Here is a 72,089-nt window from a genome sequence, read left to right as displayed (position 1 = left end):
AGGCTACAATTTGCACAAGCTCATCGGAATTGGACAGTAGAAGATTGGATTTCTGCTGCGACATTCGGATGGTAGGGTCAGAATTTGGCGTCAACAACATGAAAGCATGGATCCATCCTGCCTTGTATCAACGGTTCAGGCTGGTGGTGGTGGTGTCATGGTGTGGGGAATAATTTCTTGGCACTCTTTGGGCCCTTGGTACCAATTGAGCATCGTTGCAACACCACAGCCTACCTGAGTATTGTTGCTGACCATGTCCATCCCTTTATGACCACAATGTACCCAACATCTGATGGCTACTTTCAGCAGGATAATGCGCCATGTCATAAAGTGGAATCATCTCAGACTGGTTTCTTGAACATGACAATGAGGTCACTGTACTCAAATGGCCTCCACAGTCACCAGATCTCAATCCAATAGAGCATCTTTGGGATGTGGTGGAACTGGAGATTCGCATCATGGATGTGCAGCCGACAAATCTGCGGCAACTGTGTGATGCCATCATGTCAATATGGACCAAAGTCTCTGAGGAATGCTTCCAGCACCTTGTTGAATCTATGCCACAAAGAATTGAGGCAGTTCTGAAGGCAAAAGGGGGTCCAACCCGTTACTAGCATGGTGTACCTAATAAAGTGGCCGGTGAGTGTATGTGGCCTTTTTCATATGTTCATGTGTATTCAGCCTCTCTCTGTCTGGAGACATACAATGATGCTGCAGAGCATCGTCAGCTCCGCACTTCATCATTGCTCCTCTGCTGCTGAAGTATGAAGCAGAGACTGGCAGATGCTATATGATGACTTCATCTCACCGGCCGGCATCACAGAACCACATAGCAGCAATGAATTATTTCATTCACATTCATTTCTATATATAATATTAAGATTACTGGCAGTAAACATAACACTTAATATTACTCACTGCATTGCACTTTGTGTATAGACTACAAACATTTATCACTCTAATACTATCTAAATCTATAGGTGAGACAGAGGCTTAAAGTGGGGTGGAATTGGTCACAGCTCTAAAGGAAATCTACCAATTACATTTAAGCATTATGAACCAAAAATACCTTGAGAATGCTGTTGCGACACTGATGCAGAAACATATCTTGTTTAATCCCTGAACTGAAAATACAATTATAAAGCTATAATAAAGAGGCTCCTGTGGCTGCCCTGGCGCTTCTCCTCTTACCCTAATTATGCACTTTTTCTGACAACGCTGTATTTACTGTGGTGTGCATGAGAGGCAAAAGTAATCAATCGCTGCACCATCCCACAGATTCTGTATGTGAGTTTAGTTTGATAAGTCCTGACTGGACAGTTCAGGTAGCTGCGTGTAATCTGTTATGTAGTACAACCAGTCTGCATAGTATAATTGCTTTTGAGCAAAACCATTCAACTCAGGGATTAAACAAGATATGTTTCTGCATCAGTGTAGCTACAGCATTCCCAAGGCATGTTTGGTTCACAATGCATAAAACAAATGGTAGATTTCCTTTAACACAAGTGTTGCAGAACAGTAATTATCTTATTTTTCCAATAACAAATAAGGCACATCCATTCTTAAGTACAAAAATCACATCCCCACCAGGAGCGGTATGCCCAGCCGGACTCCCAACTGGCAAGTCAAACACCTGGGATACCGAGTAACTCTTTCTTACCGCCAGATCAAAAAATTGTTAGCAACAAACGAGAAAAAACACAAAACATCACATAATAAGGGGCCCAAACCCTCTCATAAATGGTTAGGGGGGAAGGGGGGTGGTGGTGGTGACACCAGAGCAGCATGGGACATATTATCTAACCCTACCCTCCAAGCCCAAAGTGCATTAACCCCTACCATGTCTTTTAACCCCCTGAGAACCACACTAGTCTGTGCACTCCTTCCTTATGCAGTCGGGGGCACTGTTGAACCTGTGTGGTGAAATGTACTTGCATTGCATAAAATAACTTTGTATTTTCAGACTACAGCAATAGATGTTTCTAACTGCAATTTTATTACATCGCTCATAGCTGTTCCCTATTTTATGTTATTTAGATCCCTAGGGGTTCCCATGGTTATATGGGCATTGCGCATACACGATGCATTTATAATGCTATTATTTTGCGCATGCCTGTGTGTGCTTTCTCACTTACCCTTCCGTTCACAGTTTCAGGAGGCAGGTGTATCCTACACTGCATCTTACATGTGACCATGCACATGACTGGTCAGGTAATTATTAAGTCACTTCCACGTCCACCATGTTGGAATGCTGTGCCAGTAGGTGGGCGTGTTCTAGATTGTATCGCACCACATGATGGGAAATGTGACTGGTCATGTGATTATTATGTCACACCCACCCCCACCATGTTGAGCACATTCACATGCTGCCCTTACAATTTTACAGGCTGTTGTTCCTGTCAATGATTTAGGTGGCACTCTGATTGGTGGATAGTCCTTTGTAAACAATGACACATATTTCCTAATAAAACCCCTAGAAGTGAGACTTATTGGGGCTGATTTACCAAGCTGTCTAAAAGTTACAATGTTCTTAGTTGCCCATGGCAACCAATTACAGCTCCCCTTTAAAATATTCATGAGCACTGGTAAATTGAAAGCTGAGCTTTAAGTAGTTGCCATGGGCAACTAAGAACATTCTAACTTTTAGACAGCTTGATAAATCTGCCCCATTGTTTACTTTTTACATGACATCACTTATTTATGTGAGTATATTTAGATACTGATATTTTACTTGTGTAAGTTGTTTTACGTTTGCGGCCGTGCCTCCCATGGAGGGGTCACCTCCTCCCCCTCTCCAATGCACCCTTATACTGTGGATTCCTCTCCTTTTATTTTGATTTGTTTTTAATAGTTATTAAATATTATATTTGGCATGAATTTGTGTAGTTTGTTTTTTCCTGCTGTATACAGGCTGGCAGATGTGAATTAATCATGGAGGCTGGCATCACTGTGACACAAAGCAGCAGAAAAAGAAGAGCGAAGAAGAAGACTACTGCGGGGGAATGGGGAGAGGTAAATAACTGGTAATTATTAGTTTTAATTTACACTGCAAAGGAGGGAGAGGGGGCAACAAGATGATAGGGGCCACAATATTAGGAGGGAGATTTGAAAGGACCGACAACATGAATGGGGAGATGATAGGGCTTCACAATATGAAAGGGTTCATGAGGTGAGGGGAGTTCACAATAAGATGGATGAAGAAAAACTAGGCACTCCTTGGGTTTTTTTTGAAGAAAATTTAGGAAATTGTATTTTTATTCCAGTGGTACGAGAAAAGCATTCCAATAACAATTTTTGCAACGCTTCGGTCTTAGTAACTCAGACCTTCATCAGGGATTGGTACGTATATTAATGAAGAGGAGGTAGAGGTGAAGCGCGGTGCTGTGACCGCTGCAGCACTTGAAGGTAGCATGAAGATCGGGACTCCCGCTAGTGGTGAACGCGCTCAAACCAAGGACTGCCAAGTTTTTCTTCATTTATGAATACGATGCTGTAGCCTACTTGTGCACCCTAAACATCCAAGTTGCTTTTAATTCCATTCATTCACACACATTTCTTCAGTTGGATGTTGAAGATAAAAATTAAAGATAATTTCCCATAGATGTATTACTATCGTCCCTTAGAAACTGAGGAAACTAACACGTCATACGGCAGCCAAGATGGTGTCATCGTTGAACACCACTGCATCTAGCTCTAACCTCACCTCATCCAAATACGATAACGTAGAGGAGATGGAGTTGCTGGAACTCCCACCTACAGACTTTAAAGCTCTGACTACAGAGGTAGTGAAATACCTGGTCCCTGACATCCAGGAAGCCCACAGTGTCTTCCATGCTTCGGGCCCTACAGCAAGATGTACAGCAATATTCAGACAGCTTGATAAATCTGCCCCATTATGTCATATACAATTACCCTTAAGCAGGGTCGGACTGGGGTGCCAAGGGCCCACCAGTGAAATTAATTCTGGGGGCCCACCAGCTGCTTAATGGATACGTGCGAGCCACCCCCATGTATATTTTCATTGTGTTTCTGAACGTGCTGCAAATGCAATGTGTGAATGCAGCCTGTGGCCATGTTCACACATTGCGTTTTTTGTTGCGTTTTCAAAGCTTAGGAAAGACGATCTGTTCCTCTTCCATTTGAATGCAGGTCTTTTTGCCATTCAGGAGACAAACTTTAAATTTCTGCAACAAAAAAAACGTAACGTGTGAACGCAGCCTCAGGCTTCCTGCACACTACACTTGCGCAGCTCTTGGGATGCAAACACTGGTCCCATGGAATGATGTTTGAGGGTGGCTTGTCATCGGGATGTAAGTACATAATAATAGCCTGAACCGCAAACATGGTTAGGACCTGCTCTGTCATGGGGGCACACACCAGTTTGTCCGTGTGCTTGGTTTACAATCCTTGATCTGGTGATAGATGTCCTTTAAGAACTGCACATGGTACAACACCCGACTTACAGACGACCCTTAGTTACAGACAGATCCCACTGCTCTCTGGTGACCTCTCTGGATGTTACTATAGTCCCAGATGGCAATAATCAGCTGTAAGGTATCTGTAATGAAGATTTATTGATAATCCTTGGTCTCATTACAGCAAAAAATTTTGAAAATTTAATTGTCACTGGGACAATTAAGTACAAAGTTAAGGAACCTATCTTGCAAATAACCCAGGGACTGCCTGTATATGAAGAAGGTTCACATGCTGAGTCCTCTTCATACATACCGGGGGGATGTATAAAGAATTTGCGATTATAAAAGCAGTTATGCCACCTCCATGACTTGTGGGCGTGAAGGGGTGGAGGTTGGGCGCGCCTGAATTATTTTGAAAAAACTGTTTGCTGTTTTTACACAAAACTACACCAGGACGGACCTGATGGTTTTGCCCAGCGGCTGCTGATTTTTCCAGCAGATACATCAATAGGCCTCAGGGCGCTCTCACATGTTAGGGTTTTGATTCCGATTTGTAACGGATTCAAAACGCACTGGGGCGCCCGCGACCAATTACATATTAGTTTGTATAGAAACAGATGTGATCGGCAATCAGCGCCGTTGTCTTGTATTTCTTAATCTGCGGGGTCTCAGCACTGAGACCCCACTGATCGGTAAGTTAAGCCCTATCCCTTTTCATCACTTTTTATTCAAATGTTTGTGTGCATTGAAATGGTGATGCATCTACAATTTGGACACCATGACAGGTGGGGGGGTTCGTTGCTAATACTGAGGCTGTGGTCATACGTAACGCGGGGTATGCTGGTAATACTACTGAGGCTGCGGTCACACGTAACGCAGGGTATGCTGGTAATACTACTGAGGCTGCGGTCACACGTAACGCAGGGTATGCTGGTAATACTGAGGCTGCGGTCACACGTAACGCGGGGTATACTGGTAATACTGAGGCTGTGGTCATACGTAACGCGGGGTATGCTGGTAATACTACTGAGGCTGCGGTCACACGTAACGCAGGGTACGCTGGTAATACTGAGGCTGCGGTCACACGTAACGCGGGGTATACCGGTAATACTGAGGCTGCGGTCACACGTAACGCGGAGTAAGCTGATAATACTGATGCTGCGGTCACACGTAACGCGGGGTATGCTGGTAATACTGAGGCTGCGGTCACACGTAACGCAGGGTATGCTGGTAATACTGAGGCTGCGGTCACACGTAACGCGGAGTAAGCTGATAATACTGAGGCTGCGGTCACACGTAACGCGGGGTATGCTGGTAATACTGAGGCTGCGGTCACACGTAACGCAGGGTATGCTGATAATACTGAGGCTGCGGTCACACGTAATGCAGGGTTTGCTGGTAATACTGAGGCTGTGGTCACATGTAACACAGGGTATACTGGTAATACTGAGGCTGCAGTCACACGTAACACAGGGTATGCTGGTAATACTGAGGCTGCGTTCACACGTAATGCAGGGTTTGCTGGTAATACTGAGGCTGTGGTCACATGTAACGCAGGGTATACTGGTAATACTGAGGCTGCAGTCACACGTAACGCAGGGTATACTGGTAATACTGAGGCTGCGGTCACACGTAACACAGGGTATGCTGGTAGTACCGAGGCTGCGGTCACATGTAATGTGGGGTATGCTGGTAATACTGAGGCTGCGGTCACACATAACGCGGGGTATGCTGGTAATACTGAGGCTGCGGTCACATGTAATGTGGGGTATGCAGGTAATACTGAGGCTGCAGACACACGTAACGCGGGGTATGCTGGTAATACCAAGGCTGCGGTCACATGTAACGCGGGGTATGCTGGTAATACTGAGGCTGCGGTCACATGTAACGCAGAGTATGCTGGTAATACTGAGGCTGCGGTCATACGTAACGCGGGGTATGCTGGTAATACTGAGGCTGCGGTCACATGTAACACGGGGTATGGTGGTAATACTGAGGCTGCAGTCACACGTAACGCAGGGTACGCTGGTAATACTGAGGCTGCGGTCACACGTAACGCAGGGTACGCTGGTAATACTGAGGCTGCAGTCACACGTAACGCGAGGTATGCTGGTAATACTGAGGCTGCGGTCACACATAACGCGGGGTATGCTGGTAATACTGAGGCTGCGGTCACACGTAACGCGGGGTATGCTGGTAATACTGAGGCTGTGATCACACGTAACGCGGGGTATGCTGGTAATACTGAGGCTGCGGTCACACGTAATGCAGGGTATGCTGGTAATACTGAGGCTGCGGTCACACGTAACGCAGGGTATGCTGATAATACTAAGGCTGCGGTCACACGTAACGCGGGGTATACTGGTAATACTGAGGCTGCGGTCACACTTAACGCGGGGTATACTGGTAATACTGAGGCTGCGGTCACACGTAACGCTTGGATTCCTTCAGCATTTGGACAATACAAGACACTGGGTGCGGGTTACCCATCACATGCGTTTGGGGCCCACCTGGGATTTGACCAGTATCCCAGCAGGCCAGTCCGAGCCTGCCCTTAAGTGTGAAACAGCTAAGAAAGAAGAGGAGTACAATGAGGTACTACATAGTGCATACCCGTCTCACCAGACCTCCCCTCCATAGTCACCAAGCTAGCATGGCAACATGGTGAAAACTATTATAAACATTAGCTGGAGAGGAAGGAGTCCTTTTCTTGCACCCAACTGGAGTCCAGGTTGTTTCGCTATAGCAACAAGGCCAGGAAGCTACTTTTCCAAGGGTATTCCTCCCTCTGCGCGTATCTTGGCTCTTAGGGACCCACTAGGTGGCACATGACATCTCCCCTATGAAATCCTCAATATCTTGGGTACATACTATCAATCGCTATATTTAGAGCCATCCACTGCACCCGAGGTTGCGCTTGCTGGGATTGCCAACTCTTACGAATGAGGAAAGGCAAACTCTTAAGGCTCCCATTGCTAGCAAAGAAATGTAGGTGCCATAGGAAAACAAAACTATAAGCTAAAGTATTAGCTTATTCCTGTCCCAACTCTTTGAGTTACACCGAGGGATGAGGCATGGGTCCCCCCCCCCTCTGTCTCCCCTACTATTTACTTAGTGATAGACCTCCACCCTTGCCTCCTTCTCCAATCAACTGAGATTGAGGGCATCCACAATGGGCAGCAGCAGACACGTGGGGTTTTATTTGCAAATGACCTGTTGTATACACCTTGCATGCCCTGATAGAAACCTACATTCCTCTATTAATGTGTATTTCTAGGCCTTCCCCTAGGACACTGCTACCCATGGGGATACCGATCGTGGTCATGAGTTCCTCTATGAGGTACCTGGGTATCCTAATAGGGACAACGCTGGGCTCCATACATAAACTCAGTATATCTGTAAGATAGTCAAGGAGTTGAAAAAGAGGGAACATCTCCCACTGTTCTTGTTAACCAGATATCATGTGGTCAAGATGATTTTCTTTCCTTAACTGTTATCAGCTGTTATATGTGATAGGTAGAGAGGCAGCCATTATAGACTCATCCATAGAGCAATGTTTGGCTTTATTATCCATACCCCACCAAATAATTTCATGCCCATGGACTTTCTAAGCAATCCAGCTTCCACCTGTAGTTACCATTAGACCCACATGAGACAAGTCAAGTTTAGTAGTTGCAGGGATAGTGGTATCTAAAAACATCCTTTCTGTGTTATATTAAAGAGAAGGATCTCAACTCTCAGATCAGACTCTTAAGGCTTGGTGAGCTACAGATCTAGAGAAACATGCAGCTACACACCTAGTTTTAGATGCAAACTGCAGATACAGATCCAGTTCCTGGCTATTTTTAACTGTCTTTATGTCAAGTTCTGTAGCTCTCAGAACTGTAAACTTGGTGCGATCTAAAAGATGAGATTCTTATCTTTAATCTAACACAAAAGCATATTTCTAGGTACTATAGAACCAAAGATACAGTCTTCTGAACCCTTGACTCTACCTTTGCTATAAAAGTGACTTATCTTAATTGAAAATTAGGTGAGGAGAGTCATATTTGATTTTTTTTTTATAGGAATACATTCCACACACTAGAAGAAAATTCTAAAAAGAACATTTCATATTCTACTTTAGGGGGGGGGGGGTAGTTTAATGGGATAAAACCTGGTGACATGTTCCCTTTAAAGACCTCCATTCCCAGATTCCACAAGACCACCTATTTCGCTTTTTGTAGTATATCCATGTTATGTAATTGAAAATGCTCCCATCATGTTTGTTCATGTATCACATTGCAAGCTAAGCATGAGTGTTAAGGAATCTGTCAGCAATTCTGACTATACAAAGCTTCAGACAGTGTAATGAAGCAGCCCATGAGATCTATGTAACCATACCTTTGAGTGTGTATTGTTAGGTGCAGTAGGACTTTATTTATATTCCAGGATTGTCGCTTGACTTGGAGCACTCTGGATCATGTGTTTTTGAGATCTCTTTAATGTACTACTACACAGCCCCTCCCTCTGTTTGAATACTATAGCAGTTACTAAAGGGGAGAGGCTGTGCTTTGTTTAGTGAAAAAAATCAAACACCTTGCACCAAAGTGTTTCAAGTCCAGCTGCAATCCTGGAATATCCATGCATTTTCACAGTCCTGCTGCTACTGACCAAAACATTATAGTTACACATCTCTCCATGGCTGCTTCATAATACTGGCTGAATACTGGCTGCAGCTGTATGGGGTCAAAACTGTTGACAGAAAGGATTTGTTCAACATTAAACATATACTGATTATAATTCAAGATAGTTTGTCGAGAGTATTCTCAATGTTTTATTTTTATTTTTTAAATTGTGTTTACAATGTGTTTATATTGCATTTACATAAATGCAAGCTAAGCGCAATGCAAACACAATGGTAATGTAACGCACATTGTAAACACAATGTAAATGCACTTGGTGAATGCTTCCCTCCCGACATAGAAAACTAAATTTTGTTGCTTGCAAAAGTTTATTGGTCTGAACATGCAAAGGAAACAGAAAAGCATCAAAAAAGAAGAGGCATCAGGTGTTCCTTGAAGGAGAAATTCCCCCCTGACTTCTGCTATGGCCTGTGTTAATATTTCTCTTCAATTTCCTTAACTGAAGAAGAGACGACTTTTCCATCCACCACTTCTTCATATACTGTCTTGACCATTCTTTTTCTGTTTGGATCTTTGAAAAAAAAACCAAAAAGGGTGAAGTTACATTTGGAAGTGGAAAGTTCGCTATAGAAAATATTTCAAAAAATGCTCAGCAAACAATGTGCTAGTAAACATGAACAATAAGAGACCCCCCCCCCTTTAAAGTTATCAGCCCTAGTAATGGGTGTTCTCCCTTCCTTGGATACCAGGCAGGACATGTCATCCATGTCTAAAGTGGATATCACTTGAGGATATTTTCTGTATCCCAAAGTTTCAGGATTGGGGTTCAGTTGCTCCAAGCCCGATCTGTCAACTAGCCATTGCTATGATTGGCCAATGGTGTCCCCTTGGCCAATCACAGCCATGACTAGTAGCTAGACGTATGCCCGAATCCGAATGGGGTCAGTCCTAGTAATGGGTGTTCTCCTTTCCTTGGAAAACAGGCAGGGACATGTCATCCATGTCTAAAGTGGAAACACTTATGAATAGTTTCAGTACATAGCACTGCACCTCAGCTGTTGGTAATGTCTAGAGAGATGAGTGGACCCAAAGTTTCAAGTTTGGGTTCAGTTGCTCCCCTTGCGACCTGTCAACTAGCCATGGCAAGTAGCTCGAAGTATACCCAAATGGAGATTATGGGGCGTATTTATCATATGCCAGCGCTTGTGCCCTGCCTGACATAGAAATAAATGCAGCCAGTGAATTTTTACATGTGAAAAGTCGCCGGCTGCAGTATGTGTGCGAGTGCAGGGACAGTAACGCCCCACGCGGGCTCACTCCCACTTCTATGTTCACTTCCAGTGGATAGAAATCTGACCATGGTCACACAGGTGCACGGCTCGTTAGTATTAACCTGCACCTGTGTGACCATGGTAAGATTTCTGTCCGCTGGAAGTAAACATAAAAGCTTCCTATAGCAGGAAAGCAAGCAGAGATCTGGGAAAACTGTGAAGAATTGATACAGAAATTATATTGGAAAATTGTATAACTTTTCCTTACACAAACCATATCAATTATTTGCTGTAAGTGGACAACCCCTTTAAGCCCTTGAAACACAATCTAAAATCACAGTCTAATAAGCCACACGATTTGCACACCAAGAAAAACAGAATTGCGATGTGCGATGCAAATAATAGATGTGCCCCAATGTAATATTGAGATTCTCTTTCTCTCTCTGTGTTCTAGACTGATAGTGTGGTCTTTGTCATGACTGCATACATACTACTATCCTACTTTAAATGATTTATATGCATTTCATAGTTCATTATACCAATTCTTTAAGATGGCTTACTTTTGGAAGAATCCACTGAACCTGCTGGGGAACCTTTATAACCTCCAATTGACGACCTTGAGTAAAGAAGGAGTTTATTATTTAAAGAACATACATAATCATTGAGCATATACTTAGTCATTGGGGGTCATTTATCTTTAGTCAGGACACCTGTGCATTTCTTTTTTCTTTTTTTTTTTCTGGGTTTTCAGACTTGTTTGATTTATCTTAGAGGTTGATATATCAGGCAGCTGAGTCTATGGGGTCTCAAACTCTTCTGCAACTTCTTCTAAAGTTTATCCTACGCCTCGTCAGGATTGGAGTTTATTTGCGACTTTTTAAACACTATTTGTGCCAAAATTGCAACTTTTTCATACGTTCACATCTGGATTTTAAAGATATATTACACACAACACAGAAACATTCTTGTGCGGCTAGATTTGCTAGGAGAGTAGAAAAAAAATTAGGCACAAATATATCAGATGTGCCCAAAAAAGTCTCAAAATCAAGAGAAAAAAAGAGAAAAGTCCTAAGATAAATGACCCCCATTGAGTATATGGCATCCTTACCCGCCTTCTCCTTCGAGAAGCTGGCGATATTTCTCAATTTCTTGTTCAAGTCGGGTTTTGATGTCAAGCAGCTGCTTATACTCATCACTTTGACGTTCCATATCACATCTAAGCTGAGCCAATTGTTCTTCCACGCCAGCAATTATGCTTTGTATCTGTGCAATTTGGGCACAGAATCGACCTTCTGTTTCTGCCAATGTGGTTTCAAGGGAGGTTTTCTGCAAAAGTGAACAATTGTTATCATGTATTATCTTGTTTTAAACATTTCACATTTTATTGGTGGAATTGCAGTATAAGCCTTACTAGCACCTGACTGAGTGTGAGACTGAAATAGAAAGCTGTGCAGTCTGTGTGCAATACCATATAGTTCCCAAACACATTGGGGCAGATTTACTTACTCGGTCCATTCGCGATCCAGTGGCGCGTTCTCTGCGGTGGATTCGGGTCACTAAGGAAGTTCCTCCGATGTCCACCAGGTGTCGCTGCTACGCTGAAGTCCGCCGAGGCCCGCCGGAGTTCACAATCCTATACTTGATGAAGGTAAGTGCGTGTCCCGCAACACTTTTTTTTAAAAAAATGCGGCGGTTTCTCCGAATCCGTCGGGTTTTAGTTTGGCCACGCCCCCCGATTTCCGTTGTGTGCATGTTGACGCCGATGCGCCACAATCCGATTGCGTGCGTCAAAAACCCGGGGCAATACAGGGAAAATCGGCGCAAATTGGAAATATTCGGGTAACACGTTGGGAAAATCGTGCCCTTAGAAAATGACCCCCATTATTTTGGCCTGGAATAGTGATGTCCTAATCTAAAGGGAAAATAGCAGCCGTCATCTGACAGAAACTGACAGATTACAGCTCCCTGTTTTCTGGGTGCTATGGTGGCTCCGCGACAAGACTGTAGGGATCAGAAGAAATTTAACCTATAGCAGAAATGTTGGTGCATAAGAGAAATTATTGTTTTTAAATTTTATTTCCTATTCTTTTGGGTTGGATATGGGAGATGGCAGAGGACAGGTAGATCTTTGTAGTCAACAATTTCCATCCCATAACATCAGAATGTAGCGAGATCCTAGTGAGATCTAATATCCTTATGAAATAATAGTCATATTCATATACCAGTGCCATCTGGGACTGCAGATCAATCTCCAGGGCTTGAAGGGTCCTTTTTAAGTCGGAGATCTCAGAACTGCTAGATTGCACCTGAGCCACACCAGCCGAAATCTCCTTCTTCAGCTCCTTACTCTGAAACACAAAGGTTAGAGTTAACATTTTAATTTATTGTTCATGTGGGAGAACTTGTACGTATAAGTCTGGTCAGGTTAATGAGAGGTGTTTGCCCCATTTATTAAAAGGATCTCCTGAAGATAAGTTAATTAGAGAATATCTTACTTTTAGCACTAGCAGTTACATGTTGAGGTCTCCTCAGTAATCCTGTCAGACACACACAACTACACAGTGTGTGATGATGAAACTGCCAGGACTTCTAGGAAGATAGGAATCCTGTGTACCACTGTGTGTTCTGACAAACTGTGCCTTTCCAGAGTCCCTTTGCCCCATTTGTTACAACAAGAACATAAGATTTATCTCCACCACTTCCTACACTTGTCTCCTTGAGAAGAGTCAATATCCATTCACTTCCTACCTACACTTGTCTACATGAGTATATAAGGTTTCCCTTCACTGCTTCCTAAACTTGTCTCCATGAGAACGTACAGTAGAATTTCCCTTTACAACCTTTACACTTGACACCCTTTGATATCCCTTAACCTCATTCTACACTTGTCTCCATGGGCCAATGGGATTTCCCTTTACCACACCCTACATTTGCCTGTATAAGACCATAAGATATCCCTTAACCACTCCCTATACTTGGCTAAATGAGAATGTGAGATATTCCTTTACCTGCTCAAGGAAGCGCGCCTCTGCTTCCCTTCTATTTTTGTCAGCAATAGCTTCATACTGTTCTCTCATATCATTCAGAAGTTTGGTTAGATCTTGACCTGGAGCCGCATTCATCTCAACGGTAACTTGCCCGGCTTGGGCACCATGAAGAGTGTTCATCTCCTGGAAACACCAAGGAGATAACGGAACAAAAAATAGTAATGACTTATTAGATACAGCTGTAAATGCGATTTACATGTTTATATCAATCTCCAGACGTTTCCTTTATTTAACCCTTTAGCAAACTAGATGTTCAAGAGCTTAATAGAGGTTTTAAGGAATTTTGGTAGAGACTTCCAGAGTATGGGAGATGCACGGGGGAAGTCCTAGATGTGATTGTGAGAAGAGCGGACAATAACAGAGTGAAGCTAAATGGAGATTATGGGTGGGGTGGTATTGGCTGATGAGTTCAGAGATATATGGAGGGGACAGGTTGTGGACGGCTTTGTAAGTCATCTTAGTATTTTAAATTGAATTCGCAGTGCAATGGTAACCAGTGGAGAGACTGGAAGAGAGGCGAGACAGAGGAGAATCGAGGAGACAGGTGGATTAGGTAAGGTAGGTCATCTAAAGCAGATTGATCAAGGTCCTTGGTCCACAGAATCCTACTTATAAGCCGTGTAACAGCAGTGGTGTCCCAATGAGTGGCACTTCCACTTCACAGGCCAGTGACGTCATTTCCATTAGTCACATGACCTGTGCATAGCTGAGTCCCATTCACTGTGGATAACCAATATACATAGTGAAACATTGCATCTTGTAGCTCCTACATCAAGCTGTTCATCATGCTGTACATTTGCAGTTGGGTGTTACAATTTTGAATTCCCCTTGTCGCTTGGATGTGGCTTTATAGAGTTTCACACTGCTAGCTTGTTTCTTTGTCAGTATATAAGTACCCACCCTATTAAAAAGGTGAATGGTAACACACAGATGTGAGTTCTAGGAAAAGATGCAACTTATGCTACTTATTCCCAGAAACGTGCCAATCTGCTCCAAAGTCTGGCATTTCAGCTCCGTCTTATTGAAATGAATAAGGCAAGTTGCAATACCAATTGGCTCTGTTTTTGAGAAACAGAATTATTCTACTTCTATGCAACCCCTTTAAAAATAACAAAATAAAATATTGATTTCTTTAAAGAGAGGTTTTTCTAAGATTCAGGCTTCCCTTCACCCACATAAAAAAAGTAGTAATTGCCTGACTCCTTCAAGTAGAGAATGTAAATTACAGAGCAGCCATACTCAAAGCTCAGAAAATTCCTGAGGATCATGATCAGGCAGGTCCTGGACATAAATACTGGGACGCCAGAGGGGAAATATATTTGGATTTCTGCTACTTGAATACTTTTCAGATATTTATTTAAAGGATAATTGTAGATTATAGGAATCCTCATCAATCATCTTCCACCTTTTATGTCATACCCTTCCATCCTAAAGTTCATCAACACTTATGTCTGATGTAACTTCCTAAGTGTGCATTCATGTCTGGACAATATTCAGTATTAGGAGAAAAGGTTCATAAACAAATTATACATTTTGGCTTTCAAAATTCATTGGAATTAATGGGTAGTGGATCCACATGAGCAGCTAATTCGTTTCTAGGTCTAGTGTTTGTGTAATGTTCACTGAGCGGATGGGGAGATCCAGCAACATACAATTTTACAAACAATTAAATCTTTATGAAATAACCAATCAAAATTACAGCTAAAATGGTAAATTTGTGGTGTGCTCTTCTAAAAGAGATTAGTAAATATCTAGCTCCAAAGAGGTAATTATTAGGTTAGTTTTCTTTTGGAGATACATTACTTTAACAAGGTTTTTACAGAAGCATCTTTTAATATAATCATATATCATACATTTTAGTCTAACTCCAGTGACAGTCATAATTTGGAGCCTCGGAAACGGTTCACAGCTTACCTCTTGGTGGTTCTTCTTGAGATAAGCAAGTTCTTCAGTCAGGCTCTCAATCTGGACTTCAAGATCAGATCTTGATAGGGTCAGTTCATCCAGGACTCTCCGCAGACCATTAATATCAGCCTCTACACTTTGTCGGAGAGCAAGCTCATTCTCATATCTGTGGGAACATCATTGATATCATCTTTATGGGTACATTATGGGTACATTATTGAAGTCATCTTTATGGGTACATATCTTCTATATAAGCCTCATTGTATGTGTACTCACTTCAGTCTGAAATCATCAGCTGCCAGCCGGGCATTGTCTATTTGCAAAATGATCTTGGCATTGTCAATGTTGGCAGCCAGGATCTACAACATAATAGTGAAATTTACAACTTTAACACGTGAAACCAGGACATACAGGATGTATGCTTCTGTCTCCTTCAAAGAGAGGAAATGTAGTATGACCTAAGGATAGTTTTTGTTCATCTACAACTTGAAAGTTCCTTCCAACCACCATAGAAAAGGGAGGGTCACAACATCACAACATCATCTTACAGAAACTTCAAAATGGCGCCACAAAATATCCACAGGCAGTCTTTTTGGTAAATAAATTCAGTAAATTATCACTGGTTAAATAAACTCATTATTATAAAAAAACTTAAAAAAAAATGAGAACCTCTTCCTACTCTCTGTTAGTTCCCTTTTTTTATTGCCTGGAACAACCCCTTGCACAATAGCAAAAATGACATCAATTAAACAAAGACATAGAACTACTGAATTCCATTGTCTAGGTTATATATTGTGTGCTCATTTATCTCTTACCTTAGTTCGGAGATCCTCAATAGTTTTCTCATATTTGCTGTAGTCTGGGCCTGTACCAGTAGTGGAGCCAGGGCGTTGTTTTTCATACCATTCACGGATTTTATGCTCAAGATCTGCATTAGCATCCTCTAGAGCTTTGACTTTGTCCAAGTAGGAAGCCAAACGGTCATTAAGATTCTGCATAGTTTGTTTTTCATTGCTTGCCAAAATTCCACCACCGCCACCAAATCCACCAGCTCCTCCACCAAATCCTGCACCAAATCCTCCACCAGCACCACCACCAAATCCTCCTCCATAGCCACCACCAGCACCTCCGCCAAATCCTCCTCCATAGCCACCACCAGCACCTCCACCAATTCCTCCTCCATAGCCACCACCAGCACCTCCGCCAATTCCTCCAGTATAACCTCCACCACCTAGAACGTAGCCATCACCAAAATTACCGCCTCCAAATTCGCCATAGCCAAATTCTCCAAAACCTGCTCCATTCATTATAATTCCTCCTTGCCCCCCACCATATCCTCCACCTCCACTGCTTCCCCCAACTTTTTGGAAGCTTTGTGTTGACCTCCTAAATGAAGCAGAGCTTTGACCACCACCTCCCAAGGACCTTGCATATTGGGTTGCCATGATGGTGGAATAGAAATGGAGCTTTCAGTGCAATCTGTAGCTGCTATATCGACCAGCAGATACGACTGTTCAGTTCCTTTTATATAAATTAACGTTGGGCGTTTCCTCTTATATTCTTGTAAATGTTGTGTAAGATTATGGATTTGGTGCCCAGGTGAATAATTTATTCTGTTTTGATATGTTCTTATCTGTCCAAATATTTTATCCTGAGGCTATAGTTTTTAAATCAAAAAGGAATATGGGTGGAGTGTCATTAGCCTGTCATTATAAGCTGCTGAGGCCTTTCCCAACCTGTCTAAACAAATTATTTATGCCTTAATATTTTAAGATTTCTGCTGAAAGCTTCAGGAACTGTGCCACATGATCAAGAACCTACTTCTGCTATTGATCTTTGTGTAAATCTGCCTCAGGACACAAAGGGATTAGAGCTGCAGAAAGAGCTACAATTCCATTGATTTACATATAGTAAGACATGCAGGGTGTAAGGAGTTGAGGCTATCTAAATGAGAACATTTATGTCACCAGAATATTGCACAAAAAGAACTTTTTCATAGTAATTATTCTAAATAATGTCACATATATCACATATTACAATTGCTACAAACATGAGGCACAATTATGGACTGTATTCTTTAAAAGTATCTAATAACAATAATGTCCTAATAGTCCAGAACAACCAATCAGAGCTTTTATGTTTTAAACTGCTTTTGAACGACAAGCTCTTATTGCCCATCTCTCTTAATCACTGGGGGTCTTGATATTCTATGAAAAGACACTTAACCCCTATTCTGTGATAATAGGGCTATATCTTATATAATACTAGGGTGACTGCAGTAACTATGGGTTATTACAGGGGGAGGGATAGATATGTTTATTAAGGGGAGCTATATACTATCATCAATTAGTTCTCTAGAGTATATCAGATAATTCTGTATTGTAAATGAATATGCTATATATTATCAGTTGAAAAGGGAGGGATATATTGTATATATAAAAAAAAAAAAAAAATATATATATATATATATATATATATATATACATATATACAGTACATATACATACATTAAAGGTGCTATTTGATCATTTATTCAGGGGCATGTATCACATACTGTAATAGATTAAAGGGGTCACAAAGCCACAAAGAGTGTGTTTCATATGCAGTGGGTGGACATCGCTGTAGTGTTGTGAGATGTACAGTATATATTATTTAGGAGCAGAGTATTATTATCCAGATGATACTATACTGTAAATGACTGGTATTTTAGGGGCGCAGTGTGAAGACGTTCAGCTTTTAATTGAAGACATATGGGGTAAATTAAACAGTGAAAAGTAACAACCACAATGATGCTTTCTCTTCCTGATAATTACAGCAGATAATTACCTATAAGTTGCTAGATTCTTAAGGGGATAACAATCCATTTATTGGGGGTCCCATGCTCCCAAGAAGGAGGTTTCCATCTAAACATATGTCCTACCACTCCATTTAATCTTAGAATCTGCAGTTTCTTGACCTGCTTCTCAGTCAGGACCGTTGTGATCAGGTTGGTAGACCAAATGTCTATGGAGAGGGGATAAGAATTAAACTTTTCATTTATCGGCTTCATTATTTTTCTCTTGAGAGAAAAGCTACTGCTTGAAGATTTCGGCAGTGCCTTTTTACATTCCTAACACCCTTTCCACTGATCCGACCAGGTATGTGTATGACGGAGCCAGGAGGAACAGCTGTCAGACAAATAATCAGCCAGCCGACCGGTTTGAAGAGATATGTACTGGGTTTTCCATGGTAAGGAACCTTGATATCGATATATATAATGCCAAAGCCTTGGTAGAAGTGGTGAATGGCTTTCCACCGCTGCAATACTGAATATGTGATCTCAAGAATGATGGATCATGTCTTGTTATCTGAAAGTCTAAGAAATAAATCCAGGTTTTGAAGATTCCTGGAGAACACTGCCCACCAGACATTATGGTATTTGCTGTAAAACGTTGTGTACTATAGGAGGGTATTGCCTCTTATGTCTATTTCAATTGAATAGTGAAATGGTAAAGGGGTTGTACCAAGTATTATTGTTATCCCCTATACACAGTATATGAAATAATGTAGTGGACCCACTGGACCACTGCGGACATTGACATGACCCGACACCTGGGACTGGAATCTAAGTGGCACCCGGTTTTCACCAGAGCCCACTGCAAAGCGGGTTGGACTTGCTGATGCTGCAGCGTGGTACCACCATTCCACAGGTGCAAGTTTGTCTGCGGTTGCAGCCAAGGCAAGGTAAAAAGATGTTAAACAAAATCATAGTTGGACATAGCAATAGGTCAAGGAAGGCAGCAGAGGAACGTAGTCAGGAACAGAATCGGGGTCACAACGGGAAAATTACAATAACAGCAAAGGTCATGGAACATAGCTTTCTCTAAGACACAAGGCACGAAGATCCGGCAGGGGACACAGGAAGGGGCTGGAATTTAAGTAGAAAGGGGGGCTGGGCAGTGCCAATTATAGACGTGCTGGCCCTTTAAATCTCAGGAAGCCGGCGCATGCATGCTCTAGGATGCGAGAGGCAGGGGAGAGCGACGTGGGTCGCAGGTGTATCCCTGACAAATAACAATCTGATCACTGGGCGTCCCCCACTTACCCCTACTGTTCACAAGAATCATGGTCCCGTTCTCAATATACCCCTCTATTCACTATGGACGCATTTGGAAATTGACAAACCCTCTCCGGCACTGCTATAGGAATTCCATAACATAACATATAAATTATACATTGTGCAGTTAGCTGACCCAAACTTACATTCATAGTTTTTTCTTCATACATGAAACATTAGCTTTATTTACTGTATAATCCTTGTCTTGGGGATGTATTTTTCTTCATGAATATAAATAAATTATTTGCATCCTGAGGTATGGGAGGTAACTTAATTGACTATGAACAAGATGAGACAGCACAAGCAACTCTGCCAAATAGCTCAGAACTTATAGCATGCATTTCTATTGGTTGGCCAACATTCGGAGTTCATGGAACAGAACTGGGGAACTTTCTGATATATTAACACCTTCTAATCTTGCTTCTGGCAATTTTTTTAAAAAGAATATTATATTAACAATTATATTAGCACATATTTTATCTGTATGATGAGCGTTATAAATGGAAGACGTGAGTCTATTAATCTCATTGTGTACTATGTCATTGTAGAGGTTAACTCTTGCCTCGTGTTTCCTCCAGTAGTGATCTTGAACTACATCCAGTCCTCAACTATACTGCTGGATGTGTGGCCTGTAGGCTTCACGAATACTCTCTCTATTTGTTGTTTCCTTTATACTGTGCTCATATAATGGCATCCTTGTCCGATGTAATGTTCCAGGCTTCTACAATGTGCCTGCTATCCTCTTGTACTAGTTATGCATCCATAGCACACTGCAATTTCTGGTCACAATTTATATTACAGCTCTGCCCATTGTTTCCTATATATTCTTGTCTATTTTTAATGTTCCTGAGCTCAATAGTCCAAAGGGCCACCTAAATTTATAATTACAAATATCACACAGTCATTTGCTTCAGGAGTTTATTGCTATTAGATATGAAGTAACACGTAGACATGTTGAAAAATAGAAAAAGCCGAGAACCCGTAACTGCAATAGGTAGGAATAAATTCTGCTGCTTCTGGTATTATGCGGGGTGGATCACATCTTATTTTGTTGGTTCTTCTATCTCTTCAGTTTTTGAATCCACCATATTACCATCAACATAGGTTTCGGTTTTCACTATTGTCCTCCTAGTTTTTCCTATAAAGTTAAAGAGAAATGTAGAGTTGTTAGAAATGCTAGGACAACTGTATCACTAAAACTAAGAGCTAGTACAGGCAGTCCTCTGGTTACATACAACATAGGTTCCATAGGTTTGTTCTTAAGTCGAATCTGTATGTAAGTCGAAACTGTATATTTTATCATTGTAGATCCAGACAAAATTTTTTTTTGCCCCAGTGAGTTTCCAAATTTTTTTGCTGTAATTGGGCCAAGGATTGTCAAGAAAGCTTCACTACAGACACTTTACAGCTGATCAATGTAGTCTGGGTTTATAGTAAAGCATCCAGAGACTTCACCAGAGGTCACAGGGGGCAGAGGGGTCCGTCTATAACTAGGGATTGTCTGTAAGTCAGGTGTCCTTAAGTAGTGGTGGTAGTAATACAGGCAGTCCACTACTTAAGGACACCTGACTTACAGACAATCCCTAGTTATAGACGGACCCCTCTGCCTATGGTCACCTCTGGTGAAGTCTCTGGATGCTTTACTATAAACCCAGACTACATTGATCAGCTGTAAAGTGTCTGTATAAACAGCATAACAAACTTTTTTACGCATTGTCAGCCCTTGGGGAATGTGATTTGTGCATATGTACAGAAAGCTTCCCTGGTCATGAAGCTTACCTCTGTTACAATGCCCAATTCTGATTGAGAAGTGTTATATACTTAATTTGTGGGTGATTATACCTGGAATTTAATATAAGCAAGCAACATGACAGAAAAAGAAGCATTATCAGCATTATCTGATATCCTACTATGGATCTCTTTACCATCTGAACTTTGACTCCTAGATCCAACAGAGGAGGATGAACCAGGCCTTGCACCTGCAGCACCAGAAGTGGCTGATGTACTAGAACTTTGACCACCAGAACCTGCACCTCCAGAGCCAGAAGAACCAAGTTGGCTTCTATAAGCAGATGAAGATGTTGCACTAGAGGTCTGACTAGAAACACGTGAGACACCAGAACCTCTGCTTCCAGAGGAATCAGAAGCACCAGAGCCTCCGACTCCAGTTGCTACACTTCCTGCTCTTGAAGTTATAGAAGATGGTGTTGAAGACCTTGAGCTTTGAGTTGTAGAAGTCCTGGGAGATTGGGTGGTTGTGCCTCCAGCTCGGGACGTTTGAGTAGTAGATGTGGACCTGCTACTGCCGCTTTGTGTTGTACCTTGTCCAGCCTCGGAATCCCTGTAAAACATGTATAGAGATGAATAAATACTAGTACATTCCCTCAGAAAAGTACGAGGTTAGCGTCACATCTTTATTTTACCCTTCCTCCAGAAGCTTCTGATAGGTTGCTATCTCTTGTTCAAGTCTCACTTTGACATCCAAAAGTTCTTCATACTCAGACTTCTGGCATGTGGTATCATTCTGTATCTGCTCCAGTTGCTGCTCCACACTGCTGATCACTAATTGGATCTGCGATATTTGCATGCAGTAGTTACCTTCTTTTTCAGCCAAGGATTGTTCCAGTGATTGTTTCTGATAAAAAAAAATATAGACGAGTGTGATTCCTAGGTATGACCTATAACCTGGAACCAGCACATTCAAAGTCATTCAATGTCACACCATAATGTAGAAATACCTCCTTTATGTAGCACCTCATAAAATATGCTATGCTTCTCTTTGGCTGAAAATAACCTGCATACACCTCCATTGGGAACTAGAATTGGGAGGAATATGGAGGTACAGTTGGAGCTCACTTACTCCTATGGTTAAAGTACAGCTACTGGGAACATGCATAAATACAGAATACTGCTTGACTGTGCACTTTATATGATGTACTACTTATACTTCAATATATCATCCTTGGGCCTTTCATGACAATTAGAAGACCATGCCACCTATTTCCCAATATGATCTGATCTTGTCTCCTTGGCATGAGTGATTATATACAAGGTAGGTTCTACAAGGTTTGTTCTTAAGTTGAATTTGTATGTAAGTCAAAACTTTATATGTAATAATTGTAACTCCAGACAATATTTTTTAATCCCTGAGACAATTGGATTTTCAAATTTTTTTGCTGTCAAGGGAACAAGGATTATCCATAAAACTTTGTTACAGAGGCCTTATAGATAATTGTTGCAGTCTGGGACTATAGTAAAGCATCCAGAGAGCTTCCCCAGAGGTCACAGTCGGCAGAGAGGTCCGTCTGTAACTAGGGGTTGTCTGTTTGTCAGGTTTCTTCCAGCCGGGGACAGCCTGTACTTAAAGGGAACCTGTCATCAGCAATTGGACTAATAAACCTCTACCTGAATATTGTGAAGTAGTGTAACACCTTCTAGTTTTTGTTTCTTTCATGGTCCAGTGTGGTCGATCATCCAGAAAATTTACTTTGAAGTGAGTTGTACATAGGTTTAACACTGATGTCAAGGTGGGGCGCTCGGCCTCCTCCCTTGTGATTGACATTGTGCATCGGACATCAGGAGATCTGGTTAGTGATGTTTCTGGACATAGGACCATCAATTACAATAAATGTGGCTTTCTGAGGAGTAAAGCGTTTGACCTCAGTGTTAAAATCTCCTTGACTTTTTACAACCAATTTCCATCTCACCTTAAAGTCGATTTTCTGGATGTTGCCACCATACTGGGCCATGAAAGAAACCTGATCTGGAAGGTGTAACACTGCTTGACAACTTCTGGTAGTGGTTTATAAGGTCAAATTAGACTGACAGGATCCCTTTAACTTAACCCTTGACGGCTTATAGTAACTTTAGCATATAGCAAGCCTGATAGAAGTTAACCCCTTGAGAATCAACCAACATTGATTTACGTAACTGCATCTTACCATGGCATACTGGCCTTGTAGCTCCATTTCCAGACTTTGAAGAGTTCGCTTCAGATCAGTAATCTGAGTTGTGTTTGTCTGCACTTGTTGAGCTCCTACAGATATCTCTTGCTTTACTTGATTACTCTGGAAATTGAATGAGGAAAAAGTTTAATTTCTAGGGTTTTAAAAGTTTCTTCTTCCTATATGTACATTGTGGGCATTCACCTGTTGGTTAAACACATCCTCAGCATCCTTACGGTTCTTCTCTGCAAGAGCTTCATATTCGCTCCTCATGTCATTGAGGATCTTTGTCAGATCTTTCCCCGGGGCTGCATCCATTTCCACATTGACTTGACCTGCAGTGGTTTCTTGGTTAGACTGCATTTCCTATAGAAGAAGGAGACACATAACCTCTTACAATCAATCAGAAGAGCAGAAAGCTACTGTATGTTATTGTATCCACACAAATATATTGTATTATGGGAGGCATTGTTTAGCCTGATGGGTTTTCTCCACAATGTCTCTGTATAATATTTCTACCTGTGCCTTCATTATATTAATTCTTATACCGTAATTCAACTTTTAGCAGGCATATATTATTTTAAAGTAGTGTAATGTTAGTGAGGATATAAGTCAAGATCTAATATTGACTCAAAGGGGTATTCCGATTTTCGCAAATAAATGTTATTGTTGAATAATGAAAAGTTTTACAATTTTCTGTATCAATTCTTTAATGTTTTCTAGATCTCTGCTTGCTGTCATTATATAGGAAGCTTCATGGTTAATTTCCAGTGAATAGAAATCTGATCATGGTCACACAGGTGCATGGCCCGTTATATCACACAGCTCTGATTACTCTCTATGTTATAATGAGCCGTGCACCTGTGTGACCATAGTCAGATTTCTGTCCACTGGAAGTAAACCTAGAAACTTTCTATACAATAACAGCAAGCAGATATCTAGAAAACCATAAAAAGGAACTGAAACAGAAAGTATATTGGAATATTGCATAATTTTTCATTATATAAACAATAACATTCATTTGCCGAGAAGGGTTTTCCCCTTTAAGCCTTCAGGCCTTAATGGAACCTAGAGCACCCATCATCCACAAATACCAGTATATAAGTGTCCATATTAAAATCCAGGAAAATTAATACCTCTTCATGATTCTTCTTGAGATAGGTCATCTCCTCTGTCAGGCTCTCAATTTGCATCTCAAAGTCAGATTTGCTTAGGGTTAGATCATCCAAGACCTTGCGGAGGCCATTAGTATCTGCCTCAACACTCTGGCGCAGATGTAGTTCGGTCTCATACCTAGTGATAAAGAAACTCAGTATCGTTATGAATTGAAATCTTTAAAAATAAATTTAAATGAAATCTACAATCAATATCAAGCATTATAAACCAGGGACACTTACGCATAGATCCAGGCTCTGTGACTGTGATAATATTCTAATATTTGTTATCCATGGCTCCTTCCTTTTAAAATCAACTTTTTTAATTATTCTAATGAGTCTGAAGGGCTGTGGGGGGTGTTAACAGAGCCTCTCCTTACTCTGGCTTTATTGGCTGTTACACTGCCTCCCAATCTGACCCACTTGCACAGCACTTCCTCCTCCCTTTGCTGTGGCAGCAGAGGAAGTTTTAGCACACAGTGAGAGGGGGAAGTGCTACTGCATAGTGTAGCAGTCGGTGAAGCTGAAGCACGGACGGGCTTATTACAATAATTTTAAAAAGTTTATTTTAGTATTAAGGAACCTGTGCACACAAATATAATAAGATTACCAAAGTCATGGTGCCTGGATCTATCAGTAAGTGTCACTGGGTTTCTCATGCTTGATTTTGATGGTAGATTTTCTTTTGGTGCCCAGTCAAACATGTCAGCCACTCATATGCACTACTTTGCTTGTTCTATCCACCAAGTCAGGAGTTACAGAAGCAGCTGAATGCAGATGTTCTTCAGTGTTTCCGCAAACTGTGGAGGCACCATTACATTTTGTCACTATGCAGGTTACATCGAAAAGCATAGCTCACTGGGACCTGTTTCTGGATTTTGCTACCACCAGGTTCAATGCTTTCCTTTGTTCCTGGAGAATGGACTATATCATGCATGAAAGGCTTAGATTGGGACAACGCATTAAACTCTACAGAGTTCTCTAAATGATCAAAGAGCTGTGGTCATGGCAATTCATCAACTTTGTCTTACATCCAAATGGTCCATCCCTGGCTGAACGTATAGAATTCGATGAAATCTAAATAATAAATTACAATAATATAAAATTCCAAACAACAATGAAAAATATAAAATATATTTATACCATATAAAATAAACACAAAAAGAACGTAATAGTAATATAAAAGTGGAAATTCCAGTCTATTCCTATAAGCATTTAAGGGGTTTTCCCACGAAAGAAAAGTTAGGCCCTATCCACGGGATAGGCTCTTACTTGCTGATCAGTGGGGGTCTCAATGCTGAGACCCTTGAAGATCGCAAAAACAAGGGGACCCCTCGTCACTCCATCAGATTAATGGAACAGGTGGCTGTGCATGACTGTTCTGCTCCATTAAACTCGATGGAGCTGATGGAGATAGGTGAGAACAGTGCTTGGCAATTTCCGTTAGCTCCATAGAGATTAATGGAGCAGGACGGTCATTCGCGGCCATCTGATCCATTAGTATGACAGAGCGACAAGGGGTCTGACGCACCCCTCGTTTTCTCAATCACCGGGGATCTCAGCACTAAGACTCTCACTAATCAGCAAGTTAGGCCCTATCCCTTGTGGGAAAACCCCTTTAAATACCATAAAATAATAATAATGATACACAGTTACAGATACAAACCTGCTACATCTAATACCTGTCCAATCAGAACATTCTCATTATATTTTATAAATATTTTATAAATGCACTGTACATAAAAATTGATGAAGGCAACAGACATCAAACAGAAGATACTGTTGTAAAAAGAAGGTTGTCATTTACAGTCATTTTCTAGCTCTAGACAGTCAAACATAAACTTATCTCTCTGCTTACTTCATCCTGAAGTCATCTGCTGCCAGTCGGGCATTGTCAATTGCCAGAAGGACACTTGCATTATCTGTAGCTGCATTTTGTATCTGCAGATTGAAAAATAAAAGGAACAGCAGACATATTAAAATATTACAATAATCAACAATTGGATTAACTCTCCATAACTTTGGGATAAGATATAAATGACAGATACTGTATGTGTGGGCCTCACTACTAAAACCTTTACCTACTAAGAGAATGGGGTGTGATGCTGTACTCTCCATTTACCTTTTACTTATTTGCCAAAATCTTTCAACATAAGTATATTGGTGCTACAGTAGCAGCAAGCTGAAATCCTGAAAAGTATCCCTTTAAGTCAGTAAATAAAACAATCACGTACTAACAACAAGGGTAAAGGTGCCATAGAAGCTGTCCTTACGTAATGTAAACCTGATAGAGAACCAGATTCCTTAATCATGGAGCTTCTGAAACAAGACTGATATTTCCCTTTCTAAAGTGGTGCCTGCTCCACTATAAACATGACGGATCAGAATCTAAGGGACCAAAGCACATTAAAGGAAATCTATCATCAAAATCCACATACTCATAGATCCAGGCACCGTAACGCTAGTAATCTTATATTTGTTATCTACAGCCTCCTTTCTTGTAAAATCAACTTCTAATATTATGCTAATGAGCCAGAAGGGCTCTACCCGAGCCCCTTTGTGCTTTGTCTTCACAAACTGTTACATTGTCTCACCCCTCCCATCGTGTCCTGCTGAGAATGAAGCAGGCAGAGGAATGAGGAAGTGCTGATGGAGCACCATTTTGGACGCCATAGTGCTACATCAATCCATTCTTCAAAAGTCAAGATCGTTTGTTCTCACCTGAGTTTTAAGGTCTTCAATTGTTTGGAAGAATAGGCTGTAGTCTGCACCTCCTGTGCTGGTAGAACCAGAGCTATTCTTATCATACCAGTCCTTGATTTTAGCCTCAAGATCTGCATTCGCCTCTTCTAAAGCTCGAACTTTTTCCAAATATGAGGCCAGGCGGTCATTTAGGTTTTGCATTGTTTGCTTTTCATTCCCAGGGAGTAATCCATCGTTTCCACCAATTCCACCACCAACACCTCCCCCAAAGCTGCCACCTCCAAAGCCACCAGAACCATACCCTCCTCCAAAACCACCATCAAAACCACCACCAAATCCACCTCCAGAGCCACCACCAAAACCACCTCCAAAGCCACCACCAAGACCGCCTCCTGAACTTCCACTAAAGACACCTCCATATCCACCACCAAAACCACCTCCTGACACAGCACCACCAAAGTTACCTCCTGAACTACCACCATAACCATCAGTAAAACATGAAATGCTCTGGCCACCGCCAAAGCTTAAACCACCACCACCAACACTACCTTGCTGTCTGTATGATGAGCTACTTACATTAGCTCTATAGCTAGAAGAACTAGACCCATACCCTCTGCTAACACCTCCACTCCTTTTATATTGTTGTGCCATGGCTCCTGAATCACAATGATAAACTCCACAGCAGTGAAAAGCAATGGCACCAGATGGGACATAATATTATGAAGTGTTGGCATTTTATACACCAGCGTTTTGGGTGTGCCATTGTGTGACTATTGTCCAAGCCCAATTTTTTTTCCAGCATCTGATAAAATTATTGTTTAGCGTTAGGGTGGGAGACAGCAACAATGATGGAAACCTTTAATTAAAATGTTTAGTGAAGTAAATATACTATGAAGCAACCTCATTCTCTCAAACAGTTTTCTTTGGTGACACCAATTGATTTATGGGTTTTATAGTATCAGTGTATTGCAATCCAGGCAATCAGACTAGTAATTTTCTGCAAGTGCTACGACTCTAGCCAGGATATCATGAAGCCATTGGCGGGGTATGGAATATGTAAAGTCTTCATTAAAGTTTTGAAGACCCTTTTTAACCAGATTGTCTTAGATGTGCTATGCGGTATCATAACTTTTGGCTGCTCAACAAATATGTTTGCTGCTCTCTTAAAAACCTATAGTAAAAAACAATAATTTTCTTAGAAAATCTTAAAAAGGTATTCTTAAAAAGGTGGCAAACATCTATTGACATGGGATATTCCATGATTATGATGCAAAATATTTGTAGAAGACCTCAAAATTTTAGGATCACAATTAATGCCAGGTAGTATAAGTGAATGCAGCATTTAAAGGAAACCTACCAATAAAAAAAAGCATGATAAACCAGGGGAACTTACTCCAGGCCCCTGGTTATGCATGGCCTCCTTCCTTTTAAAATCAACTTTTAAAATTATTCTAATGAGCCACAATAACTCCTGGGGTTGTTACCTGGCTGTTACACATGCCCCTCACATTGTGTACTGAAACTTCCTGTGCTGTGGTGAGATTACAGGAGGCAAATGGAGAGGGGAAGTGTTATGAGAGCGGGGAGAACAGTCTGTGAATGTGCAGAATGTAAATTTACAGCATGGAGGTATGGCATAATTTTAGAAGGAAAGAGGACATAAATAACAAATATAAGAAGATCATGGTGACTGGATCAATAAGTAAGTGTCACTTCTTTGTCATGCTTGATTTCTATGGTAGATTTCCATTAAAATGGTGAGATTTGTGGACCTCAACCTCCCAGGAGAACAGGGGTTTTAGGGGTGTAACTACAGTGGTATTGGGCCCGCAGTGTCAGGGCCCCCCAGCATCCTACATGACATACCAAAGAGTGGAGGATGTGCACTATTATATACATATTGCGTAGCATAGCATGTATATAACATATATGTAATGTATATATGCTGTATCTGTGATGCTTATATGCTCTATATGTGTGCGCATGAGTGTATAAATGTGTGATTGTAACTTGCATGTGTTAGTATACACATATGTGTATTTCTTAAGTGGGACAACTGAGGGGTTTCATATACCCCTTTCTTCCATAAACAGCACCACACCTGACCATGGTTTATGCTGGTATAGACATGAATAGTTTCAATACCACACAATACTTATGGTTGGGAGAGAAGCTGTGTTTGTAAGGCCTCAAAATTTGTGTCCAGATCACGGCTCCCATAGAGGTCTATGGCACCCTGTCATGCTGTGGTGAGCACACAGTTTCCTATACTTGGGACTTGTTCTATACATTGCTATTTTTCGTCAGCGGCGTCTCTGCTTTCTATGGAAAGGGGAGGGTGAGAGCAGCCATGATTTTCAACCACTGGCTGCATTTTTAATAATAAATAATAATAACCTTATATATATATATATATATATATATATATATATATATATATATATATATATATAGCGCTATTATATACCGTAGCGCTTTACGGGAAACATACAAATAAAACGACATTAACAAAAGTAATGTGAAACAATAGAAGTGAGGGCCCTGCACACAAGAGCTTACAGTCTATGAGGATGGGTCACTGGTGCATGAAAAAGACAGGATTCTGGACCGCGCTTCTCAATCATAAAAAAATTATCTTGGAGGTCAATACAAAATAAAAATGATTTATGATTGAGAATCGCGGTCCAGAATCCGGCCATTTTCATGCACCAGTGACCCACTCGACCTGCCGGGATATAAGATACAGGACACACTGCCAGCTCATCCTGCTACCACTAATACCTTGATTCAACCCATGAACTGATGTTATTTATGTATCTTTGATGCACTGTATTTTTTCTATTTCTACATACAGTCTATGAGGATGAGGGGGTGACACGAGAGGTAAAAGAGCTTGTATAATGCTTTATACTGTGTTCCTCTGCTTATCTACAGTAAGATACATGTTCTCTCTAAGCCACCTGACAAGTAAATGTAATTGTATACTTCTAATTGAGGTGTATAATTATTTAGCAATGAACGGGGCTAGTTACATAATTGCATTCAATCTAACCTCCATTAAATTATATATAAGTAAAAAATAATTAAAAGTTACAGCAATATTTGGCATTATTATAGTCTATTAGTGGAGCTATATGCTGCCAAATACGGGTTTATTGCAGTGTAGCTGCCTACTCCTTCTACTATTATCTATAAAAACATCAGCACTTGTGGAGCTCATCTTCATCCATCTTACTTGACCTCATGCTGAGCACAGAAACGTTACAGGACTGTGATTTTATATTGATTATGAAATGTATTCGTACTCATGAACTCACCTCCTTATTCTCAGTAGGAGACATAGGAAGTCACGTATGTTCCATCATCATTGTGATGCTTTAGGTAATTGTCCTTTTGGAATCGAAACACAAAATGACTTAACGTAGATCAGGGATGTAAAACTCAACTGTACAGTGGGAAAAAATGAAGGACTTGGACTAAGTTGCGAGCCAACCTTAATATTAAAAAAGACGTGTACATTGTAGGAAGTTTTTCCTTCTCCACAAACATCACAATGAATCTTTTCATACGGTAACAAACTTAAAGGGAACCTGTCATCAGTTCTGACCAACAATGTGATACTGTAAATGGTGTTGGCTAGCAGTCCTGGGGAGCTGCGGGATCTTATCTGTATATGTGTTAGTAGCAGAAGGATCATTTCATTGTAGTGAAGGGTCATTTACAAACTTTTAGGTGATTGATGGGAGTCAGTGATGGCTCAGTTGACCCCTACCCCTGATGGTTAACTCTTCTAATGGGTGTCCACAAACTCATTACAGTTTAGAGACTGAATATGTATTGCTACACAGATCCCCATTGTCAGTACCTAACATTGCAGGGGGCACAGAGCACAGTAGTGTGAGGACAAACCCAACCCGCATCCACCATACAGAGCTGGGGCATTGTGTCAGGCATGTAATGTGGTAGTATGTACCACATTGGGATGGATCACCTGCTGCAGCAGACCAGATACAAGAGAGGTATCTGAGGCAAAGCTGGTCAAAGCATTTTTGTCCTTTCAGGAGAAACATCAATTTGTTTCAGGAAGATCCCCATTCATACTTGATATTTTCCTGTTGCAGGATGGAAAGAACAACCAATCAATCCCTGGTGCTTTGTAACTGTGGTGAGCGGCCAAATCTAGAAATAAGTTGTAGACATGACCCTAATAGCAATACCTTCTTTCACAGGCCAAGTACCTCCTGTAAGAATGTTATACCAAATCTTTCACCTTTAACACTGTGTAAGTCACTGGAATAATTCACAATACTTAAAGGGAACCCGTCACCACTATTTTCACAAATACAGGTAGTGACAGGTTCCTATAGAGCTCTAATAACTATTTGACACCCTGCTTGTAGCTAAAAATTATGCCCCTGAGATTCCCATATATTCAACTTTATAGTTTTATCTGGTAACTAAGCACGGCTACATGGAGTCCAGGTGGGCGTGGCCTCCTCGGGCTGAATCCAGCAGCTCCTCCCCATCCCTATCTCTGTATGCTGCTATAATGTCATGTGACCAGGGTGACATCATCGCAGGTCCTATAGCCTTTGTAGCATTAGGAACTGTACACTAAGCATATATGTCATGAAATCACATGACGGGTTCCCTTTAAAGTAAAGCAGCACCTTCCTAGAGTTTGTATGTTTTTAATTCCACCTACTTTACTCATTTACATTACTAATATAGCACCAACATATTCTGTGCCACTGTACAGAAGTTGTCATACTCACTCGATTCCCTTGGCCGGTTGTTCATAGTACTCTCTTGCTCCAGGATCATATACAGTATTAATAAGTCATTGTAATAGATGTTTTGTATGAACATGCATAATCTATAGCATAGCATATACTCTTATATCCTTTGACTAATCCCCTTTTAACCTGAATCCTTACATGCATCTGTAGTTGCCTGCAGTTATTTTGGGGGTGGACAGTTGAACACTACTATGTGAGCACCATATGGCACTATTGGCTTCTGGCGTTATTGTGTTATCAATAAAATATACAGATTCACTCCATATTAAAGGACATCTACCATGTCCTTGTTTCTTTATACCATAAGTGGAATTTAGAAGAAGAAACAGCACAAGACCTAAAGATCTAAAAAAAAGTGTGCTCCCCCTAGCTCCTCGGCTGGAAGCAGGAGGTACTATAACTATAGCAGAAATTAAAGGCTAGTGATGCCAAGAGGCCGAGGTGACAGGGTCACTCTGAACGCCTCTGGCTAATTTACATATTTGTTAAAAGTCTTTTTCATTGTAATTGTGTCTTTTCTTTACGAACTACAAACAGTTCCAATTAGTTGGTCATTAATTGGTCAGTAAAATAATCTTTGTATAAGTTTTTCTTAGATAAGGTGGACGAGTGGAGGTGGGACACCCGGCACTCATTCAGATTTGTCAATACTGCTGCAGCCAAAAAAAACCCTGAGCAAAGTAACGTAAGGATATGTTAACATTTGTGGCCTGGAAAACCTCTTTACAATCTGTCCATCCTGTCCTAGATCACTTTCCCGTTGCTACTTGACCCATAATGTCCATGAATCAGGATAAAGAAACAAGTAAAAATTTGAAATAGTACCAAATACATCTTCTAGAAAATATGATCAAACTCAGCTAGCTATGGTTGGATTCTGTTGAGGCATCTTCGCTGATTTGAAGAACCTCTCTCAAAAATGTAAGGGTTGTGGGTACTGTTGAGCGGACCTAAACCACAAATTTCGGGTTTACATTAAACATTGTGCGTTTGGTTTGCCCCGAACCGGACCCTAGTCTTCATTGGAAGTTTGGGATCCAGGCTCAGCTCAACATCTGCGATTGGTGCTGACAACTATTGCGGGTGTTAACTCTTTAAATTCGCTTACAAAGTTGTCAGTGGCATTTAAAGTGCAGTGGCCATACGTATCATTAAGAACGATAACCATACCCCAAATGTTTTTGAGATTCGCCCAAACCCACAGGTCCACCCATCACTGTTTGGGATTTTTGATGCCATCAATTGCAAGGGGAGTTTCCCAAGTGCAGAGGAAACATTTGGTTATTAAATATCGGTATCAATATCGAGGGGAGGGACTATTTCTAAATAATAGAATTTCTATTTGGATACTCCTTTGACATATTTCCAGTACCAAGCTCTATGGAGAAAGTGTGATGGATTTCAGATCTATTTAGCCCAATATATGCCAACACCACCAGCTTTGTCTGCCATTATTGACCATAGCTCTGATGACCTCTCCAAGTATTCAATCTGCACTGATGTGACCATTGGTCTTATTGATCTTATCTGGGAGCTTTAATCACTTCATTAGACAATAATTGAGAATGGTTAGGTGACAATGTTCACTGTTTCTGTACCCCTGTACCCTGTATTTATCACCATCTTCTCTATGACTTTTTTTTAGGAAGGGGTTGTCAAGAAACACAGAAAGAACATCAGAAAGATGTGCATTGTTGTTCCTATGTGCTAACCGGTTCGCGACCGCCCGCCGTGTATTCACGGCGGTGGTCGCATTCCGATGCATGAAGATGGCTCGCGGGGCGAGCCCTCTCCATAGCTGGTAAGTCTCTGCTGCATATTGCAGCAAAGGCTTACTGGTAACACCCGCGATCGGTGCCGGCACCGATCGCGGGTGTTTTCTTGCTGATCGCCGCCGGCATCTTTCCGAGGATCGTCGCTCCCCGTGACGGCATCGGGGATCGGTGATCCGTCGCCATGGTAGCTTCGGGTCTCAGCACATTGTAATGAGGAGTAAAATCCCCATATACTGCCATCGATCAGACAACCTAGGGTTAAAGTACCCTAGGGAGTCTGAAAAATAGTAAAAATAAAAATTAAAAAAAAGTAAAAAAAAAAAATTATAATAAAAAAACCTAAAATTTCAAATCACCCCCCTTTCCCTAGAACTGATATAAATATAAATAAACAGTAAAAATCATAAACACATTAGGTATCGATGCGTCCGAAAATGCCCGATCTATCAAAATATTATAACGGTTTTTCACTGCGTTTAACCCCGTAACGGAAAATCGCATCCAAAGTCAAAACTGGCACTTTTTTGCCATTTAAAAAAAAATTAAAAATGATCAAAAGGTCATACATTCTTAAAAATAATATCATTGAAAACATCATCAAAATACGCAAAAGATGACACCACCCTCAACTCCATACAACAAAGTATGAAAAAGTTATAAGCACAAGAAGACGGCAAAATAAAAAAAAAATTTTTGTACATGAGGTTTTAATTTTTGTAAATGTATGAAAACATTATAAAACCTATACAAATTTGGAATCCCTGTAATCGTATTGACCCAAAGAATAAATTAGATGCGTCATTTGTGGCGTGAAGTGAAAGCCGTGATATGCAAGCCCAGAAGAATACGACACAAATTCGTTTTTTCACCATTTTCACTGCATTTGGAATTCTTTTCCCGCTTGCCAGTACATGGCATGGAATATTCAATGCGATCACTATGAAGTACAATTTGTTACGCAAAAAACAAGCCGTCACATAGCTTTTTACGTGTAAAAGTAAAAAAGTTATAGATTTTTGAAGGTGGGGAGTGAAAAATGGAAATGAAAAAAACGGGAAAGGGCTCGGTCCTTAACCGGTTAAGTTTGCTCTTGGTGAGATATTTGACTAAACTGCCTTCTGCTTTTGTGTTGCGTGAATATTCATATTTGTAATGTGTCCCAGCCCTTTCAGAAAAATTTATTACAAGTTGGATAGGATGCTGGAAAAGTTTTATTGAATCAAAGAGGAAAACAACTTAAAGCAAACCATGATAATGCAGTGTAATCTGCAGACAGCATTTTATAAAGTAGGAAGAGCTGAGCAGATTCATATACAGTTTTATGGAGAAAGATTCTGTAAAAGTTATTCATTTAAATCTTCACTCCTTCTGGTGAGAGGTTCAAGAGGAGGTCCTAACCAGCTTTCAATCACTGAGAAGAATTTCCAATTTGACTACCAAACTCAGAATTATTGAAGCTTTTATGAAAATAGTTATATTGAATCCTTTCCCGCAAAACTATATATCAATCTGCTCTGCTCCTCTTGCTCTATAACATGCTACTGAAACAATACACTACACTTTCAATTTCACTGGTTTCATTTAATGTCACATTCATTTAAAAGAGCAGAATTGCTGAAGTATCCCACAAGCCGACACCACTCTCTTCTTTCGACATCTTGTTTTCTCTTTTTAGTTCACCTTTTCCTCAACTTCCTCAACTCTGGATGAAACCACCTTTCCATCCACTACTTCTTCCACAAGGTTTTTCACATTTCTTGTTTTAGTTGGGTCTAAAAAAAAAAATCAGATTACACAAATAAATTTGGGGCATATTGAGAGGTTGAATGGGCCTCTAGCAACCACTAAAATTAACCACCAGATTTTGATTAACACAAAGACTATGAACTACTTACCTTTTCTGGAGTCTACAGAGGATGTCTGTGATGAAACCTTTGTTGTTGAGGATGATGATGTTGTGGACACTGAAGCCTGGGAGAATTGACTGTAAAATGAACAGTTTATGATTAAAATCTTCATTCTTTAAGGAATATGAAATGTACCATGTCAGGAGAATAGGAACAACCAAGTGCTTACCCCAGTTCTCCCTCCAGCAGTCGGCGGTATGTTTCAATTTCCATTTCCAGCCTTGTCTTTATGTCAAGGAGTTCCCGGTATTCTTGACTCTGTCTTTCAATATCTGATCTGATCTGGATCAGCTGTTCCTCAATTCCGCTTATAACGGGAAATACAGGTTTATTGCAGTGTAACTGCCTACTCCTTCTACTACTATTATTATCTATAAACATCAGCACTGGAAGCAGGAGGTACTATAACTATAGCAGAAATTAAAGGCTAGTGATGCCAAGAGGCCGAGGTGACAGGGTCACTCTGAACGCCTCTGGCTAATTTACATATTTGTTAAAAGTCTTTTTCCTTGTAAGTGTGTCTTTTCTTTACGAACTACAAACAGTTCCAATTAGTTGGTCATTAATTGGTCAGTAAAATAATCTTTGTATAAGTTTTTCTTAGATATGGTGGACGAGTGGAGATGGGACACCCGGCACTCATTCAGATTTGTCAATACTGCTGCAGCCAAAAGAAACCCAGAGCAAAGTAACATAAGGATATGTTAACATTTGTGGCCTGGAAAACCTCTTTACAATCTGTCCATCCTGGTTGCTTCAATACAGTTATACACTATGATCAAATGAATTCTCTCAATCTAATGTAGGCTTCCTCTATTTGCAGATTATATGAATCATGGAGAATATTTCAACAAACTGAAGATGATTTGTGTAATTCTTCTCTCTATTGAGTTTATTATCCAGGACTGATGGAATCAGATTAAAACAGTTATTCAAGATGTTGGGTAAGTAATATTTGAGTCCAGTGCATTGCTACCAATGGTGAAATCTATTGGACATCTATGAATGTCAAATCCTTTAATAAGAAACCAGGTTGAGGAAATAAACTGGACCATGAAAAGTCTAATGTAAGATCTTATTTGACGATACTGGACATGAGACCAGGTTGCTACCCCTTGATTAAGTATCATAGCAATGTTGCCACCGTGATTGTGCTACAGAGCATCCTAGATCACTTTCCCATTGCTACATGACCCATAATGTCCATGAATCAGGATAAAGAAACAAGTTAAATTTTGAAATAGTACCAAATACATCTTCTAAAAATATGATCAAACTCAGCTAGCTATGGTTGGATTCTGTTGAGGCATCTTTGCTGATTTGAAGAACCTCTCTCAAAAATGTAAGGGTTGTGGGTACTGTTGAGCGGACCTAAACCACAAATTTCGGGTTTGCATTAAACATTGTGCGTTTGGTTTGCCCCGACCAGACCCTAGTCTTCATTGGAAGTTTGGGACAGGATCCAGGCTCAGCTCAACATCCCTCCGCTGTTAATGCCTGCGATTGGTGCTGACAGCTATTGTGGGTGTTAACTCTTTAAATTCCGCTTACAAAGTTGTCAGTGGCATTTAAAGTGCAGTGGTCATACGTATCAGTAAGAACGATAACCGTACCCCAAATGTTTTTGAGATTTGCCCAAACCCACAGGTCCACTCATCACTGTTTGGGTTTTTTGATGCCATCAATTGCAAGGGGAGTTTCCCAAGGGCAGAGGAAACATTTGGTTATTGCATATCGGTATCAATATCGAGGGGAGGGACTATTTCTAAATAATAGAATTTCTATTTGGATACTCCTTTGACATATTTCCAGTACCAAACTCTATGGAGAAAGTGTGATGGATTCCAGATCTATTTAGCCCAATATATGCCAACACCACCAGCTTTGTCTGCCATTATTGACCATAGCTCTGATGGCCTCTCCAAGGATTCAATCTGCGCTGATGTGACCATTGGTCTTATTGATCTTATCTGGGAGCTTTAATCACTTCATTAGACAATAATTGAGAATGGTTAGGTGACAATGTTCACTGTTTCTGTATCTCTGTACCCTGTATTTATCACCATCTTTTCTATGACTTTTTTTTTTTAGAAAGGGGTTGTCAAGAAACTCAGAAAGAACATCAGAAAGATGTGCATTGTTGTTCCTATGTGTTAAGTTTTCTCTTGGTGAGATATTTGACTAAACTGCCTTCTGCTTTTGTGTTGTGTGAATATTCATATTTGTAATGTGTCCCGGCCCTTTCAGAAAAATTCATTACACGTTGGATAGGATGCTGGAAAAGTTTTATTGAATCAAAGAGGAAAACAACTTAAAGCAAACCATGATAATGCAGTGTAATCTGCAGACAGCATGTTATAAAGTAGCAAGAGCTGAGCAGATTCATATACAGTTTTATGGAGAAAGATTCTATAAAAGTTATTCATTTAAATCTCCACTCCTTCTGGTGAGAGGTTCAAGAGGAGGTCCTAACCAGCTTTCAATCACTGAGAAGAACTTCCAATTTGACTACCAAACTCAGCATTACTGAAACTTTAATGAAAATAGTTATATTGAATCCTTTCCTGCAAAACTATATATCAATCTGCTCTGCTCCTCTTGCTCTATAACATGCTACTGAAACAATACACTACACTTTCAATTTCACTGGTTTCCTTTAATGTCACATTCATTTAAAAGAGCAGAATTTCTGAAGTATCCCACAAGCCGACACCACTCTCTTCTTTCGACATCTTGTTTTCTCTTCTTAGTTCACCTTTTCCTCAACTTCCTCAACTCTGGATGAAACCACCTTTCCATCCACTACTTCTTCCACAATGGTCTTCACCTTTCTTGTTTTAGTTGGGTCTAAAAAAAAATCAGATTACACAAATAAATTTGGGGCATATTGAGAGGTTGAATGGGCCTCTACCAACCACTAAAATTAACCACCAGATTTTGATTAACACAAAGACTATGAACTACTTACCTTTTCTGGAGTCTACAGAGGATGTCTGTGATGAAACCTTTGTTGTTGAGGATGATGATGTTGTGGACACTGAAGTCTGGGAGAATTGACTGTAAAATGAACAGTTTATGATTAAAATCTTTATTTTTTAAGGAATATGAAATGTACCATGTCAGGAGAATAGGAACAACCAAGTGCTTACCCCAGTTCTCCCTCCAGCAGTCGGCGGTATGTTTCAATTTCCATTTCCAGCCTTGTCTTTATGTCAAGGAGTTCCCGGTATTCTTGGCTCTGTCTTTCAATATCTGATCTGATCTGGATCAGCTGTTCCTCAATTCCGCTTATAACAAGCTGGAGCTGCTGAAGTTGGACGCCATAACGGCCTTCTGTCTCACTCAATGTGTCTTCAAGGGATTTTCTCTAAAATAAGGTAAAAAAAAATGTAGAGATAAGCAAAAAATCTGCAGCTTCTACACCCACAATATGATCAATTTGATCACGAAATGGTTGCAAGCTCAATGGGGATGATCCATCACCTTGTTTTATTTGTCTCAGTTGAGACTGGGACAAATAAGTCTCTTAAAGTAGTAAATGAAAAAAGAGATTGTGGTGATACGTCACCCCTACCATGGTCATAAAAATACTATGCAAAATTATGTTGAAAATGGTCTTGAATAGTGGTGGCCACTAAAGGAAGAACATAGGGCCACATTTACTAAGGGCCATGTGCCAGTTTTCTGTTGGACTTTGCAATTTATTTCTAGTGCAATCTACTTGCACAGGTATTTAAGAAGTGTCTGCACCAAATTTGTGTCACACACACTTTTGTGGCGCAACTGCTTTAGGCATCATGCAACACAAATTAGGGGGCGTTCCCCTGCTCAGTCGGACCGTGCCCCAGATTTATCATGTAAACTTCCACAGAAGTGTGTTTCTTACCCTATGTTAAAGATGCACCAGAAAAAATGTGGTGCACTGTGTAGTGGCAGTGCAGGGGGTTGCAGATTCAAGAAGAACAGGTGCCAGAAATCCTGAATCTGGCGCATCCTGCACTACACACAGGCAATTTGCCCTGTTCTTAGTAAATGTCCCCTATAGTGTATGATGGTCTAATGGTCTTTTCAAAGTTGAGGTCTTTTGGAGAAAATGTCATCATAATCTTTAGCATATTTTTATATTGTACAGTATTTTTTACTCACCATTGACAACTGTGACTGGAGTTCGATCTCCAAACTTTGGAGGCTACGTCTGAGGTCGGAGATTTCTGTCTTGCTTGTCTGCACCTGTTCCACACCGACTGAGATTTCCTTCTTCAATTCATTGCTCTGGAATATGGTACAATATGTTTTAAAATAGCTTGTAATAAAGAATCAATTTTACAAACATTTTGGCTTTTATCACACTTACCTTCTGGTTGAACCATGCCTCTGCTTCTCTGCGGTTCTTCTCTGCCAACAGTTCATAGTCGGCTCTCATGTCGTTCAGAAGTTTAGTGAGATCCACACCTGGTGCAGCATCCATTTCTACATTGACTTGGCCAGCAGCGCTGCTCTTTGCAACTTGCACCTCCTGTTAAATAAATTTTGATTAAGAGACACAGATTATGATACACACATTTAGGCTTTTAAGTAGGAGGAACACTATATTTAGATATATGGATGTAGAAGTTGAGTGTTGGTTTTGATCATAACCCCAAGGTCCCTTTGCTATGAAGGAAAATACCAGTATTATGAATACCCATGTGGGCCATGTTACACAATTATATTTAAGCTTAGAAGCTCTAAGTTATATGTCATAGTCTGATTTGTTACTTATAATATTTTGCAGTCTTAAATTTGTAATGTAACGTCTTTATTTGCTAATATCAGAAAAATATATGTAACCGCTTAAGCAATGCATACCTCCTCGTGGTTCTTCTTCAGGTAGGCCAGCTCTTCTTTCAAGCTCTCAATCTGGATCTCCAAGTCTGATCTGGTCAGAGTCAACTCATCCAGGACTCTACGGAGTCCATTGATGTCAGCCTCTACGCTCTGGCGGAGAGCCAGCTCATTCTCATACCTTATAATAAATACACAATGAGTCAAATATATGCAATATTATAGCAAGAAACATGAAACAAACTATGAAAATTGTGAAAGTAAAGGAATTGTAATTCCAAAGCTAGGTTACCCTATTTACATCAATGCACTACAATAAGAGCAATCAGCCTAAAAACTCCTGATCTTAATATTAAAAGCTATTGCATATCAAGCAGCATGGCTTTAAACTATTCATGAAGACTACTAAATATTCTCCAACAATGCATGTTCTTATGAAGTCAACCAAATGTAACACTGGAACTTACTTCAGTCTGAAGTCATCAGCGGCCAGTCTTGCATTGTCGATTTGGAGGACAACACGGGAGTTCTCAATGGTGGAAGCAAAAATCTGAAACAAAAACAAAGTATGGTAGTTGTAGTTAAGGTTTATTAATAAAGATATATAAAGATAGTTGTCATTTTAGAACGTGTGGATGTGTCTAGAAGGAAAGTGTTCTTTTACTATGAACCTTGACATATTTTAATCAAGCTGTGGTGAGTTGTAGTACAACAATGATGTGATCAATGACTTTAGGGTTAACTTCTTCCAAAATATTAATGGCTTAATGAAAGTACAGGCCTGATGCTTTAGCTTAAGGTATTATCGGTAATACACACATAAACACTAGGGTAAATAAAGTTTTATACATGTCAAAATCTTATATAAAGAACTGTACCTTGTTCCTCAGCTCATCAATGGTGTCATAGTACTTGCTGTAGTCTTTGGAAGCTGCACCAACTCCAGCACTAACTTGTTTCTCGTACCATTCTTTGATCTTCAATTCTAGGTCAGCATTGGCAGCCTCCAGTGCTCTAACTTTATCCAAGTAGGAAGCCAGACGGTCATTGAGGTTTTGCATGGCTTGCTTCTCATTTCCACCAAAAGAACCACCGAAGCCACTAGCTGCAGCACCGAAGCCACTAGATGCAGCACTGAAGCCACCAGCTGATGCTCCACCAAAGCCACCAGCAGAGTACCCAGCACCGGATCCAAGAGCAGAGCTCAAGGAGAATGATGATCCGGATCCACCACCGAGGCCTCCACCATAGCCTCCTCCATAGCTGCTACCGCCAAAGCCAGATGAGCTTGAAAGTTGATAGGATGATGCAGAGCTTGAGCGAAAAGCCATGGCTGCTAAATTGCTGCTGGAGCTAGCCAAGGCAATGTGTGTAAATTTAGTGTGGATGAAGACTATGGTCCTAACACTCTATTTATACAGCTTGTCAGGGGTGTTTCAGTTTTAAAGGGACATCCTCTCAGAGAAAGAAAAAAAATGCATGGTCAACACCTGTTTAACAACTCCCCTTGTAAATTTAGACCATTCTCTCAGAATGTATGCAGCCCTTAGGCTGTTTGTTATATGTTGGCTGGAAACTGGGAGAGGCAAATTCCTCTTTTCTTCACAAGGTAATACAGTCACTCTCACCTTGCCCTCGGCTCCATCATATCAAATTTACAATCTGTCAGCTTTGGGCGATTTCAGATCTTCAGAGGCCCCTCAAGTAAATGTCCAAGATGTTTTCGGTGCAGATGCAAGCATGTCTTATTTTTTACTTTTTCACATAAATTTTACTAAGAGTTTTTATTGCACATAGTAAAGTGTAGAAAATAAAAGTTATTGATTTAGATGCAATGTCCCTTCTGGAGAAAGTTTTGGAGAATGTGGCATTTTATTTTTTTATTGTGCCAACTTATTCCCACCAGTGCATGTCCTCATTGGAGCTCACAATCTAAATAAGAACTTGGTACTACAAGGATCCTCTCCATTGTCCCAACAATATAATAGAGCAATGAAATTTTGCTATCATTTGATGTTTGTTAATTCTTGTTTCAGATCATTTTATATGTTATGTGTTAAGGTTATGTTACACCTCATGATGCACCATCTTTGAGGTGGGAAGTAGCACATTTTGCAATACACTGAACGTTCCTATCCACAATCTGCTTGAAGTTTACAAAATATCAAGGGGTTGGAGCTGTCACTGATATGCGTTTCTAATTCATCTCCACTTTGTAATTCTCAAACGGTTTCAAGGTTAAATTTACCTGACAGAGTAAAAGTATTTGTCACAGATGATAAGATTATATACGTTAGACATAGAATTTCACTCTTCACATTTGGCCAGAAAGTTCTCAAACTTGTCTTAAGAGATGTCCATCTAGATATGGATCTGCATGCAATGACGAGTCCTGCATACAGTACATGTGTAAATGAATCAATATGCTCCTTTAATATGTTGTTCCAAACTTCCATACCTATAATATTAATTTCCAAAAATTAACAGCACCAAATCTCCCTATGGTTTTAGTAGTCTATAAGTCAGAGCAGTGATACCAAACATTGCCCTTATAAATATGCACATAGATACTAGGTCAGGGAAGAAACTCCTTTGGCATCGTACACATGACCCCAGAAATATCTCATGTCCGCTATTTACTTCTATTATGCATGGTGGGGTTGCAAATTATAGAGCAGTTCCTATTCCTGCGCATGTTGTGGTGTGGCCACCGGGCTCTTATGGAGGTGGTCGATGCTCACCTCTTCCATCTCTACCTGGCTGAAATAGGCCACAAACAGGGAAATGTCCGCCGCCCATTTCAGTACGTGGCATTGAGAAGATTTTTTCCTTAAAGGCCACCTCTACACTATTATCCCACATCATGTCATTAGGCTTCCCTAAAAGCATGCTTGGTGTAAAGCCTTACAATATATCACTGAGGCAAAGTTTTCCTAATCCCACTCTGGAGAACATATTGCACATTTCCCCCACACAGACACTAAAAATGTTCCCATCTTTCAGGAAGCTATCAACCATCATGACATTTATAGGTAATGAGGGACAAAAATTATTTCTTTAAAAAGTATAAGGTTAAAACTTCAACCCCTCTCAAAGCATCTATAATAATAATAAAATAATAATAATAATAATGTATTAACCCCTCTCAAAGCATCTATAATAATAATAAAATAATAATAATAATAATAATAATAATAATGTATTAACCCCTCTCAAAGCATCTATTTTTGGTTGAAGGGAAGGTTAGTGATTGGATTGATCTTTCCATTACTTTGTGGTAAATCTTTGCCCTTCACTATGTTTGTCTTTTTGTCCTTTACATTTCACTATATTTGTCCTGATCCCCTGAATATCTTTGTGATGACCCTATTTGTCATTACAGTCTAACTGCCCATTCTTCTTTATACCCTTTTTGTCCAGTCTGTTACTCGTTTATCTGGCCTTGTTTGTATATGGTGGTTATATCCCCATTTACTGTTCCTACGTTATCTGTTGTTTCTCATGGTATCCTGACCTTGTCTGAAATCCAGTGCCTTGAAAAAGTGTTTCTATGTATTATTCCCTTTAGCTCCTTTCAGATGCAGTTTTTGATGTTTAAACCAGGAATGGAGTGAAATGAGTGGAGTAGAAGCACCTTCTAATAATATTATCTCACCCACTATGATCCACACCTGCTTTTGGCTTCCAAAACTGCATCATAAAAACCTGAACGGGTGAACAGGGTTGTATAGAAAAGACATACAAAGGTACTAGTTATATAAGACCTCCAAATCTTTAAGAGAACCTTAATTGTTCTACACAAAAAAACAGCACCATCATTGTTCATGTAATAAGTCAGCTTTAATTCATTTGTACATGTTAAAACAGAGATGGAGATGAATTTCAGGCTGTATACTTACTTCAGGCAACCATAATGGTTTTTCTAGATTTGGATCAATACTATGGTGAAATGATGTATATCCTGAATCCAGAAGCGGACCATGTGGAGTATGGATCATTGGTGGTCTACAGTGCTGCACCTGCCTGAGCACAGTTGACTCTGGTGTGTGACTACACAAGGCTGCACCTTTCTGCCTTTTCATTTTAGTCTTACTCATGAGTAAGAATAATCGGTCTGAAATGCATCAGTGGTAACATACAGGTTTGATGTTCACTATTTTAAAATGTGTCATTTATGGAAGACTATTACTTGGAATCTACTTACCAAAGTAGATCCAGGACAGATATTTCATGCCATTGTGATACAAGGGGTGTCTTTGTGAACCCCTTCCCGACATTGGACGTAGTAGTGCGCCACGGTCGGATGTGACTTAGCAACACGTGATGTACTACTACGTCCTACCAGAAGCTGGTGGTGTCAGCTGTATATTACAGATGACACCCACCTTCAACACCCTCGTTTAGAGGTTAAGCACTTACAAACTGTGGTCCCGCATGACCGCTGTGTGTAAGGGGCTTCTGAAGTGAATCAAACCCCCTTCAACCCTTACCAGGGGGGAATCTGATCATCTGATGCCAGCCAGCCCTGGGGCACTGGCGCAGTGTTCTCGGGATCCGGGACCTGTCTCCTGACAGCATGCTCAGTGTCCAAGAGCTTGGACAAGTGATCAGAGGAACAGAAGTGGCATGTTGAAATGCATCAACCTGATTCCTCCTTTCACAATTTGTGCCACATAAGGGAATCATGACAACCCAATACAACAAAATGGTTGGCTGCTCCCTCCAAGTTCTGATTATTTCCATCTGATGAATTGTATATGACCAGATTAATAGTGGATGATGTCTTATGCTTATGACTGCAGTGGGAACTAGTGAGACACCTGTACAACCTAGTCCAGTCGAGCAAGTAAACTGGTGTGTTTAATGGGGGCAGTAACAAGCCCAACCAGTTTTTGGAAAATGACTACATAGTAATCCCTCCACCTGGGTAAAGTGGAAAGTTCAGTTGTTGCTCAGTAAACTTTTCTTTAAAGTTGACTTGTGTGAAGTTACAGATGTACTTTCTATTGTTGTTCCCCCTGTTACAAGCCAAGCTGAGTGGTCTATAAAGAAACAGCACTACATTTTAACAAGGACTATATCTCTTTATTGTCTGGGACCATACTCCTGGCTGCTACTTATTCACAACCATGGATACTATGGCAATCCATGACCTGTAGGGGACACAATGGTGCAGGGTACCAAGTGTACAGTACTGCAAATCTGCAAGTGGCATTAGGGTGCTACATCCTAACTCAGCTTGAACCTGTACTTTGGCTACAATATAGTGAAAGTCATTAATCATTGTGTACACCCTGGTCATTGACAACCTCTAACATTATAGTACCACTAGTTGGAAGACAATATAAGTTACCAGTCCAAAGACAAGTCTATGCCATCCAGTTATGATAATACAATTCCAGAGGCAACATAAATGATTTATTTCCAAGTACACAACGTTCCACTTATCTAGAGGTTGGAACAATAGTATTTGCTATTAATATAAAACTTACGGGGTGGTCTCATGTAAGGAACTTAATTAAATGTATTTTAAAAATAGAAAAGCTGAAGAGTCAAAATGACCCACTAATGTTTTGTGAATACATCTCTTGGGTCTGGATTTAGCAGGTTTATAAAAATTCTTAAGGGCCCATAGAACTGGTAATACATGCACAATGCTCATTTACATGGAAGTGTTAACTCTAGGGTCTCCTACCATGCACTGATTTATATGGTAGCACTTATATTGCAGGTTTATTTTTAACATTACTTACAGGAAGCAATATCTAGCAGTCGTATAAGTACACTATGGTTGGGTTCTGAATAGGGATATTATTTATGTGCTGTACGTGTTTTGTATGGAGCCTGACTGTACTCCTTGTCCTGGACCATCTTTGTCCTTGTCCTGGACCTGCCCTCATCTTTTTACAAATTTTAGCTATAGGAATGTTGCCATTAAATGCAGTGTCTTCAAACTAGCCAAGAATTTCGGATTCCCAGAGCCAGGGGCACTAGAATAGTTGGTAAGGGTGTAGTCGGAATTGATGTTATCTCCCTTGAGGCTGAAATGTGATCTCTGTGTCAAACATGTTTGGCAGGTTTACTTAGAAGCATTAAGTCAGGTAAAGTGAATTGTTCTCTTAGGGATTTAGATGGATGTGACAATTAAAAGACAATTATTATAAAACATTATATAAGAATAATCTAGACAATTAATATAAGACAACCTCTTGGGTGACCCCCAAATTTGGAAGTTCCCAAGTGCCCCTCGGTATATATAAAAGTTATAGAAATAGAAGTTTATACCATGCACAACTCACTGTTTTACTCAACATGTATTTATTCCATGAAATAGCACATCCCACAATTGGATTTGTTATATGAATATGTCCCATATGATGGTCTGGATATATATACGATTCAGGGACTATTTTTCTATCTACCGTATATACTCATGTAGAAACGTCCCCTCGGCTTATATACGAGTCAATATCCAGCTATAATGAGTAAAAAACACTTAAAAAATAATAAACTTATATACTCACCCTCCGGTGGCCCCGATGCGCAGCACTGCTCCCCCGATGTCTGCGCCGCTTGTCTTCAGGCTTCCGCGCCCATCTTCTTTCTTCTGCTGGGCGCCGCCATGTCTTTCCCCTGGGTGGCGCCTAGTATGACGTCAGCAGCGGCGCATCATACTAGGCGCCGGCCGGGAGAGAGCAATGACGGCGCCCAGCAGAAGAAAGAAGACAGGCGCGGAAGCCTGAAGACAAGCGGCGCAGACATCGGGGGAGCAGCGCTGCACATCGGGGCCACCGAAGGGTGAGTATATAGGTTTATTTTTTTTATGCTGGGAGCAAGCTGTATACCACTGGGGGCAAGCTGTATACTACTGGGGCAAGCTGTATACTACTGGGGGCAGGCTGTATACTACTGGGGGCAAGCTGTATACTACTGGAGGCAGGCTGTATACTACTGGGAGCAGGCTGTATACTACTGGGGGCAGGCTGTATACTACTAAGGGCAGGCTGTATACTACTGGGGGCAAGCTGTATACTACTGGGGGCAGGCTGGGCTGGCTGTATACTATAGGGGGCTGGTTGGCTATATACTGGGGGGGGGGTCTGTGACCAATGCATTTCTCACCCTCGGCTTATACTCGAGTCAATCGTTTTTCCCAGTTTTTGGTGGTAAAATTAGGGGTCTTGGCTTATACTCGGGTCGGCTTATACTCGAGTATATATGGTATATACTTTTTATTTTCTGTGCATGCACAGGTTTTATCCATTGGATTTATATGCTGCAATACCTAAGTTTATGAGGAGAAGTGTTCACACACTGCGGTTTACAAAGCCAGCAGAAGTATAGGTTGCAACCAGGTCTGATTTTAGGGGTCATTTGACCTTAGCACAATAAATACCCAGCCACCCACCAATTGAGGTTATTGGTGGCTCCACAATCATACTACGTAATACTGTATACTGTATATAATCATGTTTTTATATGTAGTATAAAATGTTAGATATGTATGGGATGTGCTATTAAATACATGTAAACAATTGGTTGTGCATGGTAAAAACTTCTATTTCGATAAGTATTATATCACCATTGTCTTTCCATCGTTGACCTTATATTATTTTAAAAAAATGGTTGCTTTCTTCTAGAAATAGCACTACACCTGGCTATTGGGGCACTATGTATTGGGGCACATTTACTTACCCGGTCCTGTCGCGATCCCCGATCCGGACTGTCCGACGAGGATGAAGTCCGGTGAGATTCACCAAGTTCGTGCGCCCGATATCCTGCATGTGTCGCTTCCCCGTTGAGGTCGGCCGGAGTTCACCTTCTTCTTCCCGGTGTATGTGAGTGCATGGCTTGCGACACAATTTGAATTTTAAATTGTCTGATTTTTTAGTCTGAATCAGTCACCATGTCCCCGATTTGTGTTGCATGAAAGTTGGTGCCAAAAAAACCTTTTAAAAGCGGCATAAATCGGAAATAGTCGGGAAACCCTACAGAAATGCGATCCATGGACCCTAAGTAAATGTGCCCCATTAAGTCAGGGAAGAAGGAGTTTTATTTATGGAGAGTTTGCCATTAAGGAATATAGGAGACATAGAGGGAAGATATATCTTGATATATCTGTCTACTCCAGGAGGGACGATCATATGCCGGCACAGGAGTGCCAGTGTATGATGAATACCCCCCATTAAGTCCACCATCAAAATAAATCATGAAATGTGAGAGAAGCTCACTACAGCATCAGACAGTGTCATTCCCGGGTCACAGGTCGCACTGTGCCCTTCTCCGCTGCTCCAGTCCCCCGACGGTACACTTACCTTGCAGCGTTTCAGCGCTGACTCCGACAGTGCTTATTGGCGCTGGTCGTCCGTTCTATTTAAATTCCAGCCCCTTCCTGTGTCCCCTGCCAGATCTTTATGCCTCATAGCCTTAGAGAAAGCTTTCATGATGCCCTGTGCGATTATCCTGATTTCCTGTTGTGACCTTGATTCTGTTCCTGACCTTGCTCCTGTGCTGTACGTCCTGAAATTCCGCTACATCCCGACTCTGATCCTGTGCTGCCTGTCTCGACCTTCTGCCTGTCCCTGACCACGCTTCTACCTCAAGATTCTGTACTTCGGACTGATTGAGACAGGTTGTCTTTATGGGAATACATTTTTAAAGGATAACTACCATAGAATTCAAGCATGATAAGCCAGGGGCACTTCCTTATAGATCCATGGCCTGCTTACTTCTTAAATCAACTTGTATTATCATGCTAATGAGGCCTATGGGCTTTGGTGGGGTTCCAGAGCCCCTTAGTGCTTTTGCTCATTGTAAGAGCCTGTGAATAACCCAGAGCCCTTCAGACTCCTTAGCATAACTTTAAAAGTTGATACAAGATGAGTGCCACAGTCACGGTGCCTGGTACTATGATTAAATGTCCCTGGTTTATCATGCTTGAATTTCATGGTAAGACTTGAGATCTAAAATATATAATTCTGTGCCTTAGGGGTTGGAGGGTCTTTAATGCATGCCCATTAGAAAGGAATGCTTTATGTTACTGGTGTCAGGACCTTTCTGGTTTGCTCACTTCCATGTGTTTGGGCAAGTCTTGGGAATCTATCCTATCATTGACCTTATCTCAGGTCATCCTATGCCCTGCAGAAAGGACAGGAATGGAGGGTAAACAAGCATATCTACAGGAGTCAGTTCAACTTGTTTCAAGTGATTGAATTGTGCTGAGCTACAATACAAGCTACAGCCCTCGTAAATGAAAGTTGTGCCGTTTTTATTAAGAAAGCTCCCCACTATGTCACCTATAAGAAATTCAGGCAATCCCCAGTATAGAAAGGTTCTTCAGATTTCTTCTTAAGTTATTATTGTATGCAAGTCAAAATAGGTATATTTTATAATTGAAGCTCCAGACCTTTTTTTCTCCATTGACAATTGGATCTTCAAAATGTAGTCCTTTCATGAGAACAAGAATTATATCAATAAAACTCCATTACAGACACCTTACAGCTGATCATTGCAGCCAAAGAATAAAGTAAAGCATCTAGAGAAGTCACAATGGGCAGAGAGGTCCGCCTATCACTATGGGCTGTCAGTAAGTCTAGGACCGCCTGTTGCATCCCTTTTTCCTCTTTAAAACAATGTTGGTTCTTTAGTTAGGGAGAAGTCTTCTTAAAGTTAAATAAAATTGAGGACCACCATAGACCGACTAAACAGCAAGGGGTCCTATTATTACCTACATTTTATCTAAAACTTTGGCCTAGCCTTTTATCCTCCTTTTTGGCCGGTCCCCCTGATCTTCCTGGCTCAGCAGGACATTTGTCCTGCTGCCCGGGCATCCTCCCCTCTTTCATCACGATCCGTGTCTTCTGGACACAGTGTACACTGCTTCCTCTGCAGGACCTGTTATGATGTCACGATCACATGACCTGCAGGGGTAAGCAGTGCACAGAGCTGCATGAGTGAAGTGAGAGGGAAAACATAGGGGTATCTGTATGGGGCACATTACAGGAGGGCTGTGTGTGGGGACATTACAGGAGGACATTACAGGGGGGCTGTGTTTGGGGACATTACAGGGACTGTGTGTGGGGGACATTACAGGAGGACATTACAGGAGGGCTGTATGTGGGGGCATTACAGGGGTGCTGTGTAGGTACATTATAGGAGGACATTACAGGGGTGCTGTGTTTGGGGACATTACAGGGGGCTGTGTGTGGGGACTTTACTGGAGGACATTACAGGGGGCTGTGTGTGGGGACATTACTGGGGGACATTACAGGGGGGCTGTGTTTGGGGACATTACTGGGAACATTACAGGGGCACTGTGTGTGGGGACATTACTGGTGGACATTAAAGAGGGCTGTCTGTGGGGACATTTATGGGGACATTACTGGGGGAGGGGCTGTGTGTGGGGACATCACTGAGGGACATTACAGGGGGGCTGTGTTTGGGGACTTTACTGAGGGACATTACAGGAGGGCTGTGTGTGGAGACATTACTGGGAACATTACAGGGGCACTGTGTTTGGGGACTTTACTGGGGGGCGTTACAGGGGGCTGTGTGTGGGGACATTACAGGGAACATTACAGTGGGGCTGTGTGTGGGGACATTACTGGTGGACATTACAGGAGGGCTGTCTGTTGGGACATTAATGGGGACATTACAGGGGGAGGGGCTGTGTGTGGGGACATCACTGAGGGACATTACAGGGGGGCTGTGTTTGGGGACTTTACTGAGGGACATTACAGGAGGGCTGTGTGTGGAGACATTACTGGGAACATTACAGGGGCACTGTGTTTGGGAACTTTACTGGGGGGCATTACAGGGGGCTGTGTGTGGGGACATTACAGGGAACATTACAGGGGGGCTGTGTGTGGGGACATTACTGGTGGACATTACAGGAGGGCTGTCTGTTGGGACATTAATGGGGACATTACAGGGAAGGGCTGTGTGGGGGACATTACAGGGGGGCTGTGGGGACATTTCTTGGGCGTGTTCACATGTGGCAGAAGGATGGGGCCTTGGTTTGCTCACACATGAGTTTCTAGTGATGGTTATGTGATGGATAACGAGCGCCTGGTCTCTTGTATTTGTCTAGATGCAGACCTGTGAGTGCAGCCTTACAGTATTTTGGGAGAGTGTTAGGGGCAGCAGCAAGAAAACACTGTCAGGGTGTAGTCACACGTTGCAGATACAATCAGTTTTGAGGTGGTTTTAGGTGCAGTTTTGTTCATTTAACAGGGAAAAGACCTGATCTGAACGGGTGAATTTGAGTTTGAAGGGGAAAGCTGTTCCACAAATGTTGTTCACTTAAAATAACAAAACTGCACCTAAAACCACCTCAAAACTGATTGCGATGCATTTTTAGCTGCAACATGTAAATGCGAATTCAGAGAACAAAGATATTGGGACAATGAAGGACATAAGAACTCCATAGGAAGGAGAAGTGGTGATGTCAGGTGGGCTGCATGTGGCGATCTGATGCTGACATTGATTCCTTTCTGGGGGAATCAGCTTATGTTCCCTGTTGTCTTTTAACAACATTCAAGTGGCACATGAGTCCACTATCTCCAAGCCCCCAGGAGAGTGTGCTGCCGTGGGGTGCTACTGCCCTGTGCCTGCGCTCTTGCTACAGCTGGCTGCCTTTCAAGTTGATTTGTACGCCAGCGCAGCCCACCTGGCAGATCCATTAGAAGGTTAATAAATGGCCCCCAAGATTTTGTAACATATCCATACAATGAAGAAACGTGGGATACTAGTCAGACACGGGGCACCTCATCTATACTATGACCAGCTAAACAACCTCATATGAAACCAGTGGCGTAACTAGGAGAGGCTGGGCCCCATAGCAGATTTCTGCATGGGGCCCCCCCTTCCCCCCCCAAAAAATAGACATATGTAGGCTGCATTCACATAAACGTGTACACGCCAGGCTAGAGCCTGGCAGGCACACATCAGACGCGCTGGGGAGGTGATCGCGGCTCACCCCTCCCCTCTCCATAGAGTATAGAGCCGCATGGTCATTCTTATGGCCACAGATCTCTGTTGCGGCCACGGCTCGAAACAGTGAGTACTCGTTGTGCTCACTGTACCGAGCCGAGGCACTATAGTCGCCTATGAGGGATGTATATCCGTCAGCAAATTGCAGCCAGATATACGTCCCCCATACGTTCTTGTGAATTGCCCCTACACAGACATATTTCTACAATTACACAAATTTATACACACCTTTATATACTTATATACACACACATAAAGTTCTACACGTGTATAGTTGCACCCATATACATACAAGTATACACACACATTTGTGCACTAATACAGAGTGTATACAAACTCACAGTATATACACTGACCATATATACACATGCAGTATAAAAAGACCAAATACACACATACTGCATATACATACAGAATATACACACATACAACAAATACACACACATTCAGTATATACAGCATATACATACATACTATATGCACAGCATATACAAAAACACACATACATATACATATATTTATATATATACACACAATAAATACAGCATTTGCATCTATGCATATATACACGCTATATTAATATATACAATATACACAGTATATACATATATACAATATACACAGTATATACATATATACAATATACACAGTATATACATATATACAATATACACAGTATGTACATATATACAATATACACAGTATACACATATATACCATATACACAGTATACACATATATACCATATACACAGTATGTACATATATACCATATACACAGTATGTACATATATACCATATACACAGTATGTACATATATACAATATACACAGTATACACATATATACAATATACACAGTATGTACATATATACAATATACACAGTATGCACATATATACAATATACACAGTATACACATATATACAATATGCACAGTATGTACATATATACAATATACACAGTATACACATATATACCATATACACAGTATACACATATATACCATATACACAGTATGTACATATATACCATATACACAGTATGTACATATATACAATATACACAGTATATACATATATACAATATACACAGTATACACATATATACCATATACACAGTATGTACATATATACAATATACACAGTATACACATATATACAATATACACAGTATACACATATATACAATATACACAGTATACACAAATATACAATATACACAATATACACAATATACACAGTATATATATATATATATATATATATATATATATACACACACAATATACACAGTATACACAAATATACAATATACACAGTATACACAATATACACAGTATATACATATATATATATATATATATATATATATATATATACACACAATATACACAGTATATACACAATATACAGAGTATATACATATATACAATATACAGAGTATATACATATATACAATATACACAGTATATACATATATACAATATACACAGTATATGCATATATATACAATATACACAGTATATACATATATATTTATACAATATACATATACAGACCGATAAATACATATGTATTTACTTACCTTTTAGGATGTGTAGGTGACCACCCGGCCGTGGCGTCAGGCGGTTGTTCCGGCGGGTGTTCGGGCAGGAGGGGGGGGGTTATGGTTGTGCGCTCGGGCGGGGGAGGGAGTGCGTTCGCCGGGCGGGAAGGAGAGGGCGATGCGTTCGCTGGGGCGGGAGGGAGAGGGCGATGCGTTCGCTGGGGCGGGAGGGAGAGGGCGATGCGTTCGCTGGGGCGGGAGGGAGAGGGCGATGCGTTGGCTGGAGCGGGAGGGAGAGGGGGGTGCGTTCGCTGGGGCGGGGGGGCGTGGTCATCAACTGTGCCTCGCTATGCAGGGGGTAGGCGGGCCGCGGTTACCTGTGCCGGCGGACGGGGAAGGGACTGGGCGATCCAGGAGTGGAGGGTGGGCCAGGAGAGAGGTGGGCGGTAGCCGGAACACAGAGGGAGGGGCCCGGGGACACGATGTGCCGGGCCCCTGAACCTCATGGGCCCCGTAGCAGCTGCTACGGCGGTAGTTACGCCACTGTATGAAACTTTTCAAGCTATTTCTTACTCATTACCATGAAAGAGATTGTCAAAGTGTGACTCACCACTGTAGATTGTGGATAAAAGGTACATTAACATTGCTACCCTGAGGCAAAAACCCGCCCCTTCATCCATCTTTTGAATCCGGATACTTTAAAGAGGACAAAAATATACCGCACCGCCAGCTGTTGCCGTATTGTGATTCTTCTTCATTATGGGGATATTTGTGTAATAAATCAATGTGTAGGGCTGTTTAATCTGTGTGCACTATATAAAAAAGGGATTTTATTAGAGATGAGCGAACATACTCGTTCGAGCTTGATGCTCGTTCGAGCATTAGCGTACTCGAAACTGCTCGTTGCTCGGACGAATACTTCGCCCGCTCGAGAAAATGGCATCTCCCGCCGTTTTGCTTTTTGGCGGCCAGAAACAGAGCCAATCACAAGCCAGGAGACTCTGCACTCCACCCAGCATGACGTAGTACCCTTACACGTCGATAGCAGTGGTTGGCTGGCCAGATCAGGTGACCCTGGAATAGACTAGCCGCTGCCCACGCTGCTCGGATCATTCTGTATCTGGATGTCGCTAGGGAGAGAGCTGCTGCTGGTCAGGGAAAGCGTTAGGGTATTCTATTAGAATAGTGTTAGGCAGGAGTGATTCTACAAGAACCCAACAGCCCTTCTTAGGGCTACAATAACGTTATAAATTTTTTTTTTTATTTGCTTGTGGCTGGGCTTGCTGGCACTAGTAGTGCAGCTAGTACCATATTGTGAGGAATTTGCAGGGGACTTGCTACCGTTGTGTTTAGCTCTTAGTGACACACATATCCACCTCAAACACCAAAGTGGGACAATTTATTAGGGGTTTGATTAGAATTAGGCAGAGTCTGCTGATTTATTTTTGTTTTAGCTGTATTTCATTTTATAGCTCAAACTCATCTTGCAAAGCAGTGTGCTTTCAGTGTAGGCTAGAAAATAGCCATAGGAGAACCCCAATGGCTTACTTAGGCCCACAATAGCATTATATTTTCCTTTTTTTTGTTTGCTTGTGGCTGGGCTTGCTGGCATTAGTAGTGCAGCTAGTACCATATTGTGAGGAATTTGCTGGGAGACCTGCGACCGTTGTGTTTAGCTCTTAGTGACACGCATATCCACCTCAAACACCGAAGTGGGACAATTTATTAGGGGTTTGATTACAATTAGGCAGAGTCTGCTGATTTATTTTTTTTTTATACCTTTATTTCATTTTATAGCTCAAACTCATCTTGCAAAGCAGTGTGCTTTCAGTGTAGGCTAGAAAATAGCCATAGGAGAACCCCCAACGGCTTACTTAGGCCTACAATAGCATTATATTTTCCTTTTTTTTGTTTGCTTGTGGCTGGGCATGCTGGCATAAGTAGTGCAGCTAGTACAATATTGTGAGGAATTTGCTGGGAGACCTGCGACCGTTGTGTTTAGCTCTTAGTGACACGCATATCCACCTCAAACACCGAAGTGGGACAATTTATTAGGGGTTTGATTACAATTAGGCAGAGTCTGCTGATTTATTTTTTTTTACCTTTATTTCATTTTATAGCTCAAAGTCATCAGGCACAGCACAAAATCCAGTTGTGTGCTGTCAGTGTAGGTTAGAAACTAGCCATAGCAATAGGATAGCATCGTTTTGTTAAAAAAAAAAAAATAAATAAACACAAAAAAAAAAATAAAAGTTTACACTTTAATTTGGAAAATGTTTAACCCGAGGGCTAGGGGTAGAGGACGAGGGCGTGGACGTGGGCGTCCAACTACTGCAGGGGTCAGAGGCCGTGGTCCTGGGCGGGTTGAGACACCACCTGCTGATGGAGGAGCAGGGGAACGCCGCAGAGCTACACTCCCTAGGTTCATCATGTCTCAAGTTACTGGGACTCGTGGTAGAGCACTGTTGAGGCCAGAACAGTGCGAAGAGGTGATGTCGTGGATTGCGGACAATGCTTCTAGCCATTTGTCCACCAGTCAGTCTTCCACGCAGTCCACCCATGTCACCGAAATCGGCACTCCTCCACCTCAGCCTCCTTCCCCCCAGTCTGCCCCCTCCCACCAAAATTTGGCATTTGAACCGGCATACTCTGAGGAACTGTTTTCTGGACCCTTCCCACAGTCACAAAACACTTGTCCGGCTGCTGCTGAGCTATTTTCCGATGCCCAGGTTTTCCCCCGGTCGCAGTCTGAGGGTGATGAAGACATTATTGATGTAGTGGAAGAAGTGTGTAAAGAGGTGTCGGACGATGAGGAGACACGATTGTCAGACAGTGGTGAAGTTATTGTCAGGGCAGGAAGTCCGAGGGGGGAGCAGACTGAGGGATCGGAGGATTATGAGGTGACAGACCCAAGCTGGGTTGATAGGCCGGGTGAACACAGTGCTTCTGAGACGGAGGCGATTCATATAGCAGAACAGGTTGGAAGAGGCAGTGGTGGGGCCAGACGGAGAGGCAGGGCCAGAGCCGGTGCATCAGCGCCAAATGTTGCCCGTAGTCAAGCTCCCGTGGCGAGGGCTAGATTTTCAGAAGTCTGGAGGTTCTTTAAAGAAACACCGAATGACCGACCAGCCCAAACACCTCCCGTGCGAAAACCCTATCTTCGCCTCCACGATCCTCCACAGCATCCACCAGCATTCAGCTCTCCATACCCCAGACGCTGGAGCGCAAAAGGAGGTATAGTGCAACCCACCCACACGCCCAAGCCCTCAACGTCCACATCTCCAAGTTGCTTAGCCTGGAGATGCTGCCCTATAGGCTGGTAGAGACCGAGGCCCTTCGAAACCTCATGGCGGCGGCCGCCCCTCGGTATTCGGTCCCCAGCCGACGCTACTTTTCCCGATGTGCTGTCCCAGCCCTGCACAAGCACGTGTCAGAGAACATCATCCGTGCCCTGACCAACGGCGTTTCTGACAAGGTCCACCTGACCACGGACACGTGGACGAGTGCTGCCGGGCAGGGCCACTATATATCGCTGACGGCACATTTGGTTAACTTGGTGGAGGCTGGGACCGAGTCTGTCCCTGGGGCTGGTCATATACTGCCGACTCCGAGGATTGTGGGGCCTACCTTGGTCCAGGTCTCAAAGGCCTACTATGCCTCTTCCTCCTCCCACCCCTCCTCCACCTCCTCCTCTGAATTACCATCCGTGGGCATGGCGCCATCAGTCGGTAGCTCTAGGCACAGCAGCAGTGCCATCGCTAAGCGACAGCAGGCGGTGCTCAAACTGCTGAGCCTAGGCGATAAAAGGCACACCGCCCAAGAGTTATTACAGGGCATCACAGCGCAGACTGATCTGTGGCTGGCACCGCTGAACCTGAAGCCAGGCATGGTTGTGTGTGACAACGGCCGTAACCTGGTGGCGGCTCTGCAACTCGGCAGACTGACACATGTGCCATGCCTGGCCCATGTGTTAAATCTCATAATTCCGCGTTTCCTCAAGACATACCCCAATCTGTCTGATTTGCTCACGAAGGTGCGCCGCATCTGTGCGCATTTCAGGAAGTCCAGCACAGATGCTGCCACTCTCAGGGCAGCGCAGCGCCGCCTCCAACTGCCCGCTCACCGACTGTTGTGCGACGTGCCCACGAGGTGGAATTCAACATTAACCATGTTATCCAGAGTTTACCAGCAGCGCAGAGCGATTGTAGACTGCCAGAACTGGTAGTCAGGTCAGTCAGCTTCCTCAAGTCTACAATGAGGAGTGGACGTGGATGTCTGATATCTGTCAGGTGCTGAGTAACTTTGAGGAGTCAACACAGATGGTCAGTGGCGATGCCGCCATCATCAGCCTCACCATCCCGCTGCTTGTCCTGTTGAAAAACTCTCTGGTCAGCATGAAGTCGGAAGCTTTGCGCTCGTCACAAGAGACGGGGGAAGAAGATTCCCTTGTTGATAGCCAAAGCACCCTTAGGTCTGTTTCTCAGCGCATATCGGAGGAGGTGGAGGAGGAGAATGTTGGCGAGACAGAAGAGGGGACCATTGTTCAGTCCTTCACTGTTCAGCGTGTATGGGCAGAAGAAGAGGAGTTGGAGGAGGAGGAAATGGACAGTCAGGCCAGTGAGGGGAGTGAATTCTTGCGCGTTGGGACTCTGGCGCATATGGCAGATTTCATGCTAAGCTGCCTATCCCGTGACCCTCGCGTTCAAAGAATTTATTCCAGCACCGATTACTGGGTATTCACTCTCCTGGACCCACGGTACAAGCAAAATCTTTCCACTCTCATCCCTGGAGAGGAAAGGAGTGTGAGAATGCATGAATACCAGCAGGCCCTGGTGCACAAGCTGAAACAGTATTTCCCTTCTGACAGCGCTAGCGGCAGAGGGCGTACTTCTGCGGGACAAGTAGCGAGGGAGAGTAGGCGAGCAGGCAGCTTTTCCAGCACTGGCAGGGGTACGCTTTACAAGGCCTTTGCCAGTTTTATGTCACCAACTGCCAACTGTCTCTGGCTATAGTACTCTATGTATATAATTTTTCTGGAGGGCCACCTACCCGGTCCTCTGTTTTAAACAATTTTTGGGAGTGCCACATACAGGCACTCAATCTATGTAATTTTTCTGGAGGACCACCTACCTGCTCCTCTTGTTTGAAAACTTTTTTGGACTGCCACATACAGGCACTCAATCTATTTAATTTTTCTGGAGGACCACCTACCTGCTCCTCTGGTTTGAAAACTTTTTTTGACTGCCACATACAGACACTATCCAAATTAAATTGTCTCCATAGCAGCCTCCACATGTCGTCTTTTTAGCTGGCTCCACACGTTGTCTCCATTGCTACCTCCACACGTCATCGCCATAGCTGCCTCCAAAAGTCGTCCATATAGTTGCCTCCATATATGGTCTCCTTATCAAACGAACTGTGTCAGGTAGAATTTTGGGTTGTTTTCATGGCTTCCACATCAAACTTGTTAACTTTGTCGCCACCCTGCTGTGTAATCCACAAAATATACTGGCAAACTTTTATCATTTACTGATATTATTTCAGCGCTTCTTGCGCATCTGTTTACATTCCCCTCACCCGCCATATCCCAAACTTATAAGAACGCTACTACACTTGATCTTATACAAAAGGTTCTTAGAAGTGTTGTTTGGGGAGTAGCCTAGAGACAGGGGCTTGGATTGGCGAAAGCTCGCCTGGCAGCGGAGCGCCAGCTCCGTCTCAAGATCCAACTAACATAGTTTTAACTGCAGCACCTTTAATCTACTACTAGTTCACTGCCTCCATACATCGTCCCCTTATCAAACGAGCTGTGTCAGGCAGAATTTCCAGGTGTTTCACCAGATACATAGTGGAACTCGGCCCATCTGTCGCCGCCATGCTGGAGACCTGAAGTTGCAATCATAGCAGCGCAATATGGATGTCCCATACTGTCGCTCTTAATCATGGAACCATTTCTGTAAAAACAATTAAAAATAGAACCACTATGCTATTCCATTATTCCTAGGTGAAATATTCAAACGAACTGGCCTGCTTTGAAAATTATAATTTTTTCAAAGTAAACGCTTCTGGCCCCCAGGCATATTTTGGGTGGGGAGGAGCCGAGAGACAGGGGCTTGGACAGGCGAAAGCTCGCCTGGCAGCGGACCGCCAGCTCCATCCCAAGATTAGGCAGCCTCAGATGCATCCATGCATGCTGCTCCTGCTGTTTCCTGTCCATTTTGCCTCCACGATCCTCCACAGCGTCCACCAATGTCTCATTTCAACTCTCTATACCCCAGACGCTGGAGCATGAGATGATATGCAGCACATCACCCCCTTATCAAACGAGCTGTGTCAGGCAGAATTTTCAGGTGTTTCACCTGATACATAGTGGAACTCGGCCCATCTGTCGCCGCCATGCTGGAGACCTGAAGTTGCAATCATAGCAGCGCAATATGAATGCCCCGTACTGTCGCTCTTAATCATGGAAGTCGTCCCCATGGCTGCCTCCACATGTCGTCCCCTTATCAAAAGAGCTGTGTCAGGCTCATTTTTCGGGTGTTTCACCAGATACGTTATGGAACTTGGTCACTATGTCGACACCATGCTGCGTTATCGACTAAATATACCGTCAACCTTTTGTTCACATAGGAAATCATTTCAGCGCTTCTTGCTCACCTGCTTTGGTTCCTCTCTGCCACCAATTGGTTTGAAGCCTGAGTCCATTTAGGGTATGTCGCCATGACACTCTCTAGCCTGCCGCTGCTGCTGCTGCCTCTGCATGCCGTCCCCTATAGTGTCAGGGTCAATTATTGCATGTTTTAGATGCTATCTAGCCTCATTCTGTCACTCTGTCATGGCCATGCTGTTGCCCATAATTTTGGCATAATGGTGCGATTAAGCAGCCTCACAGGCATCCATGCATGCTGCCCCTGCTGTTTCCTGTCCATTTCCATGGTGTTTCCATCCTTTTCTGAGGTTCCCAGGTGCTTGGCCAAGCTTCCCTGTGCAGATCCTTGGTCCCCTTGAAAAATGCTCGAGTCTCCCATTGACTTCAATGGGGCTCGTTATTCGAGACGAGCACTCGAGCATCGGGAAAAGTTCGTCTCGAATAACGAGTACCCGAGCAATTTAGTGCTTGCTCATCTCTAATTATTATTAATACCAACCTTACGCTTTTGTTAAAAGTAGAGGTAGGTACTGATGATGCAGGGATATCTTTCAGTGACAGCCAGAAACCCTGTGCAATTATTACCATGTCTGACTTCTCCTATTGATCCTACATAGCACTGAATATGTGTAGGGGGCTGCGTTTTTGTCGAGCTAAGAATTTTAAGATATGGCTCCAGATTTTTGGCTCTGACCTGTTTTCCCAGGCTGTAACAGAAGCAGACAAAATCGATTGCAATGGTGAATCAGGGAGCTGTCCGCTCCTCGCACCATCATTAGGCCGCTGCTTCAGGTGTTTGTGACAGAATTTGGTTGGTACAATATGACAGTGCAGGTAGCAGGGCAGGGAAGACAAAAGTGGAGAATTGCTACAGAGGAAGCGGAAAGGTCAAAAAGGGAAACAGAAAAAAATATGGTTCAGCTCACCTCCCTGGTTAGTGCAGTCTTGGTGGCACCCGATGCACGGAAAGCCGTGTGGGAACAGCAACAAGTAGGGAGAAATCCGAAAAGGAATCCGGAAACTTTTTTCAATAAAGTGCCGGATTTTATATTTTCCCTTTTTGCCTGGATGCTGGATTCCTTTTCGAATTTCTCAAAAAGGGAAAATTGGTGGAAATGGAAGATGCAAAAATGAGCATTTTAAACATGGGGCAACAAATATGGCTATAAAGTGCTATATGAATGGGGGGATTATATAATTTGGCCGGGGGACAGGAAGGAGGAATTATACTAAGGGCAACATTAGATTATGTGGGGGGCAGTGTGTGCGTACATTAGGGGTGAGGTTAGAGAACTTATAGGTGAGGATTAGTGCTGGTATAAGGGTGGGCGATGTGAGCTAAAAATTTTCCAGGATTATATGATCTTTTTCAAAGTCCTGAAAGTTGGGGGTATGCCAGCCTAGACTAATGCAAATCTATAGTCATAGTTGCTCCATTTGCCAGGACTGTACATCTAATAAATCAAAGTGACCACAACATAAGAGAGAACTCATTTTAATAATACTTTAATTGTAATTGACACATTTCTTGTAGAGGGGAAAGGGGAGGGTTGGTTACTAAATAAACAGGTAAATGCTAAAAATCCTTTGGTTGTTAGGACCTTTTCAGGGTTAAAAATTGTATAACAAATATATGGTGGAAACATTACAATTATGAGCACATGTATAGACTTGCAAAGGAAATGTTTGCTCAATAATGAGCAATTCCCACATAAAATCATATTTTGATACGACCCATTTGTTATTTCTGTTTTGTATGCCTGGTCCATACCGATAAGAGTTTGTGGAATAAACCACGCTCTTACTTCCATGGATTCACAGACCCTCCGCAAGTGCTCTCTGCACTGTACATTCTGGCAAAAAGAGGGTGGGTCCAAGTTGAGGGGCCCTTATTAACATCAAGAAGGGCCCTTCACGTAGCGTTGGTTCCACAAAATTAAAATGATATTTATTTATAGTAGTGTCTCAAATCTAATTTTTGGATTGCAAAATGAAATACATCCATAATCTATGAAATAAGACATTTATCATCTATGACTTTTTATCTCTACGATTTTCTTGATTTGCTGATTCCTGGCCTCTGCTGTTGTTGGTATAATTTGTCACAAAGGCACAAAACTCCTTTTACTCAGCTGGAGATTTGTTGCCTACAAAATTCTTTGAGGTAAATTCCATAAAAGTGGCTTTTTGGTTTTCTCTGATAAACAGAACCTGAGAGAGCTGCGCACTTAAAAAAAAATAGATTTACATTTAGCTGCAGAAATTTCCATGTTAAGTAGACAGCGACATCTACTGTCAATGATAGGTAGTGGAGAGGCACACGTAGCCCTAAAATTTTATCTACTTACCAATACTACCACAAGCTGTCACACAGCAGTATTACATTTACAAATTGGTGACCCTGTATAATACATGGCTGTGCCCCAGTGGATAACAGAGAGGAGTACTAACGTAGCGTAACTACTAAGGGTAGCAGGTATAGAACACACTATCGCCCCTTCAACTAAAGGGCCTATTATCCCTTCACTGCAACTCTTTTTGCATTATTCCTAAACTTTGGTATCATAGTGCACATTAATCCTATGGTTTAGGTCTTAGTTTTGTATTATCCCTGTACTGTGGCATCACTGTGTATTACTCCTGTACTAGGACATCACTATGGGGCTTGTGTACTAAGGGTCTGTGGATCACACTTCCGTCGGACTTCCCGACATTTTCGGGGATTGCACGCTATGACAGGTATTTAACTGGGGATTGTGTCGCACACGATCGAATTGTGGCACTGCTGCACTGGCTTCAATGTGACAGAAATCGGGTGGCGGGCCCCCGGACATTCCGACTGATTCGGACTGAGCGCGGGATTTAACTTTCAAATTGTGTCGCAAGATCAAGCACTTACATGCACCAGAAAGAAGAAGGTGAACTCTGGCTAGACCTGAGCGAGGAAATGACACATGCAGGATATCGGGCACATGATCTTAGTGAATCGCGGCAGATGTGCATTCCAGTCATACAATGCACTTTTGGGGATCGTGCAGGACGGATAAGTAAATGTGTATTATACCTGTACTGTGACATCACTATGTGTATTATTCCTTTGGTGTGACATCACTATTTGTTTTATCCCTGTACTATGACATCACTGTGTGTATTATCTGTGTATTGTGAGATAACTGTATTTATTATCCCTGTACTGTGACATCACTGTGTATTACCACTGGACTGTGATAGCACTGTGTATATTATCCCTGTACTGTGACATCACTGTGTGTATTACCGCTGTACTGTGATAGCACTGTGTATATTATCCCTGTACTGTGACATCACTGTGTGTATTACCGCTGTACTGTGATAGCACTGTGTATATTATCCCTGTACTTCCATTTTACTAGTCATATTCAAGTTAAGTAATGAGACTTAATCAAGAAGGGGGTGGGTAACAATCCTTTTATACCACAGATCGGACAGATAAATAGCATCCAGTCCCTGGTAATAATGGATGTAAAGGTCCTATTGCCTCACAAGATGTCAGTGTTGTGCTACAAATCTCATCAGCCTTGCCTTCCAATGTTATTTCATATAATGTGTGTGTCCTGCAGGGGGCACTCAAACATGTCCAAAATAGGCAGAAAGGCAAATGTATCTTGTGCGCCCGTCATTTTTTAAATTTAATCTGCAATTCATCTGGAGTTTGAGGAAATAAGGTATTTAGTGATTTTGCAGCTTTTTAAACAAAAGTTGCAAACAGTTCTGTTTCTTACGCCAGGGAAGGGTATGTAAGGATCTGTGCCACTGCCAGAATTTCCGACTTTTTTTAGTCACAACTATCACATCTGAAATGATTTGATTGCTCTGGGAACACTGCAGGAAAGTCGCACATGCCAAACTTTGAAGGAGGGTTATCTTAGGCGCTAAGGAAATTTGAATAAGTTGAAAATAAAGGAGAAAAAGGCAAAATAAATTGAATAAGATACATGAGCCTCAGAGACTCCTAAAAATCCTGTAGGATCTGGTGAAGAATCATAAGCTCATCCTTAAGCTGTGTTCACACTGCCGTATGGAGGACATATATATGGCTGTCGTAAATACGCCCTATATACTTCCCCCGCGGACAACAAATGTAGGTATTTTTGCAGAGGATCCCCAATTCTAAGTGTGAGAAACTTGTTGCACCATTCCCAAGCAGCCTCATAGCTGTACTAGTCCAAAAGCTGCTTCTACTCACCACTTTGGCAGCACAATGGTTTAGTGGTTAGCATTACAGCCTTGCAGCACTGGGTACCTGGGTTCAAGTCCCATCCAGTTCAACTTCTGCAAAGAGTTTGTATGTCTTCTCTGTGTTTGCGTGGGTTTCCTCCAAAACATACTGGTAAATTGATTAGATTGTGAGCCCAGGGGCGCCCATACCATGAGGCGAGTTGAGCATCTCGCTTCAGGCGGCGCGCCTCCTGCTCAACGAGGGGGCGGCACCGGCCGGCACTAAGCTCCCACACACCGGACAGGACCGCGTTGCCGCCCTCCGTCCGGCACCTTGCTCCCCGACACTGCCGGCACCTTGCACCCGCCCCCTGACGCTGCCGGCACCGGGCTTCTGCCCCCTGCCGGCCTACATCAAACCCCTGCCGGGCCGGCCATCGCCACTTTCCAGTGGGATACCATGCTCCCGGCCGACAATGTCCTGCCGCCCCCCCCCCCCCCGCATACTTTCGCTGTCGCCCATACCTCTGCTCATGTCTCCCCGCTGACTCTTGCCTCTCCGCTCCTGGCTTCCCCCGCCCCTGCTCAAGCTCCAGGCTCCCTTCTGCTCAATCCGCACCCTCCAGCTCTAGGCTCTGCACTCCTGGCTCCCCCTCCACTCCCGTCTGAACCCCGCTCCGCTAACGAACCCCCCCTCCAGGCTCTTGGCTCCCTGCTCCCCCTGCCCCCGCTCAAGGTCCAGGCTCACTCCATCCCCCCCCCCCCGCTCCCGGCTCCCTCACAACACACCGCCACTGCAGGATAAGGCACCGAACTTTCCAAGAACACAACGGAGAGGTAAGGTTACTTTATCTTTGCATTATTTATTTATATACACATATATATACATATATATATATATATATATATATATATATATGTGTGTGTGTGTGTGTGTATATATGTATATGTGTGTGTATATATGTATATATGTGTGTATATATGTGTGTAATGTGTGTGTGTATATATGTGTATATACACTCACCGGCCACTTTATTAGGTACACCTGTCCAACTGCTCGTTAACACTTAATTTCTAATCAGCCAATCACATGGCGGCAACTCAGTGCATTTAGGCATGTAGACATGGTCAAGACAAACTCCTGCAGTTCAAACTGAGCATCAGTATGGGGAAGAAAGGTGATTTGAGTGCCTTTGAACATGGCATGGTTGTTGGTGCCAGAAGGGCTGGTCTGAGTATTTCAGAAACTGATCTACTGGGATTTTCACGCACAACCATCTCTAGGGTTTACAGAGAATGGTCCGAAAAAGAAAAAACATCCAGTGAGCGGCAGTTCTGTGGGCGAAAATGCCTTGTTGATGCCAGAGGTCAGAGGAGAATGGGCAGACTGGTTCGAGCTGATAGAAAGGCAACAGTGACTCAAATTGCCACCCGTTACAACCGAGGTAGACAGAAGAGCATCTCTGAACGCACAGTACGTCGAACTTTGAGGCAGATGGGCTACAACCACACCGGGTGCCACTCCTTTCAGCTAAGAACAGGAAACTGATGCTACAATTTGCACAAGCTCATCGAAATTGGACAGTAGGAGATTGTAAAAAGTTGCCTGGTCTGATGAGTATCGATTTCTGCTGCGACATTCGGATGGTAGGGTCAGAATCTGGCGTCAACAACATAAAAGCATGGATCTATCCTGCCTTGTATCAACGGTTCAGGCTGGTGGTGGTGGTGTCATGGTGTGGGGAATATTTTCTTGGCACTCTTTAGGCCCCTTGGTACCAATTGAGCATCATTGCAATGCCACAGCCTACCTGAGTATTGTTGCTGACCATGTCCAAAGCTGGAATCATCTCAGACTGGTTTCTTGAACATGACAATGAGTTCACTGTACTCAAATGGCCTCCACAGTCACCAGATCTCAATCCAATAGAGCATCTTTGGGATGTGCTGGAACGAGAGATTCGCATCATGGATGTGCAGCCAACAAATCTGCGGCAACTGTGTGATGCCATCATGTCAATATGTACCAAAATCTCTGAGGAATGCTTCCAGCACCTTGTTGAATCTATGCCACGAAGAATTGAGGCAGTTCTGAAGGCAAAAGGTGGTCCAACCCGTTACTAGCATGGTGTACCTAATAAAGTGGCCGGTGAGTGCATGTATATATGTATAAGTGTGTATATACACTCACCGGCCACTTTATTAGGTACACCATGCTAGTAACTGAAGAGAAACCCCTCCGTGTTTCCTGAGCGTTTCCAGAAGCCTTTGTGTTCCTGTGCGTTTCCAGACGCCTCAGTGTTTCACGTGTTCCTGTGGTATTCCTGTATTCCTGTGTTCCTGTGGTGGTCCTGTGTTCCTGTGGTGGTCCTGTGTTCCTGTGGTGGTCCTGTGCTCCTGTGGTGGTCCTGTGCTCCTATGGCGGTCCAGTGCTCCTGTGGCGGTCCTGTGTCCCTGTAGCGGTCCTGTATCCAGGTGGCCATCCAAAGGTCCTGCCATCCTGAGGTCCTGCCATCCTGTGGTCCTGCCTTCCCATGGTCCTGCCTTCCCATGGTCCTGCCTTCCTGTGGTCTTGCCTTCCTGTGGTCCTGCCTACCTTGTGTCCCTACCTTGGCTTCCACAACGCACGATCGTGAGCACGCAGCGCCGAAGCCTCTTCTGCTCTAAAGTTTAAAAAGTGTTGATACTGCGGTTTATAACACTAACGAAAGTAAGTACCGGCACCAGCTCACCCTGAGCTGGTGCTCGGTACTTACAGCTTACCCCTGCCATTCTAAATGGTAGGTTTCCTTTAAAGTTTTGGCACTTGGAGCACTACTGTACAACATTAAAGCCTTAAAGTGGATAGCGTATTATATTAATGCTTTACCCATTCATATCAGGATTTTATAGGAAAACTGTCATCAAGAAGATAATTTTTACACGATGACAGGTTTAAATAGCCTTTGGAATACTGATTTTAAAAAATGCTGTTGTCATGCAAGGTCTTAGTTGTTGGTTAATTAATAATGAGAAAGTTATGGCACGTCAAAGCAAAGCAACATCACTTTCTTGAATGAAAAATACTTACCGTATTTTTCGGCTGATTAGGCGCACCGTACCTCCACGGCAGAGACCCTCCACGGCAGCGACCCTCCGCGGCAGCGACCCTCCACGGCAGCGACCCTCCACGGCAGCGACCCTCCGCGGCAGCGACCCTCCACGGCAGCGACCCTCCACGGCAGCACCTCGAGTGCATACCTACGACGGGGGGCATGATGAAGAGAAGATCGCACACACGAGGACGGAGGAGAACGTAGGCCACTGATCGGCACCATCCTCTGCAAGCAGCAGCAAGGACTCAGGGAGCAAAGGTAAGTGGTTGGACAGGGAGATAGGCTGTGATTCGCGCTATGGCTATTCCCATTTCATATATTAGGCACATCGGACTATAAGGCGCAATTTTGATTTCTAAGAAAATCATAGGCTTCTTTGTGTGCCTTATAGTCCGAAAAATGCGGTAATCTATTGAGCCACATATTTGACACAAACATGTGTAGGGGTATTGGCTTTTTTATAGGAAAACTGTCATCAAGAAGATAATTTTTACACGATGACAGGTTTAAATAGCCTTTGGAATACTGATTTTAAAAAATGCTGTTGTCATGCAAGGTCTTAGTTGTTGGTTAATTAATAATGAGAAAGTTATGGCACGTCAAAGCAAAGCAACGTCACTTTCTTGAATGAAAAATACTTACCGTATTTTTCGGCTGATTAGGCGCACCGTACTATAAGGCGCATTAAGAATAAAGAGCAGCAAAGACGTCTTGGTCCATACATAAGGCACACCGGATTATAAGGCGCAGGCGGCTACTTGGATTAGAAGGGGTCTGGGTGCATGGTTTGGATGCCGAGAGGTCGCACAGAGAGCCTGCTCCGCCACCAGCAGTGGTAAACCGACCCTCCACGGCAGCGACCCTCCACAGCAGCGATCCTCCACGGCAGCGATCCTCCGCGGCAGCGACCCTCCACGGCAGCAATCCTCCACGGCAGCGACCCTCCACGGCACCGACCCTCCACAGCAGCGATCCTCCACGGCAGCGATCCTCCACGGCAGCGATCCTCCACGGCAGCGATCCTCCATGGCAGCGACCCTCCGCGGCAGCGACCCTCCGCGGCAGCGACCCTCCGCGGCAGCACCTCGAGTGCATACCTACGACGGGGGGCATGATGAAGAGAAGATCGCCCGCACACACGAGGACGGAGGAGAACGTAGGCCACTGATCGGCACCATCCTCTGCAAGCAGCAGCAAGGACTCAGGGAGCAAAGGTAAGTGGTTGGACAGGGAGATAGGCTGTGATTCGCGCTATGGCTATTCCCATTTCATATATTAGGCGTATCGGACTATAAGGCGCGAATTTGATTTCTAAGAAAATCATAGGCTTCTTTGTGTGCCTTATAGTCCGAAAAATGCGGTAATCTATTGAGCCACATATTTGACACAAACATGTGTAGGGGTATTGGCTTTTATTGACAGAAGTCATAAAAGTGACTTATTTTTGATGGGGGTTAGGTATTTTGGATTGAATGTTGACATGGTGGTTGCATGGTCTTATAAACTTCGTTTGAAAAGAATAGGTCTCAGGATTTATAAATTATTTGATTTTATTGAACTGGCTCCATGATTATATTAGATTTGAAGTTATAATTAACAGAGGCATCCATCAATAATAATGTATGTTAAATATTTTACTGTCTGTTATCTGTATTTTTTTTCCAAATATTATTTTCATTGTGTAACTATATATATATTCAGGCAGTCCCCGGGTTACATACAAGACAGGGTCTGTAGGTTTGTTCTTAAGTTGAATTTGTATAAATTCCCAGACAGAACTTTTTTGGTCTCTGTGACAATTGGATTTTAAAAATGGGTTGTCATAAGAATCAGGATAAACACTAAAGCTTCATTACAGACGCCTGTGATAACTGTTATAGCTGATTATTGTAGTCTAGGACTAAAGCATGATAAATTACCAATATCCAGAGGTCCGTTTGTAACTAGGGATTGTATGGAAGTCGAGTGTTCTTAAGTAGGGGACCACCTGTATATATATATATATATATATATATATATACCATATATACTCTAGTATAAGCATAGTTTTTCAGCACAAAAAAATGTGCTGAAAACCCAAACCTGGCTTATACTCGAGTAAAAAAAATATACGTTTTACCAGGTTTTTGTGGTAAAATTCGGCTTATACTTGGGTCAGCTTATACTCGAGTATATAAGGTGTATACACACACATATATATATATATATATATATATATATATATATATATATATACATTAGGTTTAAAATTACGACTTTTAGAATACAATGGGAAAAAAGATTGTCCTCTAAGGGTTAAATAAGAAAGCAAAATTGAATGTAGATTTAATGTGGACGTTGCACCCATTTACAGGCTTGTGGTCCCCGACAACTAAATAAAACAATATAAAAAGGTAAACAATCAATGTGGGGATATTGCATCATATTAGAACTTTGAGTGAAGTCTGTGCTATTTAGTGCTATAAATAAGCTATTCTGGCATGCTGATTGTAAATGTGAAGAATGCCGAGTGACCTATTATAGTAGTTTAGCAATGTCTTTAGAAATAACTTTCAAGGTTTTTTCCTCGTAAATATAGCATGCTGTTGACAGGTTAATGATTTCTACCTAGACATTCGGGTTTAGGAATATATGTCCAGTTTGTATTGATTAAATGTCTTTAAGGGTAATTACATGAATGTGCAGGGAAGACACAAGCAAATGCAGAAACAGTAGCTCCCAGGAAGAGGGGCCAATTCCTACAGGGCCTGGGATAACCTCACAGTAACTTAAAAGAAATCTACCATCATTTCCTGCGCAGGGAACAGGGGGAGAGTGACTGTCTGTAATGCCAGATCTCAGAGAGGCTAGTGTAGCCCCTCAGGCTCATTAGAATCATTTTTTAAGTTGATTTTAGAAAGAAGAAAGCCATGAATAAAGATACAACACCCCCCCTGATTTACAATAAAGACAAAATGCATATATTTCTCCATTCTTATCATGTTGGGTTGAATTTTCCGGAAGGTAATAAGGTAATAGTAACTTTTCACCAGATTTTATCACATTACTCCTCTTTCCCCTCAGGTAAGGTGTTAAATATATGGTCTACAATTTCCTCTTGAAATTTTGCCTGTTTACATTTAAAAAAAAATCTGGTCCAAACTCATGAGAAAATGAGCAGAGGGGGTGGGAGGGTCACTTCAGATGTCCCTTTCTTCTATTCTTTATTACCTACTGCATCATGTGGTTCTGAGAGACCAATTTAACTGTCTGTATCTCTGGTTCTTTAGATCACTTAACCATAAGATGGAAGATGATATTCTTATCTTTAATATGACACAAGAAGCATGTTTGTAGGCAGTATAGTACCTAAGATAGGGGCATCTGAGGTGACCCTCCCCCTGCAATCTCTAAACTTTATTCATCTTAGACAAAAAAAGACTCTGGAATTTTAACTTGATTTTGATAGAGGTTTTTCCAGTAAATGAACAATATTTCACATAAAAGAGTGAATTCTAGAAAGGACACTTCATACCCTAACTGATAGGGCTAAATCTAGTGACAGGATCCCTTTAAATAGATGTCTACTTTCCATGGCCTATGTGCAGTATCTATGCGTCCTAGTAGTTTACAATTGGTTGTATAGAATTAGAGACCTTTCTTTTCTATAGGACCTATGGAAAGACCTCAGCTTAATTTCCCTTCTGCAGACATGACTTTGCATTAGGCTATATTCACACTGACGTGTTCCCGCCGTACCGCGCTGCCCACCCCCGCCCCTCTCCATAGAAATACACATGGATATGTCCCATTTTTCTCCCGGGTACGGAAAGGTGCTGCACGAGTGCAGTTGTGCAATGGGCGCCGGCTGTATATACGTCACCAATACGTTTGTGTGAATATAGCCTAACTCTGTTTTTTACTCCCCTCCCAAATGCTAACACTTTCTTATGCCGTTTTAAGAGCTGTATGAGGAAATGTTTTCTGTAGGATAAATTGTGCTTCCTAGTGCTTCCATTTAATAGTCCAATCATTATAATTTTTCAAAATTTCGATTCACCGAGCTCGGCACATTTCAGACAAAATTTGATTCAACCCGAATCGAATCATGGCGAATCACATAAAAAACAGGTATTTCCTGGCTGCAGAGAGCCTGTAGGATGTTGTA

The 72,089-nt window shown here is 42.2% G+C and overlaps 4 protein-coding genes and 1 long non-coding RNA gene across 6 annotated transcripts in view; all 5 read right to left on the bottom strand.

Annotated features, from left to right (window-relative positions):
* LOC140066098 (uncharacterized) overlaps positions 1-2,179 on the bottom strand; it is a 25,341-nt gene extending 23,162 nt beyond the window's left edge. The window contains exon 1 of the long non-coding RNA XR_011848112.1: positions 2,136-2,179. This is a non-coding gene — a long non-coding RNA (uncharacterized lncRNA). The remainder of the gene's footprint in view (positions 1-2,135) is intronic.
* A 7,210-nt stretch (positions 2,180-9,389) lies between these two features.
* Positions 9,390-16,786, bottom strand: LOC140064481 (keratin, type I cytoskeletal 12-like). The gene is made up of 8 exons (XM_072111411.1): positions 16,079-16,786; positions 15,540-15,622; positions 15,273-15,429; positions 13,320-13,481; positions 12,534-12,659; positions 11,420-11,637; positions 10,872-10,927; positions 9,390-9,611 (listed from the first exon to the last, which is right to left on the bottom strand). The coding sequence occupies exons 1-8, from the start codon at positions 16,706-16,708 to the stop codon at positions 9,514-9,516; spliced, it is 1,530 nt and encodes a 509-aa protein (XP_071967512.1). The 5' UTR covers positions 16,709-16,786; the 3' UTR covers positions 9,390-9,513.
* A 3,474-nt stretch (positions 16,787-20,260) lies between these two features.
* Positions 20,261-27,851, bottom strand: LOC140064479 (keratin, type I cytoskeletal 19-like). 2 transcript variants are annotated; one of them, XM_072111409.1, is made up of 8 exons: positions 27,179-27,851; positions 26,316-26,398; positions 24,440-24,596; positions 23,508-23,669; positions 23,301-23,426; positions 21,783-21,994; positions 21,285-21,700; positions 20,261-20,497 (listed from the first exon to the last, which is right to left on the bottom strand). In XM_072111409.1, exons 1-8 carry the CDS (start codon positions 27,809-27,811, stop codon positions 20,403-20,405), a joined length of 1,884 nt encoding a protein of 627 aa, XP_071967510.1. In that variant the 5' UTR covers positions 27,812-27,851; the 3' UTR covers positions 20,261-20,402. The 2 variants fall into 2 exon arrangements, with proteins under 2 accessions (XP_071967510.1, XP_071967511.1); XM_072111410.1 differs by having other exon boundaries at positions 21,575-21,700.
* Positions 27,852-34,927: 7,076 nt separating this feature from the next.
* Positions 34,928-35,957, bottom strand: LOC140064478 (keratin, type I cytoskeletal 12-like). The gene is made up of 3 exons (XM_072111408.1): positions 35,811-35,957; positions 35,630-35,718; positions 34,928-35,506 (listed from the first exon to the last, which is right to left on the bottom strand). Exons 1-3 carry the CDS (start codon positions 35,852-35,854, stop codon positions 35,406-35,408), a joined length of 234 nt encoding a protein of 77 aa, XP_071967509.1. The 5' UTR covers positions 35,855-35,957; the 3' UTR covers positions 34,928-35,405.
* Positions 35,958-37,909: 1,952 nt separating this feature from the next.
* On the bottom strand, positions 37,910-41,858 carry LOC140064477 (keratin, type I cytoskeletal 47 kDa-like). The gene is made up of 8 exons (XM_072111407.1): positions 41,344-41,858; positions 40,933-41,015; positions 40,490-40,646; positions 39,996-40,157; positions 39,788-39,913; positions 38,791-39,008; positions 38,610-38,698; positions 37,910-38,488 (listed from the first exon to the last, which is right to left on the bottom strand). The coding sequence occupies exons 1-8, from the start codon at positions 41,794-41,796 to the stop codon at positions 38,388-38,390; spliced, it is 1,389 nt and encodes a 462-aa protein (XP_071967508.1). The 5' UTR covers positions 41,797-41,858; the 3' UTR covers positions 37,910-38,387.
* Positions 41,859-72,089: the final 30,231 nt, after the last annotated feature.

Source organism: Engystomops pustulosus, chromosome 6, assembly GCF_040894005.1.
Source record: "Engystomops pustulosus chromosome 6, aEngPut4.maternal, whole genome shotgun sequence".
NCBI classification, from domain to species: Eukaryota; Metazoa; Chordata; class Amphibia; order Anura; family Leptodactylidae; genus Engystomops; species Engystomops pustulosus.
Note: the sequence above shows the minus strand (reverse complement) of the source record. Positions and strands in the feature narration are given on the sequence as shown.

What these genes read in the sequence shown, in the direction of transcription:
- LOC140064481 (XM_072111411.1), bottom strand. Translation starts at nt 16,708, where the DNA reads ATGGCAACCCAATATGCAAGGTCCTTGGGAGGTGGTGGTCAAAGCTCT. An exon ending in TTGAGGATCTCCGAACTAAG is followed by an intron (nt 15,623 to 16,078) that starts GTAAGAGATAAA and finishes ATTATGTTGTAG; the next exon opens with ATCCTGGCTGCCAACATTGA. An exon ending in GCTGATGATTTCAGACTGAA is followed by an intron (nt 15,430 to 15,539) that starts GTGAGTACACAT and finishes ATGTTCCCACAG; the next exon opens with ATATGAGAATGAGCTTGCTC.
- LOC140064478 (XM_072111408.1), bottom strand. Translation starts at nt 35,854, where the DNA reads ATGGAAATTGAAACATACCGCCGACTGCTGGAGGGAGAACTGGG. An exon ending in CTGCTGGAGGGAGAACTGGG is followed by an intron (nt 35,719 to 35,810) that starts GTAAGCACTTGG and finishes TTCATTTTACAG; the next exon opens with TCAATTCTCCCAGGCTTCAG. An exon ending in CTCTGTAGACTCCAGAAAAG is followed by an intron (nt 35,507 to 35,629) that starts GTAAGTAGTTCA and finishes TTTTTTTTTTAG; the next exon opens with ACCCAACTAAAACAAGAAAT.
- LOC140064477 (XM_072111407.1), bottom strand. Translation starts at nt 41,796, where the DNA reads ATGGCTTTTCGCTCAAGCTCTGCATCATCCTATCAACTTTCAAGCTCA. An exon ending in TTGATGAGCTGAGGAACAAG is followed by an intron (nt 41,016 to 41,343) that starts GTACAGTTCTTT and finishes TTTTTGTTTCAG; the next exon opens with ATTTTTGCTTCCACCATTGA. An exon ending in TGAAGAAGAACCACGAGGAG is followed by an intron (nt 40,158 to 40,489) that starts GTATGCATTGCT and finishes TTTATTTAACAG; the next exon opens with GAGGTGCAAGTTGCAAAGAG.
- LOC140064479 (XM_072111409.1), bottom strand. Translation starts at nt 27,811, where the DNA reads ATGGCACAACAATATAAAAGGAGTGGAGGTGTTAGCAGAGGGTATGGG. An exon ending in GCAGATGACTTCAGGATGAA is followed by an intron (nt 24,597 to 26,315) that starts GTAAGCAGAGAG and finishes CTTTATCACTAG; the next exon opens with GTATGAGACCGAACTACATC. An exon ending in TACAAGGCCAGTATGCCATG is followed by an intron (nt 21,995 to 23,300) that starts GTAAGATGCAGT and finishes TTTTTTTATCAG; the next exon opens with AAACAATCACTGGAACAATC.